Genomic DNA, 71,301 nt, shown 5'->3' on the forward strand with positions numbered 1-71,301 from the left:
TTAGACAACAAAAGGCTCCCGGTTTGCTCTTCCTCTCCTGGATGGGGATCACCGAACAGATCTATTTAAATGATAATTTGTGGGGGAGAAACCCTCTCCAAACCCTCTTGAATTAGATTTTCTCCTTTTTAAGTCAATGCGTAGTGCTTTAATGGAGACTGGCTTTGAGGAGATGAGGACACCCCGGTGGCTCCTCTGGGCTCCCCACGCGGGTGCGGAGCCCACCCGAGCCGAAGGCAGATGCACAGGAGCAGTCCCCGGTGCAGCCTCTCGCCGGCAGCTGTGCAGTCTGGCCCAGGAGCGCTCGATCCCCGTGTGGCACTCTCGGGCTGCAGCCCCAGTGCGGGAGGTGGCCGGAGCCCAGGGGCTGCAGGGGCAGCTAGGACTCCTCGCAGTCCTCGTCGCCCCTGCGCCCCGCGTACAGCGCTGCCAGCTGCCGGAACCGGGGCCCCCAGCCCCCCAGGTAGGAGAAGTCCTGCTCCGAGCCGCTGGACCAGGTGTTGATGGAGCTCAGGGAGGGCACTGGCGAGTCCGAGCCCTCGAAGGCATAGGTCTGGAACGAGTCATAGGGCGGCACAGAGAGGTCCTCATCCGCCTGCTCCACCTTCCTGCAGATATAGTCTCTGAACACAGAGAAGTCCAGGTCTGGGCTCTGCACCCACTGTGGGAGGGCGTGGAGCTCTGAGGCTGGGTTTCTGCCTGGGCCCCCCTCTCCGGGCCCCCCACCTCCGTCACCAGCTTTGATCTCACTGAAGTCGTAGAGGCTGCGCAGGGCTGACATGTCATAGGCCTCTGTGTCCTGCTCACCACCTCCTTCATCGTTGTATTTGATGACATTGTCCCTCATGTCCTCGTCGTCCTCAGAGGTCAGGTGGCTTTTGTGGTGTCGCTTCAGCGTGAGGATCAGAAGGACCAGCACTGGGAAAGGAGGAGACAGTCAGAGAGGCACAGTGTCTTGGGGATGCTGTGCCCCTGCAGGGATGTCCCCTGCTCCGTGGCAGGGGTGGAGGCACAGCACCCCCAGCACGGGGAGCCCTGCTGGGGTGCCAGACGGTTCCCTTCCCACCAGCCAGGCTCATCAAGCACCAGCCCTGCTGTGTACTGGCTTGGAGACAGGTTTGCCCAGGCTCCAGGGCAGAGCAGGAACTTCCCTTGCCATGCAGCATGACCACTGAGACAGGAGGGAGTGATGGATAAACACACAGCTGGACAGACAAACGGATGGGCTCTGCAGAAGGTGAGCAGGGAAAGGGGGTGCATGATTCACACTAGCAGCTAAATGCTGGGTGGGTGAATGTGGAGCAGATGGCACAGAGCCTGAGCAGCGAGCCGCAGCTGTGTCCTGGATCATCATCCATTCAGCCCATCACCTTTAAAGCACCAATGTGCACTTTATTTGTCTGGGCAATTAGGCAGAAATTTGTTTGCACTGCGTTGGAAAATGAAACCAGTGTAAAGTGCACCCTGCGGGAAAGGGTTTTCTGAACGGAGATGCAGCAGGAGATGGAGAGTGGAGCCATGCCAAGGAGAGGAAACCTCACCAAACAGCGTGCTGCCTTCCCACAGGTGTCTGGACAAGCCTTGGAGCCAGCCAGGCGCCAGCTCTGGGGCCAGAGAGGGCTTTCAGCAGCTGCATCCATCAAGTGCCCTGTGCTAAACCTGAGGGCACTGCAACACCTCTCACTCAGAGCCCCTTCCCACAAGCACAAGCTCTTCATGCCCAGCAAAGTTTGTGCCTGTGTGCCGGTGTCAGGCAGCAGCACTCCCAGGGTACAGGTCCTGACCTAGGCAGCACTCTGGTTTGACCACAGCAGAGCTCTGCATCCTGCCCACACACTCACAAACGCTCTAACACTGACCTTTTCAGGTAAGAGCACACCTGTGTGTGCCCCACACCCACCACCCCTGCCCACACGCTGGGATCACACAGCCCCATCTGCTGTGGGCACAGCATGGCAGCTGGCAAGCAGTCCTTGGCTCCTGCCTGTGCAGGCAGGGAGCGAGCCAGCAGCTCTCCAGGCTCTGCTGGGCAGCGTCACACCTGCCTGGCACAGGGAGCTCTGCTCTGGCTGCCTTGTGGAGCCCAGCACCCACGAGCTGTGGCCAACATGGGAGCTTCCCCACTGGTCCCCCCAGCAGGGGCTGAGGTTCATGCCCCCCATGCTGCAGCTACCACAGAGGAGACAGACGCAGAGAAGCTCTGTGCTCACATTCAGGTGATGCTGATGGAGTGAGTGGAGCAGGGACAGGCCAGGGAGGGCTCAGGGGACAGGCAGGCACTCACCAACCAGGATGAGGACGCAGACCAGCAGCGCAATGAGGGCGCCGGGGCTCAGCGTGGCTGACACCACGTAGGCGGTGCTGTTGCAGGACTGGATGGCCCCGGTGCTGTCACAGCCACACACACGGATGGTCAGGGTCCCCGTGCTGCTCAGGGCCGGGGGACCGCTGTCCACCACCAGGATGGGCAGCAGGTACACATCCTGCTCCTGGCGGTTGAAGCCCACTCTCTGTGTGTGCACCGCTGCTGTGTTGTCTGCAGGGAACAAACAAAACCCCAGCAAAGTCAGCCCCACATCACAGCCTGCAGCGCCTGCCAGGGGCTCCTCCATGCTCTGGGTGAACAGCAGCTATTCCTACAGCACCTCCAGCAGCTATCCTGAGAGAGCCTGGGCCTCCTCCTCCTCCTCCTTCACATGGACCCAGCTCATGGCTCCCTGGCACTGCAGACCCCCTGTAGCCTGAGTGCCTGAACATGGCCAGCTCCACTCCAGCACATTCCCCTTGCCAGCAGCACCTCAGGGCCAGCCTGGCATCTCCTTTGTCACCACACCTGGGAGTGAGCATGGCACAGCAGCCCTTGGTGTGCCATGAGTGTCTGAACCACGCTGACAAACAACACAGGTGGCACAGAGAGAGGGGAAAAACTTCCAAAAGACCCTCTGAGAGTGGCACAGAGTCAGGATAAAAATCAATTGCTGACTTGTACACGAGAACAGGCAGGGTCTGCAGGTGGCACTGAGACTGCAAGAGCAGACACTGCTGCTTCCAAAGCCAAAAGCCATGAGTGAATGGTCCTGCCTCAGCCAAAGGGCCAGATACCCCTGTAATCCTCTGTAACTCCTGAAGGAGTAGGCAGAGCTTCTTCCAAGCCTCCCAGCCAAGTCAGGCGTCCTCCTCCCCATCTGCTTACACCCTGCTGCTTCAGGGGCTCAGCTGGCACAGCACAACTCGTTAAGATCCCATTAACACAGCCACTCCAGGGACCCTCCAGGGCCCTGGTGCCAGCGATGAACGCAAGGAGCAGCTGCTGCCCACCAGGAGCAGGGAGGGAGGGCAGGGACAGGGACTGACACTGGGACTGACTCCCTGCTCAGGGGTGCTGCAGGCTGCCAGCCAGCAGCAGCATGGGCAGGATGGGGCTGAACAGCAGGTGACAATTGGAGCCAGGTGTCACAATCCACTGCTGACTGTCTGCAGCCTTTATCTAATAAACCATGGATTGGCCACTCACAGCAAGGTGCTGCTGTCTACAGACTCTGCTCATCAGACCTGATTTATGCCAGACCATCCCCTTTCTCTATGAATCAGCCCTTCCATTGGAAAAGACACCTACAGTAACTCTGGCCCTTGGGCTGCTGCCATCGCGGAAATTGCTGTATGGATTGGGGGCTGCACGAGAGCACACAGGGCATGGTGGGGACAGGAGGTGAGCCAGGATGGAAAACCTGCTGGTCAGCCAGGAAGCAGATCCCAAAGGCTCTGTGTGGCAGCCAGGGCACTGCAGAGCACAGATTCCTGTCCTGTGGGACACCTGCCACTGTGCCTGAGACTCCTGGAGCAGCACTTGGCAGCAGCACCATGGCAACTGGGCAGAGGTGTCAGGAGGAACAGGGGAGCACTGGCCCCTGGGGGCAAGGAGGCTGAACCAAGTGTGGTGCAGCAACGTCTCAGAGCTGCCTGCGGCCTGCCAAAGATGAGCTACAAAAAAAAAAAATTATTGTTATGCTAATCGTTTGCACAAAGGTAATGAGATCTCATTTGGTGCTGGTCCCCCCTCCTTGCTGCAGTGTAGTAGGGGGATATAAATAATGTTAATGGCACTATCTCAGCAAGAGACCAGGACTAACTCCTAGCTAGTCCAGCTAAAAGTCAGCCTCAGACACCTGGATTGAGTGGATAAAACCACAGGACAAAAAGGACAGACCAAAGTGCTGTGAGAGGGCAAGGCTCTGGCCACAGCCCAGGAAGGTCACCTTTGCTGTCACTGTCACACCAGCCAGGTCACCAGCCTGGGGTTAGGGTCAGATCCTGGCTCAGAGGAGCCCTGAGCACACAGCCCTGCACCTCCACTGCGGCTCAGCCCAACCCGCACACAGGGCTGATGGAACACAGGGCTTGGGAACTCCCCAGCTGCTCCTCAGCACTGTGTAAACGCAGGGGTAGCACCAAACCTCTCTGGAAATGCAGCAGGAGGCTGGCAGCTCCCTTCTGTTTACAGCCAGCTCCAGCTCCTGTGAGGGACCTGTGACAAGGCATGCTGTATTTTTAGAAACAGTCTCTAGAAACCAAGAAGAACTTCACATGCAAGTGGCAGAGGGGCAGGCACCAACCTCAGCTCAGCCCAGACAGTTTAGGCAGCCTGGCACCACTGAAAAAGAAATACTGCCACCCACCAAGTCAAAATAAAGAAGGTGGCACTTAAATTTAACAGCAGCATGACAGACAGGTCTGCTCAGAGGAACCTCGCCTCAGGAAGGGGCTGAGGGTTTGCCCTGTGACCCAAAACTTGACGCAAGGGAGCAACAAAAATCACAACTACAAATGCTGCTTTAAACATCATGAAACTATATTTTATCTCCTGAACAGGGTGGCAGGCGCCCTTCATCCCAGGAGGGAGATGCACAGAGATTTCACATGAGTCTCACAGCAGTGAAACTGCTCACCAAGGCTTGACAGCCAGAGCCCAGCCTGGCAGGGACTACCTGCCCCTGGCACTGAAATGGCTCCACCACCTGCCCCCCACCACCATGAACTCTGCTCTGTTGGGTGTTTGCACCCCTGTCACTCACAAACTTTGGTGTTCCCCTCTGAAATACTCCAAAAAAGGTGCTCTGCCATACAATTGTAGTCCTTTTGATCACAGATCTGGGAAAATTTTGCCCAGATCTTGGAATGTGTATCCTGGAAAAGGCATCCAGAGCAACCTCCTACAAAACAATTGTCATTTCTCTTGGTGCAGTTGCTTCTTTACATGTGGCTGACCCACAGCAGCTGCTTTGGGATGAGTCTTGGTGCAGATTTGTTTGCGTTGGCACAGCCTAGGCAGCCCTGGCCCCACAGCCCTCGTGTCTCTTCCTCTGCAGCAGTTTCCTGCCAAATCCATTTCTGGGGTGATGAGCTGAGGAGCAGTGCTTCTCAGGAGCAGCACTGCAATGTGAGCAGACGTTAATCCACAGCTCTCCTGAACAGACGAGTCTGGGTCTCCACACTTGGTTTCCTGCCCAGTCTCCACAAAGCTGCACCTTCTGCTGAGGCTCTGATGCTGAGTGTCCTCTGATGCCCCAACCCAAACCTTTTACTATCACTGCTTTCCTGCTGCACAAATTGACATTTTCTTCTGGTAGGTTTCCTGCCACCCTCTCTCTGATCACGCAGTGACATTATCCTGTGTTACATCACATCACCTTGTGTGACAGGGCAGGAGATGGCCCCTCTGTCCTCCTGAGGAGCAGGACACTGGAGAGGGCAGGAACTGACATGAACTGAACACACAGGGACTCGTCAATACTGCCCTGAGAGGAAACTTTGGAAAGGCAATATACTCTGGTGGTAGCTTAATGTCACTAGGAATAATAAAATAATTAAGTCTCCCAGACTCCCTCTCCAAAGAGGCTCTTGGCAGCCTTGAAGATAGAACGAATAAATCCTTCTCACAGCTCAATCTCAAACAGCGCTAGCAGAGCAGGAGGGATTTTGATGTCCCTTCCCTCTCCCACACTCACAGGGCCCTGTGAGCACCTGTGTTCCCTTCTCCAGCAGCTGCCCTGCTGCACCAGAGCCTGGGAACAGCAGCTCTGGGGAGGAGCACCCGGCTGGGCCTGCGGGCACACTGCTGCCAGAGCTGCCCCGAGGGAGCAGACCTCCTCCAGCCCCAGCTGGTGCAGCTGGTAGAAGAAACATCCTGTTTTTCCCTTCTGCCTCTTCCTTCTCTCGAGTTCTCTGGGTAGCAGGCCACAGCACCACTGCTGTTCCTTCTCTGTTTGCTCAGCCCCGAGGAGGTTTGATGCTCTTTTTCACACACACACCCCAACCCTGCCCCAGCCAAACGAGCATCTGCACTGCTTGTGCTGAGAGGGGCATCCCTGCGGGGCTGCAGGAGGCTTCCTCTATCCTCAGGCAATCCTCAAATCCTAACATTTTGCTTTTGATTGTTAGGATTTTCAGATCTTCTATCACCCATTACATGCTCTTAATGAGACCTGCAGAGAGTTCAGACATCTGCTTGCCGAGCCCTTGAGCCCTGGAGTCAGTAGCTCCATGTGTCACTCCGTATTACCTAGCACTCCTTCCAGGTTGCTGGGCTTGGATGCCTTCTACCATCCCTTCCAACACAATTAGCATTTCTTGGAGAACCTGATTTCAGGCTTTAATTGCCTTTGATCCTGCTGTAATCAATTTTCTCAGGCCAGAAAGGCCCAGCAAAAGGCGAGTTAGGAAACAGAGGATGGTGAATGCCTTTGGAATGGCACCAGTTGGATCTTAACATGGTCAGCTTCTCTAATTCCATCTCTTCCTTTAGTCATGCCATATGATGGGCATCTTCTTCCTGGATGCTCGCTGTCGTTACCACAGGTGACATTTATTCCTTGTCTGAAGAATCAGGAAATGTGTGAGAGCTCCCTCAGAGCAGAAGCAGGGAAAGAGAGGCACCAACAGGCAATGGGGCTGTTTCCAAAAGCCCAACTTGCCAATCACCTGTAGCTCAGCTCTGTGTCTGCAGGGACACCCTTAATTTTTGCATCACCAGCCCAGAGCCCCTGAGCTAGCACAGCTCTGTGTGCCCCACCCAGGAGCCCTGGAGGGAGCCCCAGCAGCGCTGGTCCCCACCCTGCTGGTCCCCACCCTGCTGAGAACAAGTCCCTCCCCGAGGTGGCTTTCTGGTGCCACAAAGGAGCCAAGTGAAGTAGGTGCAAAGCAAAAGAGAGGATTTAAGCAAGAGCTTAGAGAATCCATCTGTGCTGACATCCATCAGTGTCACTCCTTGGCTGCAAAAGCAATATTTATAAATCACGTTTCAAAACTGGCTACAAATTTGTACAAAGAAACAGATGGGCTGGTGGTAGCAGTTTGTCACCACTGATATTTGCACGGGGGAGTAGAGACAAGTGCACGGTGGAGAGGGGTGAATGCAGGAGAGGGAAGCAATGGGGGAGCACCAGGGAGGATGCAGCAAGGTCACCTACGAGAGCAGGGGCAAAGGTGAGTGTACCCAGGGCAGCTGATGGACTGGAGAAGGCGGCAGAAATCAAAGGGAGGGAGATGGCACCAAGGCACCCTGTTAGAAATGAGGGGCGCCTCCATCTGCCACAGGCAGGCACCTCCTCTTGCTGGGGAAGACAGTGCTGCTCAGCAACTGGGAGGGTCTCCAAACACTCTGGGAATAACCCTGCAGCAACAACATTTGTTTTCCCAAGAGCAGGAGGCGGGAGGTGATGCCAGCTTTTACTCATTTTATGCAGTGTTACACCACACAAAAAGCTCCAGGGATCATTTAGCACAGAGTTACCCTGTGCCACGAGAGCCTCATCCCACCCAAGAGAGCAGCAGCACTGGAGGAGATGGTGGCACACACGTCCTGCATCTACTGCAAGGCTGGCTCTTGGGCCACTGCTGGTGGATCCCCACACAGAGCCAGGGAGCCAAGCAGCCCCTGCCAAGCCCATACACCCCCAGCCATGTGCCCTGCCAGATGAGCAAAACAGCAGAGGTGGCTCTGGGATGGCAGCCTGGCCATGGCAGACAGCCTGGCCCGGAGCTCAGAGCCTCACGAGGGGCTGGGCAGGGATGGACACCCGAGTGTAGCTCAGTGTGTTTGAGCACATTTTCATAAGGTTTTCCAAAGAAAGTGAGGGAAGTTAATCGCTGGGTGTGGGGCAAAATCTGGCTGAGGATTAAAGCCTGTTTACATGATAAGAAGTAAAGGTCTTCTGAACAGCTGCCCTTGAGCAGAGGGGGAGGGACTCAGGTCAGGGACAGCTGTGCTACTCAGGACACAAAGCAATATCCAGCTGTGCTACCATCACATCTGAAGCTTTTCCATTTTGACTATCCCTAATAATGCTGAACCAAACTGAGCAAGCAGGATCTTACGTCAGCAGAAGGCTCCTGTGATAAGCTCAGAACAAACTAAACCAGGCTTTTGACAGATAAAGCTGCAAAAGCAGAGAAAGAGAATGATTTTAAAAGAAAACCCAATCAAAACCAAAGAAGAATTTCAATGTGATCTGCTGGCCCCTGTGACAAGCACATGCATGCGGGCTGGAGAAGGTCCCAGTTTCTGCAGGGGACCCTGCTGTACCTACTGCTACAATCAGCACCTAAATTCCCCCTTAAACACCAACCAAAAATAGGAAGCATCCTGATAACTACTTTTCTGGATTGTTACTGTCCACACAAATTGTTTGCAGCCTCCAAAGTCCAACAGCAGCCAGGCTCAGCCAGCAGAACCTGCATGCCACCCCATCACTCACAGCAGCTTCGAGTCACCCAGGATGAGCTACTGAGCTCAGGGATGCAGAGAACCCCAGAGCTGCCCAGAGGAACAGACAGGCTCTGCCTGGCTGCCTGTCCCAAAGGAGAGGACGAGCCCCAGGAAGCAGAGGAGCTGCACCGTGGAGCCACCACCTCACAGGGAATCGGGCTCTGCAGGCTGTGTCCCAGAGAACCCACTGTGGCTGTGGGCTGGCCACAGCATGGCCCCACTGCCTCCCAGGGCTCTGGAGCTGTTCCCATTTGTCAGGGACACAGGGCTGGCCACTCACATGACAGCCCCAAGATGACCCATGCTCCAGGATTTACCTTGGAGAGGAATAAATCGTAACACTCAAAATGGGAGCATGTTCTTCTATAAATCCACATCATCTCCTTGCCTGCAGGCAGGTTGGAGATTTCCCATCAAGAAAGGGACTGAGAGCCCTGAAAATACCAAAGGCTTAACCAGACAGCATGAGAGGAGCTTTGTAGCTGCTTGCAGCGAGGAATAAAGCTGCCAGAGCCTCCTTGAGGAAATCCAAGCTGTTAGCTGATCAGTCCCACCATTTCAGGTTGACAAGAAGCTCTGCAACATGCCCAAAGCATCCAGAGCTGGCACAGAGAGACCATAACCCATCTCCCTGTCCATGGCCAGAGGTGCTGCTCAGCCTGAAGGGTACAGCAGGACTCACCCTGGATATCCAGCAAAGAGAAATGGTGGTTGTTGGTGGCTTCAGGCGCCAAGGTGAAGTAGAAACGGTGGCCGCTCTGAGGCTCGTCCCGGTCCACAACGCTGATTGTCTGGATCAGCTGTGGGGAGAAGGCAGAGGTGAGCACCAGAGCTGCTCCCACAGCCTCTCCCAGGGTCCCACATGCAGGGTCCAGCCAGCAGCATCGCCGGCTGCAGCCAGAGAGGGACGAGCCTTCAGCCCTGCCAACGGGCTCAGTGGGAGCAGCGGGGTCACTCCCACCGGGACAGGGGCTGCACAGGGAGGCTCTCGGGCAGAAGGGGACAGATGGACAAGCTGGCACTAGTCCAGAGTGCTGCCTGCAGCCCAAGACCAGGGCTGGGGAACTCTCACTACCTGGCCTGGCTTGGCATCCTCACACACAGCGGCTTCATAGGGGGTGGCAAGCTCAGGTGGATTGTCATTGACGTCCAGGATTCGGATACGGAGAGAGGCCCTCGACACCTGGGAGTGGTTATCTGAAACAGAAAGAGAAGCAGAGCTTCAGGACAAAGGGACAACTGCTGCTATCAGAGAGCAAACCTCCTCATCCCCATCTGTCCAGAGGCCATCGTGGCTGCTGCCAGCACTGCACCTCTGCCTGCCTTTACACAGACTGTCTGCAGGATAGCAGCACCTGTAGAGCATGCTTCAGCCTCACTGCACCCTGCAAAAGAAGCCCAGGCACTGGACTGTGTGCCAAGGAGTCCTGAAACACCACCTGATCTACGCCTGGAAAACTGGAGCAGCCCAAAGCTAGTCCCAGCCATAAGGGTCAGGATCTGTGCTGCAGCAAAACAGCACCAAGATGGGGCAGAAAACTTGGATGTGAGATCCCTTTCTGACCTGGATTCTGATCCATTGGTGCTTGAGACTGGCAGCAACACCTGAGAGCCAAGCAAATGGAGCTGGGATGTCAAACAGCTGCATCAGCTAAGGGCACAGATTGGTGGTGAACTCTGTCCATCCACCTCTGCTGTGCCCAGGTGACCCAGGGTCACATGTGCCCCACTGAGGCACGAGGCTCTTGCCCAGGGACTCAGACCTCTTCTGCTGACACTGGGTTTTTGTTAAACACAACATCATCCACCAGCTGGCATGAGGGGGGCACGCAGTGAGACTGAGGGCAGCCCTCTCCCCCTGCACTCACCACCCAGCCTCACACAGGCAGTGGTCCTGGGGAGCCCCCTTCCTGGGGTTCACTCTGCACATGGGATGGGGCAGCATTTACACCTCCGCTCACTGCAGCATCACTGAGCTGCACACACACTGCCGAGGGACACCGAGCCCGTGGCACAGGATTATAAATCACTCTGGAGGGCCTGATGTTTGCTGAAGCACCTCATATATCTCCAGAAATGAGAACTCCCTCTTACTCCATCTCCTTTGTTTTACCCAGAGGCTGCACCTGTGACAGAACTAATGCTTCTCTCCACGCTCAGGCAGGAGTTCTGCTGCCTGTTTGTCTATAACATTAATACTGGCCCCAACTGATCAGGTGGGGGAGGACCCAGGGGAGAGGAGATTTGGCGTTGCTCCATAATTAACCAGGAATGTAAGCCCCCTCCCCAGAGCTGCCTTCACCCGGTTCTCACGTTATCACTCCCTCTCACCCAGACCAGCTGCTCTGGTGATTAGATAGTTGTTTTTGGGGGAGGGAGGCTGAAGTCGTGACTAAAAGCCTAGAACTATGTGTTATTTTAAAAGGCATATTGGTGCAGTGAAATTGCTTGCAGGAAGAGAGAAAGGGGGAGGCAGCAGGGTGAGAAGGGAGCCCAGGGAGGCGGCGGGGTGTGTGCTTGATGCCCACAAATGAGCAGGAAGAAAAAGGGTTCAGTTCCTGCAAGAAGGAGGATGACAGCGTTTCATCACCCCCTCCTCAACCCACAAGGAAGATGGATAACCATCCCTGCTGCTCAGCTCCGGAGCAGGCTGAGATTGCTGAGAGAAAGATGAAAAAAGGGAGAGGAGAGAGGAGAGAGAGGAGAGAGGAGAGGCTGAAAGGAGGAAGAACCAGGACCCCAGCTCTTCCCCTGCCTAACTGTAACCCAGAGGAGGAGCTGCTCCCCTAGTGCCCCACAGTGTGGGCTCCAGCTGTGAGCAGGAGCCCATCCCAGCGCCCGTGAACCCAGGAGCTGTTGGGATGGTGCGTGCCAGCTCTGGACATCCAGGTGATCCTGAGCAAAGCAGCTTCTCTTCCAGTCCACCTCCCCCAGCCCCTGAGGAGGGATGTGAGCAGCGTGTTCAGAGCCAGGCAGAAGCACAGGGCCGTGCTCAGCCCCAGCCACGGGGTCACATCCCTGCCTCGGCACGGAGCTGGGGACCTGCACCCACCCCTCCCCAGCCAGGGCTCACGTCCTGCTTCCCTGGGCACAGCTCTGAGACAGTGACCTTTCCAAATGCACCCTGTCATACAAAAGCTCTCCTTCTGCCCTTCCAAAACTGCTGAAGCCTGAGGCTCGTGCTCACTCCTGGCTCAGTGACGGGGTCAAAATTTGACGTGTCCAGGAACATCGAGGTTAGAAAGGCAACTGCTGCACTCTTGTCTACCTTTCCAGTGAGGCACACATCAGCTTCTTTTTATTTTGGCTGTACAATGTCTGTTTGAAGGTTTCTCAATGCTTTATCAACTTCCCTCATCCTTTGAGCCAGTACCTGGATTTACAGGTGGGAAAAATGAAAAATGGCTGGATGTATTTGAAATAAGTTATCCTCAAAACATCTGAAATATGTTTTTTTCTGACAGTGGCATAAACTGATATTATGATGGTCAGAAGTGTGATTGAGATTGTTGGAGCTCATCTGTGATGAAAGGCACAAAGCACTCAACTAACACGGGATTCACATCTGTGAGGTCAGAAACTCTGGCAGTGCTGTGTGCACGCACCCAAAATGCCCCAGCACAGGGGGAAAGGCTCAGCAGGCAGGTCCCAGGGCCAAAAAGAGAAGCAGAGAGGGTGGTGAGGCAGTGGTGTTGGTGCTGCAGGCACCTGCCCTCACAGAGCTCACCTGGCCCACGACAGAGGTGAGGGCAGCACGTGCTGGCTGAGGGCAACCGGAAGGGAAAATCACCATCTTCCACTGCAGCCTCTCTCCTCGGTATTCCAGCTCAGCTGACTGACATGCAAATTAGTTTAATTATTTCTTCTTCTAAAATAAATTATATTTTGCAGTGGCTGCAATATGTTGTGTCAGGCAAAATTACATTCAATATTTTTAAACTAATTGATGTCAGCCTTGAGAAAACCTGATTGACAGCAGAGAGAAAACTAGGCTGCTACCTAAACGCTTCCCTAAATTAAAATTAAACATGCCGTTTTTCTGCATTTCCTTCAGGAGTTGGAATGCTATTAATCTGAAAAGACTGAGGAAAAGAGACATGGAAAATACACAGAACAAGAGGGAGACGCTGGAAGCACAGCCGTGCAGTATGGGAGCTCCAGGCTGCTGACTGGCAGCTGCCTTTGCCAACATGGGAGGAATTATTTCAGAGCCACTGGAGCTGCTGTGTGTGGGGACAGAGCTCTGCCCAGTGCTTCCACACTGCTGCATCCGTGCCTGCCTCAGCACAGCCCCCAGCGTGGCTCAGGGCTCAGCCAGACCCCTGCCCAGGTGCCATGCAGCAGAACAGGCAGCACGGGAACAGGACTGGCAGGGATGGGACAGGCAGTGCCAGGATTCTGGGGCACGAGATGGTCACAGTCCTGCTGCACAGCAACCCTCAGGCCAAGAGTTAAGTGCTTCAGGGGAATCTTCATCCACATCCCAGAGTATTTCCTTATTTAATTAATCATGTAAGTAAGTAATCTCAACAGGACAATATTCTCCTCTTCAATATTCAGATGCAAAACACCAACTTGGCCTCTCCCTGAGCTGCAGACAGCTGAGTGCTCGCAGGACTGACACCGAGCAGCTCTGGGCAACTGCTCAGCAATGCTGTAGCTCTGCAGCAGCTCCCAGGGATGGGAAGGGATTGACAGTGCTTGGTCACCCCTGCTGTGGCAGGAAAGGAGGGGACTTGTGGCTTCTGCTGTGCCAGGATCCAGCCCTCGCTCCTCCAGACCCTCACACAATCTCACAATAAAACACTTTGCATTTTTACACTCAAACCTCTCCTGTGGAGCTCCAAATCCAGCAAATGCCATTTGCCCTCCTCCCCACACACACCCCAAAGTGCTCAGCAGCTTCTCTGGGTCTGAGGAGAGCCCAGGGGAGCGTTGGCAGCTGGAGCACCTGGAGCAGACCAGCTCAGGGACACTGCTGGGCACAGCATCCAATCTGCTCTTCCACATTGAGACCAAATTGGTACAATACTGAATTCAAAATTTTTACATTAGTCAGGAAGTCAGAAAAGGCAGGAGTGGAATTTATTTCCTCACCATCTCAGCAAATTGGGAGAAGAAAATGCAGAACAGAAGACTGGGGTGTGCCACTCTGCTCTCTAGCCCTGCTGCCATGGCTCTGAGGCACAGGGTGGGTTTGTAGCTGCTGTGCAGCTCCTGCCTGCAAACCAGAGTGCTGCTGCCAAGGACAGAGCAGGGGCATGCCAGGGGTACGACTTGTCTGACAGGTGGCTGCATCAGAGGCTGGAGCTGAAAACGTGGCCCCCAGCTGAGGGGAAGCAAAGTGGAAGCAGCAGTTAAGCCAAGTAACATAAATGGCTCTCACCTCTCCCGAGTCCAGCCCAAACTCAGCAGCATGAGAGTCATTAAATTGCATCCAAACACAATGCTCTGATTAAAGCCAGTCTCCAGCAGGAAGATTTATCATCTCAATTACCAGCAGTGGACACAGCAGTCAAGGCCTCATCATTTTACATGAGCAAAGAGGAAAACAGGAAGAGAATCACTAATATTAGCCCAAGGAAGGTAAACAGCTTGCGAGGGAGATGAAGATTTATCTGTGGAAACGCTTGGCCTGGTCCCAGGCCAGATTAGCTGAACAGCCCCCATGTTTCCTGCTGGCTGCCACGCTGCAGGCTGAGCACTCTGCTGGTCCTGGGCAGCTCCTGCTGGGGCACAGGGCTGCCCTTGCCCTCTTGGCAGCTCTGGGAAGCCCAGAGAGCTCATGGGCACAGCTGGGCACCTTCTGCAGCTTTTCTTACTGCTTCCCGGGGCAAATACACCCTGATGTGCACAGGTGGGAAATGACCTGGACACGGTCTCTGCAGCAGCAGTGGGTGCCAGACAGGGCTCTCCAGGGAGGGGGCACAGCTCCAGTTTGGAGCTGCTGAGCCCCACAGGCTGCCTGTGGGAACAAGTGCTGCCAGTGGGGCTGGCTGTGCTTCAAACCCTGCCCAGGACAGCCCTGACAGCAGACCAGGAGTGTGGCTCAAGGAGCCACAGGGATGAAACATCCTGTTGCAATGCACTCCAGGCCATGTGACTGGTGCCATGGGAATCAAGCAAGCCCTGGCACCATGGGAATTCAGTGGGTACAGTTTCCCACCAGCCCCAAGGAGCTGAGGCACCAGGCACAGTCCTGAGCAGCAGGACTCCCACTGGGTTTGTTCCATTCCTCCTGCCAAGTTTACATCTCACTGAGGAAAGAGAATATATGACCACTTGCCTCTGATGGAGTTGGTGATGTCCAGCCCTGTGGCATCCAGCTGCACCCCACAAGCCCATGGTGAGCCCCACAGAGCCCTGCCAGCAGCCCTGTGCCCAGACACCCCTGTGCCAGGAGCTGCACTGCTGGGTGTGCAGCTGCCAGCCCCCAGCTGCCCTGCATTCCCCACTCCCACTCCAGGGCCGATCCCACTGCACCAGGCACATCCTGACAGCCGCTGCACAGCCCTGCTCCCAACCCCTCCATCACTCTGAAGGCTGTACCTTTACAACTGCCCTTTCCACCAGAGGATCCAGACATAAATTGTACTTTAAATTCAATATCAGTCATTAATATTTCATGATTACAAAACGTTAAGGATAATGTCACTGGGAAGAACGTCTGGGCAGCTAAAACGGATGAGTCAGAGCTCACCATGGGAGAAGTCAGAGCACTGAAGAGTCTCCCTGGCTTTTGAAGCAATCCAGCCTGACAGGCTTCCCTGCCAGAGGGGAGCTGCAGCATTTACTGACTTGTTCTGAAATCCTAGCCACAGCGTGTAAATATTGTCCTTCTGATTCTTGTCACCTCACGTTTCCTCTGGATGCTGAGTTGTGCTGCAATGCTGCCATCCCCTCCTGCCTGCAGAGCCTCCCCATGGAGCCCCCAGCACAGGTCACAGCTGGGCAATGCAGTGCCCTCCCTGGGATGTGACCAGGCAGGCTCACAACAGTGCCACGGCCAGAGAGTGCAGGGGTCACTCCCAGCACCCAGCACAGAGCACTGGCACAGAGAGGGACTGGGATGCAGCACGGAGCCACAGATATCCCTTCTGGGCACTGGGGGTCTGGCCAGGGCCACTGACCCTTCCCTCTGCCAGCGCTACAGGGCCTGTGCCCTTGCCTGGCCAGAGTGGGTGGCAGGATCTGACCTCTGGGACCCAAGTCAGGCCTTGACCTGCCTCCTTGAACATCAACAGCAGCTTCAACACTCAAGAATGAGCCAAGAAACACTCAGAGCAAAGCCTGGAGAAGGCTCCTGCCCACAGACAGGCAGGCCTTGGCACATGTCAGCAGGGATAAGGAGCCACAGCAGCTCCCTGGCACCCACTGCAGAGCAGAGGCAGAGCACAGCAGGGCCCAGGCTACCCTGGTGACTTGCACCTCCAAAATATGGAAAACTTTGAAGAAAATGGCAATGCCTTTCTGTTTCCCAGCATGGTGCCTGGGACATTCTGCTCCCACAGTCCCTTCCCACTGCTGCACCCCAGGACCTCCCATCCATTCCTTCTGTGCCACAGCTGCACCACCCAAGGCACACAGGAGGCATCCAGAGCTACACACCCAGGCGCAGGTACAGTCTGTGAACCCCAGACACTGCGAGCTCTGGCCAAGCAAGTGCTGACAGTCCTGCAGTGCCCCAGGGCTCCAGCTGAGGGGACATCCACCAGGGCACAGGGCTGATCTGGGGGGAGGCAGGTGATGTGAGCACAGCCCCCTGGGAGCCCCCGGCGCCGCTCAGCAGGTGTGAGTGCCGGCAGCGAGCTGTGCAGGGATGACTGGCAGAGACGGCGCAGAGATAACACAAATTTGATTAGTGTTCATCAAATATACTATTCGACCATGCTCCCTTATTAATGCTCAGCTCAGGAAGAGTATTTTTAGGTTGTCTAGGGAGATGTCAGACTCAGTGCTGCTGCGTTTATTTTTCTTTTTTACTTCGGTGTTGATTAACACTCGTGTCTTGGCCACCCCTGCAATGACAGCACCCATATTCCTCCTCCTGCCCCACAGACTCTGCTCCACACAGCATTTCTGCATCTCACCTGCCTCCATGGCCAGGACAGTGATGTTGTGCCACCCTGCTGTCTCCCGGTCCAGGACCTTTCCTGTCACAATTGCCCCCGTTTTGGCATCGATGTCAAAGATCCTCTCGGCGTCCGTGCTGCGGTCGATGGCGTACCTGTGACCAGGCAAAAGTGGAAGCCATGAGCAGCTGGAGGTGCCCAGCCCACCCTCACCACCAGCCCCAGGGGTACTGGGATCCAACACCACAGGCCCTGTGACACTGCTCTCCTTGTGCTGTGTCTCCTGGGTTGCAGCATGGGGCAGGAAGGCCACGTTCCTACCAGGCTGCAGAGCCTTCGATTAATGTTGAAGTGGCTTTTGATGCATAAAGTGGAACTGTGCACAGACTGTGGACAAGGGGAAAAACCTGCTCTGATGGGAACCTTATGCTTTGGATAGACAGAGCAATACAAAAACTGCGGGCTGTAACTTCACCTGTGACTCTGGGAAACTTCAGCACTGTAGGTTTGGGAAAAGCATGAACCAAACTGAAGGTGGGCACCCCTGCTTGAGGAGCCCATCTCACCTGCTACCCTCTGTGCTGCTCCTGCCACTGCATCCTCCCAAGTGAGCCACCCAGAGGGCAGGGCACAGGAGGCTGTAAGCCACATCTGCAGACATCTCAACTGCAGCTACAGCTGGCACAAAGCACAGGGTCTGGACTGACCATGTGCAACTGGTGCAGCAATCCTGGCAGCAGAGCACTGGGCAGCAGCCAGCATCTCCCCATCAACACAGCACATCATGTCAGAAGCCCCAAGATTTGCCCTATTTTAAGCTTCCTGTCCCACAAGGAACAGGCTGATGAGCTCCTCCAGCTCTGGCTGTGTCCAGCTGCTCAGCAGAGACCCATCACAGGCAGCTCTCACTCTGCTCACTCTGCTGCTTCAGTGCTGCCCCAAACAGCCCCTCCTGAGCGTGGAACCCACGTACTCCCTGGGCCACCTCCAGAGAGCACAACTCCCACTTCTCCCCAAGGGCAGCCCCACAGCCCACAAGGAGTCAGACACCAGGTTTGGCCCTGAGCCTTCACCAGGACACCACAAGTCCCTGTGGTCTGTCCTGCATTTCCAACCATTACACGTGGAATGGAGCAAGCCAACAGTAAATCAGGGCACAATGAGGTGTCAGCTCCTGCAGGAAAGGGCTGGAAGGAAAGTCTGATCCAGCTGAGGCTGTTGAGCACAGCCATAGCACAAATAACACAAACTACCACTGCAATCAGAATTAGAAATCCAGAAGGCCTGCAAATCACAAACAATACAGCATAATGTTATTGTGTACAGCATCTTTCACACACACTGAATCCCAGAGTGCTTCACAGAATTAAATAATACAAGACAGCAAAGAGTACAAAGGATAAATTACCAAAAGCAGGGCTGTGAATAAATTAAAGCCTTCAGTCACATGTCCAACCACGGAAGGAAGATAAATGTAGGGACAAAGCAAACTGGAAAGCTGGTGAGATAGAACTGAGAGGCCACAGTGGACAGGAGCAGAGCAGGACAGGCTCCAGGCTAGCAGCAGGCTCAGGACAGGTTCAGGACACATGGGGAAGTGCTCCAAGTGCTGCAGAGCAGTTTTCCAGCTGTGGGTCCATCACCCACATGGCTCACAGCCAAGGAACCTCAGCTCACCTTCTTCATGACCAGAGGTGGGCCTGTGCTGTTCTGCCCCACGCCCTGGGATGGGACCAGCTGCAGATGGGAGTGCCTCTGGCAGAGCCCCTGCCCATCCACACAGCTCCAGCTCTGATGGGGGCACACAAAAAGGCATTCCTACAGTTTAACATGGTATACAGTACCAGATTACACTTCCTAGCTCTCTCCCTTTCAGACAGATGGGGAGATGAGAGAGTAAATACAACAGCACTTGCTTGTAGCCAAATAAAAACATTCAAAAGTCACTATGTAAATTCACTTGCACCCAGACACCATCTAGTACTTATGTAGGTGAATTCCTCTTACCCCCTTGCATCTAGAGGTGATGGACATCTCCCACACAAAGCCAGGTACAAGCTCATGTATCTCAAAACCAGCTACTAGGCACTGCCTGCATTTTCTGCCCCAACTCCCAGCTGGCAGCAGAGCTTTTACAGGCACACAGCCAAGTCCAAAAGGGACAGTGACACTGTCTTGGCATGTACTGCAGCCTCTCATCCACTCTCTGTTCACTCACTGCAAAGGAAAAGGAGAGGTATGGACACTCTGAATTGTGCAAATCAGTCCAACATTCTGCAGGAAAGAGGAACAGAAACTGGGATGGCAACACCTGATACCTTTCCAATAGCATAACTAATTCTACATAACTGCTTCCACTGTTCTCCCACACCCCCAGACCTCGAACATGTCCTGCCTTCCACTTCACTTTTTCATGCTGTTAAGTTCAAGATGTTACTTCACCCTCTCATGGCTTCCCTGCCTCTTGGATAAGCACATGCCTGTTTTGATCACACTTCTGTCATAAACAGAGACATCTGAAAAAAAAAAAAAAATCCACACAGAAAAACTCAGTTAGTGATGGGAGACACCCCCAAGCCTGGACACACCTGACAGGGCTGCCTGCCCAGCCAGAGGGCAGGAGGATGGCAGGGAAATGCCACTGGGATCTTGCTCTTATGCTTCTCATAGCTTTGCTGCTGAGGATGTCCTGTCCCTTCTGAACAGTCTGTTTGGGACATGCTGCCTGTACCCCATGGCCAGGCACAAACCAAACCACAACTCTGGTCCCTTTGCCACCAGTGCCACAGAGAAATGTCACCTTCTCAGTATGCCCCAGAGAAGGAGACAGAGCTCAGCACACTGCCTGGGCAGGACTGACTCTGCTGGCACTCACTGTGACTGGGGAGGAGGCCAGTCCATGTGGGTCTGCAGCTCCCAAAGGCCATGGATGCTCTGGAGTGCTTGGCTGCTGTGGGAGCTGGGGACTGGGAGGGTGGCACAGGGATGTCCATCAAGCCCTGCAAGCCACAGCCATAAGCTGCTCAGAGCTGCAGATCTCACAACAGAGCTCACCTTCCAACAGCTTCCATCTCATCCCAGGGTGGAGTGAGCAGTGCTTTGCTGTGCTCACTCACATCTCTTTGTGCAATACAACCTTCACCACCAGCCTCTCCACCTCTACCCCAGCTCCATATTCACCCACCCCACTGCAGTCCAACAGTGCTTCTCACCTGGGAAGAGGCAGCATTTAATCCCTCCTCCTCCAGGTACTCAGAGACAGGACCTATGCTCATCTCTCCTGCACTGGCTGCTGCTCTGGAACTGCAGACCCCAGCTCTGATTGGGATGCAGACCTTGTACTCCATTTCCCTCTCTTCCTGCTGGCACTGCCTGTTGGTCTGGATGTTACAAGTGACTGTTTAATTTCGACAGCTTTCTCGGTGCTCATCTTTCCCATGAATGCGTTTCTGAAGCAGTTTGTTTCACTTTTCCCCTGAACACAACAAGAAGCACATTTTATGCCATGTGTTTTGTTAATAGGGAGCTTTTCAAACACTGTATGAAAAGCTTTTTGTTGTGTTTGTTTTTTCCTCCTCTCCCTTTTGTATTGAAGCAGGTTGTAGTTCTTGCTGTGCTGTTGGAGTCTATAAAATGCCTGTGTCCAACACGTGTCTCCAGATTTTGTGAATGCCAAACAAGAATATCTCTGAGAACCTTAAATCCCAAGCAACATCTTCCCAGTGCTGATAAAGCCTGGAATGCACACAATCAGAGCACAGGCTCCCACTGCAGAGAGAGAAACAAAAGGCTCCCATACAAACAGCCTCACACACACAGACAGTCTATCACTGTATTACTTCATACAATGGCTCAGCTGAGAAAAACTGCACTACGCCCAGAAAACACACAGCTAAAGCCAAAAAGCCAACTGGAAACTAATTTTTTATTTTTCTAAAAAGAAACTGTTCCAGCCTTTGATAGGCAAAAAACCCAAGGATGGAATAAAACAAAAAGAACTGGACCTTTAGGAGGGCATGGTTCACACTGGTACCACAGAAGGTTTTGTGCCCCACGGAGGGTTCATAGCGCTGCTTGGCCATGCTGAGCTCAGCACAGCTCCCTGCTCATGCCCTGGTGTCACTGGGAGGGTGTCCTTCTCTGAGACATGGGCTGGTCTCCAGGTGCCTCCTCACAGCCAGGACAAGCAGCTGCCAGGGGCTCTGCAGGCAGCAGAGAGAGAGCCCTGTGCAGCTGGAGTGAGGCAGTGAGGAGGTGCCTCAGGGACACCCCTTCAATCCTCACATCTTTGTAACAGGTCACTGCGACCCAGTCCAGCTTGTGGGAAGGGATTTGTTCTCAAACCAAGTCACTGCATCCTGTGGGGCACGTTGATCACCAGGAAGGCAGGGGAGCATCAGGCTGGAATGTGCCTCTAGCAGTTGCTTTGGGCAGTGCAGCAGGAGTTGCAGAGCCTTGTTCCTGGCCTGGGGCTGAAAACAAAAAGCCAAGGGCACCTCCCTTCCCGTTTGGCTAAAAATACCTCCTAAACCTCGTTACTGGCAGCCTGGTGTCAGCAGGACCTGGAAACCCTGACGGAGCTGATTTGTGCTCTGCTGTCTCTGGCAATCCTTGTTCTTTCCTGCCTCAAGGGGAGAGTGCATCTCGATGTGACAGAAGTGGTGGCTGTCCCCTACCCACAGGCAGAGCCAGCACACAGACCCGAGTCCGGAGAGCAGCCCCTGCAGAGCAGAGCCGTGCCTCTGCTCCCGCTGCTGCACATGAGGAGCAGGAAGTTAAAGGGATCCACTGAACTGCAGCAACTTCAAAGGGCTCATACCAACTTCAAGGCACCGAGGATCAAATGCTGGTCGTGCCGTCAGGACCAGGTGCTCTCTAATGGATCAGAGGTGAAGTACAAGTGCTGGCTTCTTGTGACTGTACTTCTGAGCAGCACACTTGAAACGAGAGGTGACTTAGTGCCTCTCCTGCTGACGGGTTAGTGTCACATCCTGGTGCTGCAGGGTGCTGGCATTAATGTCTGTGCACTGCTTTGAAGCTGTTAACAGCTGCCTACGCAGCAAAGTATTTTATTAAATTACCTGGCTAGCCAGAGGACAGGGAAGCAGGAGAGATCCAACCCTGCCTTCCTCTTGCATTGGTGCTGCATCAGCACGACCGGCAGCAACCTGCAGCTCCACTTGGTACGTGTTAAATGTCTGTGAAGGCTCACCCTGCTGCACTGCCACTGCTCATGACAGCAGGGACTGCCAGCACCAGGGAGTGAAGGGATGGACCAAGTCCCACAGGGCAGCATGGGGGACACAGGATGAGCTACCTGCCTGGGGATAGCTGGAGGCAGGACACGTATTTGAATGCATCAACCCTGCCAAGGGAAAACACATGGCAATTCCCAAGCTGCAGCAGATGCCTGGGAGTCCTGTTGGCTGGGTCCTTGTGTCTGAGCACGAGGCATTGCCTTGCCAGCACTGAGCTCACTGGAGGAGATACTCCCAAAACGAAGTTTGGGCTCTCACCATCTCATTCCTGCCCAGTACTTGAATCTGCTTCTCTCTGGTCCAAATCTCCAGTGCCTTCTGTACAGCATTAAGAGCTTTCCTTCACTGCTTTCTTTTGGTCTGTCTGCAAACAATGCTGCAAGCTCCACAGGGAAGCAGCACAAAGAACAAGAAAAAACAAGAATAAGAATTGTTCTGTCCCCAAAGTCCCTTTTCTACAATTACAGATCAGAAAATAAAATCTATGTTCTGCAGCACTGCTAGAAACAGTCAAGTGAAAAAGCACATGCACATGTGCACACACACAGGTATGTGGATGCACCACTCTCCTGAAGGGTGTGTACTGACAGACACACGCTCAGGGGCAACAAAAAAAGACATCAGACACATAGCCTGACTGGAGAGGGACTGGAGAGTCACAGGATGAGTGAGCAGAAGTATGTTGAGAACACATTCAGCACTCAGCAGCCACTAGTGCAAGTGGTGCAGCACTCACATACACAGTTCCTGGCACAGCACGGCTGATTTCATTCACATTCCCCCCAAAGTCAACTTTGAGCATCCAGCTTTGTGACACAGTACTCTCTGCTAGCTGCCAGGCATCTGTAGATGGCAGCTTTCCATGTGTAAATGCATTTCTGAGCTTTCTAATCATCATAGTCTTTGTTTGCATGAGGATCAGGAGATCCTCCTCACCCCACCATGAAACAGAAACCCATGGCTGCACAGCACTGAGCTCACTGCCCCAAACGGGCGCTGGAGGACATCACTGAACACAGCCAAGCGCTGTAACTGAGCCCTCTCTGGCCTGTGCCTCTGCACCCCACATCCCCGTCCCTGTCCCTCCCAGTCCCTGCTGTGGGCTGGCTCCCTGCAGAGCTCTCAGTCACAGCCAGTGCTGCTCCCTGGAAGTGAGCGGCCCCGCCGGCTCCTGGCACCAGAACACACATTTCAAGGAAATTTTCCACACGTTGAGGATGTTTTCTGAACACCAGATTTCCAACCCAACTGCTTGTGACTCAGGCCAGTTGGCAGGGCCAGAAGGCTGCTTTGTGCCTTAGGTAATAACAATTTAACAAGGTAACAATCTCTTTAGCCACAAATTAAATGGAAATGGGAAATGTCCTGTGCAGATAAGCTGCTGCCTGGATTATGTCCCCTGCCCAAATATAAACTCCTCTGATCTTTGATCCTATGCACACACGCACGCACACACAGCCGGGCTGCAGCTCTGCACCTCCCAAGCCTCACCTCATTTATCACCCTTCACCACTGTCCTCCTGCCACTCCTGGCGTCAGGTGCCACTGCAGATACCTTGCTGTCAGCAGCAAGGACACACAAGTATCACCCAGCCACCTTCCCTGGCCCTCCCTTGAAATCACAAAGCTGTCACCTGTCAGTGACGTATCTGCCACCTGAGACACCGCTGTGCCTGCCTGTGCACGGGCTGCCACTCACCTGCCGGCTGCCTGTCCCACGGGACACACACACACACTGGGCCCCACATGCAGCCCTTGCCCCTTTCCCCTGCCCCCTCCCACCTCCTCTGCCCCAGCCATGGCCACGTGTCCCTTGCAGGTGACCCCATGCCCGCTGCTGGGTTGGCTGATGTGAGGCTGGGACGGCGCTTTACCGGACAGGGTGGTTGGCTGTGTCCGGGTCCAGGGCAGTGACCACCCCCACCACCGAGCCCACGTGTGCGTCCTCCTGGACCTCCAGCAGGTTGGAGGGGGGCCGGAACTCGGGGGGCTCATCGACGTCCAGCACCGAGACCCGCACGATGGTCTGGTCCCGGAAGGTGCCCAGGTCCACGAACCGCGGGTCCACGAACTTGTTGAGGGCCTCCACCACCACCGTGTGCACTTTTTTTGACTCGTAGTCAAGAGGCTGAGGAAGACAGAAGGGAAGAGGGTAAGCCACAGCCCGCCCAAGGAGCCCCTCTGCTGCCCCTTCCTTCACCAGAGACATCAGGGCAGCACTAGAGCCACTAAAGCCACCTGCTCCCAAGCCTGAGGGCTTCTGCTTTGCCCTTCTGCCAGCAGCACCCACACCAAGGGGGCAGGAAGAAGAAGAAGCCTCCAGCCCACTCCCCTCAGGGCCCCCAACAGGGTGCCCAGGCTGTGAGCAGCCAGGATTCACTGGGAAGACAGCACAGTGTGTGCTGCACATGAGCGAGTTTTCATCATTAATCACCCTGCTCTTATTTCTACAGGGGAGGCAAGCTGCATACAGTGGCCTTGAAGAACAATCATTCTTTCCTGCCTGCACCAAGTATTTGCTTGATTGTTTTTGCAACAAAAGCAGATACAGTTAAAGTGCTGCTGGTCAGGTACAGGAATTAGGTGGGCATTTTTCTCCTCTAACAGGTGCTATCAATAACAGCTGTAAGCATTCCTCTCTGTAGTCCTATGCATGGTGTCTCCTCTGCACAGCTCACTGCTTCACTGCCACCCCCAAGCCACCCTGGGGGACTCCAGCAGGCACTCTGTGCTGTTCCTTTTCAGCATTTTCTCCCAGACACAGCCCTGTGCTTTGCCATGCAGGCAGAGCAGAGACAGGTCTCTCCCTGCATCAGCAGGCACAAAAATGCAACTGCTACTGCTAGAGCAGCACTTAGACCATTTTCTTCAACTCAGATTCAACAGCAGCAGTCCCCTAAGAAAAGGGTCCTCCTAGGGAGCTCTGCCCTCCCTACTCCATCAACACTCTCACCTTCTGTACTGTGATGACAGCCTCTTGGGTATTGCTGTCTGTGGTGACTTTGAACATCTCCACCCCTTCCTCATCCTTCACTTGGTATGTCATGTCCGTGTTCTCCCCGACGTCAGAGTCCTCTGCCTTCACCCTCCCGATGGCAGTGCCCACGGGGGCCGTTTCCACAATGCTGAACTGATACATCTCTGGAGGAGAAACGGGGACCAAGGTCACTGCTTCTGCCTTTGGAGTGCCCCCACCCTTCACACACTTCCCTGGGCTGTGAGGGTTGCTCAAACCCCACCGTGAACACAGTCCAGAATGCCCCAACAGGAGAAGTAAATACACCAGCCAAAAACAAGGGCTGATGACTGGGGAGCACTGACATTCCAGGTGCTGTGTGAAGAAAGGGCTGATTTCTCTGCATGGACACTGCCCTGCAATTAGTGCTCTCTGTTTCCTTTCAAAGATTCTTTTGCAATTTCTGATTTCGGGGAGATGCAGCCCAAGAGCTGAGCCTCCCCCAGCTGCAGCCCCCTTCCCTGGCCTGCCAGCCTTGGGCTGCCAGGCCACATCTGGAGAGCACTGCAGAGCCCTCACAGCCCACTGCTCACAGCAGGACCACCCTGCACCTTGCTGGGGAGGGTCCCAGAGCAGACACCAGCAGCAGGCTGGGAAACAGAGCTGTGCTGTGACAAGGCTGCTGCCCCGAGCAGTGTCACTGTCCTCGCACTGGGGCAAGGGTGTGACAAGCTGTCTCACAGCAGCCAGGAGGGGCCAGGCCAGCAGCCAAGTTCTGGCCCCAGCTCCCAGGGGACAGCAGCATGGTGGACCTTGCTGGCTTCCAGCTGCTTGGAAGGGCTCAGGAAAGGGCTGGCCCTGCTCCCCTACCACGCAAGCCATGCGTGCTTCCAGGCCCTGCGCTGGGGCAGGGATCAGCACCCACTGTGCTGCCAGGCAGGGACACACTCAGAGCCAGGAGCTGTGTGTGCCACGGTCCCTTGTTATTGTCACCCTGCCAGCAGCTGGAGCGGCCAGGCTGGCTCAGCCTGCAGGTTGCAGCCCAGCACCCACAGGAACCAGGCCATGCCCCAGGGGCAGCAGCACTCACTCTGAGGGAAGCGTGGCGGGTTGTCGTTGACATCAGTGACCACGATGGTGACGGTGGTGGAGCCCGAGAGGCCGCCCAGCTGCCCTGCCATGTCGGTGGCACGGATCACCACCTCGTAGCGGTCCTGCGTCTCGCGGTCCAGGTCTGCCACGGCCGTGCGGATCACACCTGCGAACAGCAGCACGGCTGGGCACACAGCACGGGCGGGTCACAGAGCCACAGCCGGGCTGGGGCTGGAAGGGCTCGCTGGGGATCCCCTTGGACCCAAACAGGATCAGCTGGGTCTCCCTCTCCACACGGGGCAGATGCTCCAGTATTGCACCAACCTTCACGGCCCTTCCCTGGACTCACTCTGCTGTGCCCACAGACTCATATCTGGTGTCAGGTACAGCACCTGCATCTCACCAGAGCACAGAAAAAGGCACTGTCACCTCCCTCGACTGCAGGGGACACTGTCCCCAGCCATAGCCCTGGTGCTGCTGGCCAGGAGCACACTGCTGGCCACAACCAGTGCCTGCTGAACCTCTCTGCAAGAGATGGTATGAGCAAAAGCCAGCTAAGAGGGGAGAAGGGCACTGGGGAGAAGAACAAGCCCAGGAGGTCGTCAGCCAGCCAGAAACATCCCAAATCTCCTCCTGAAGCCCAGGGATGGCCACAGGGCCAACCTGCTCCCAGCAAGTCTCCTCATGAAGCGTGAAAGAGTCCCAACTGCTGCTTTTCCTGTGGGCTACTTGCAGCTCCCACTGGGTTAAACCCTGGCACAGAGGAGGTTTGTGCTTTCCTCCAGGGTGACCAGGAGGCGGGTGAAAGATTGGTGGAGGTCAGAGGGGGCAGGAGTCTCAGGAAGAGAGGACTCATCCTCACCCCCACCCAAGTGCGGGGGCTGTGCTGGGGCCAGCCTCGAGGTCTGCTCTGTAAAAACCCAGGCTGAGTCACAAAACCCCTCTGGCACACATCTGCAACAGCCCACTTGTCCTGATCTGCTGAGCAGGAGCCAGGCTTGCTGCAGCACCCCTTAGAGAACAGGGGTGCCCCTGCCCAGGCTCTACCAGGTGCCCTGGCCTGGGCACATCTGGGGGGGAATTGTGTGATTTGGAGAATGGGGGGGTGGGCAGCACATTTCTAAAAGTCTGTCTGCACAAAACCCCTATTTTCAAGTGTCCTTCTAAGTTAAGGAGACCAGAGGCAACAAAACACATGCTCTGTGTCAGAGAATGCACTGGAGCTTAACAAAATGAATGGTGTGGTAGTACTGCTTACAAAAGTAACTCTCTTAAAACCAGTGTTTATAGGTCTCCAGTATTCATCTGGGATTGGGGAAATGACCAGGACTAAAATATAAAGGAATGTAAAACAAGAAACAAAGAGCAGTAAAAGCCTGAAAACTCTGTGCATGGCAGAAATTATCAGTCACCCACGACTGTTTCATTTAAATGGAAACAAAGTAGAGAAAAAAAATCTGGAGGATGAAAGGAAGAAAGAAAAGACTCTGGCCTGACGTGGCACCAGGGTCAGGAAGGAAGGAGTGCCTACATGGATACAAGGTCATTAGCACCACATTCCAGTCCCACTGTACCAGCAGCAGCCCATAACAGACAGGAATCAGCTTAAAATCCCCTCCAGCTCCGTTTTTTAACATTCCCACAGATTTAGACATTGGTTGATGCTTTTGTAAATCCTCTCTCTTCCAGCATTTTCTGTTTAACTATCAGCTTTACTTCCTCCTACTGTGAACTGCAAATTCATCTCTGCTTTGTTTCACCAGTAATCCTCCCTGGTGCTAGGGACAAACTGGAGGAGGCTGCTGGTCCCCAGGGAGGGGTCTGACCCAGGGGGAACAGGGAGCTGCCCTCTTGCTGAGCAAACAGCAGAGAACCATCCTGTGGTGTGAGCACCTTGCAATCCATTTGCTGACGTGCAGCACATGGAGCAGTGCTAGAGCATCAAAGGTCCAAGTCACCAAGAGCACAGCAGAGGGGGAGCTGAGTTCCAGCAGGAGCCAAGGTATGGCTACAGGGACAGACCTCCAGGCTACCAGGGATTCCAGTTTCCCCATTCATGTGTCTGGTGTGGCCTTGTGCACCTCCAGGCAAGGGCTCACACCATGTAGCCACTGGTGCTGTGGCCCAAATGCAGCCAGAAATGCCACTGAGCTGGGAGGATGAAATTCCTCCCCCTCGCCCTTTTCATGACAGGTGCAGCAGGAGCTGGCAAAAGTGTTCAGGAGACATTTATCACTCCTTCCTTTCTGAAACTAGCAATTATTCCAATGATTAGCATTGTTAGGATTTATTATAAAGACATAACCACCATTTCAGATCGTTGCCATTCTCCAGCTCTCATGGATGGGCACAATTATCACCCAGCTTCCCTTGCCCCTCTGTCACTTCAGGTTCTGTAATTGCCTGGACTCTCCTGCCTTCAGCCCCACAGATAAGGGAGCAGCTGATTGCCCTGTGATGGGGCCCAGGGTGTGCTCTGACCCCCTCATTCACCCTGCTCTGCTCAGGGGAAGCCATTCAGCAAGGAGTCCCACTCCCCCTGGCACACAGAGACAGAGGGGATGCAGGAAATGAGGCAAGGATGTGCCTGTGGGCACCATCCCAGCAAGGGTGGCACCCTCCCACCTGGGCAGCCCTGCACAAAGCCCCAGGGCTCAGCCCCAGCTGCTCGTGCTGACAGGCCTCTCCTGCCACCCCACCCTGAATACAAAACCTTTATTTCTGGGCAAGCACTGTCTCATTGAAATTTAAGCAATTCTGTTAATTAACGGGGTCTGAAGCATTTTATAATGAAAATGATTCATGTCAGCACAATAATGATGAATTGGGATGAGAGGGAAAAAGCTCATGCATTCACCAAGGCTGTAATGACTTAACTGAGCTGCTCGTAATGATATAGCTCATAATGCGCCATGCAGGATGGGAGAAAAGTGCTCAGGCACTTCCCAGAACACCTCCAAGGTCACTCGTCCCAGCAGGGAGCAAGTCCAGGCTGTTTGGCACATGCAGAGCGGGGCCAATGTCCCCAGGCAGCTCCTGTTCCTCCAGCAGCACAAGGCAGGCAAATCTCTGTCTGTGGCAGGGGTGGAGGCTGATCAGAAGCTCCCTCTCATGGTGTTGTGTGCCCAGTCCATCCTGGAAAGGGGGGCATCTGCTGCAGACAGACTGCCAGACCTCCAGGAGCCCATCAGGATTGTCACTGGGATGCTATTCCCAAATGGCATGGGCCACACCAGGCCACCAGCCCGAGAGTCAGGCTGGCTCTGTCTCCTAGGCTGAGGGACCACTCACCACTTGCTAATGGCCGTGGCAAATCAGGGTCTCCACACGTGCTCCACATCCGAGTGGCACTAAGGGCACGGCCTCAAACACCCACCAGCAGCAAACACACATGGTCCCATCTTCCAGAGCCAAAACACTCTCTGCTCCCAAAACCTGGCTCCCAGGGACTCTGCAAAGAAGCTGCAAGGGATGGAGACAGACCTTCCCTCCTCAAGGCTGCACAGAGAGCCCTGAAAAGCCGTTGCTATCATCTCCCAGATTCACCTTCTTTCCAGCTGGAAAAACTGACAAACTTTGTCTTTCCCAGACACTGCTAACAAAGCAAGAACAACCTCGAGCTCAGACTTGTCTCCCCCATTCTTGTCACTATCTGTTAGAGCTGAATAATGTGGACACATGGTGGCATACCCTCTGGTACAAGGCACATGTGGCTTTCCAGCATGATCCAGATTAATCAGTATAATTACCAGGCAAGGGGACACTTAGAGCATCACAGAAATACCACTGGATCTGCTCCAACAGCAGACTCTCTTCGGGTGACAAAAACAAAGCAGGACAAAGCACTCAGCAGGTAACTGCCTTCCAGGAGTCCCATCATCAGGGGCTTTGCTCTGCTCTCAGGCACCTCCAGGTCAGATGCCCACATCCTCAGAGACTGTCTGGACAGGGGCAGGAGGAGCAATAATGCAGAAAGTCATGGAGTAACAAACAGAGACCTATCCTGAGGAGGTTCCTGATCCATCACTGATCAAAGCAGGCAGTCTTCAAAGGCAGATGAGATTACCCTGGGCCATAAAGAGTCAAGTTTTTAGTACCTCCAGGGATGGAAGTGCCACCATCATGGTGACAAGCCTTGTCTTCCTGCCATTTGGGTCTCTTTAGTATGCATGCCTGAGAAGAATCTGGGTCTGTCTCCTCTATCCCTCTCTCTCCTATTTAGCTGGATAAAACAGATTAATTTCTGCCAGCAGCCTGGTCAGTTAGATCAAACCCATCTCTGCCTCAGGCCAGGAATGGCAAGGCACCTGCCAAACTGACTGCAGATTCCTCACCTGTGCCCTCACCTGCCTGCAGGGACACAGAAATACCAATATATCTGCCAAGACATGAGTCCTGCTGGAAGCACACATCCTGCAGGAGGTCAGCCCTTGCAGAAGAGGTCTTGGCTCCAAGAACCAGCACTTCAGTCTCCCTCCAGCCCCCATCCTGTCTTTCAGCTCAGCACAATTTGATAGGTAGAAGCTAAAGGTGCTCTGAGTGAAGTATGAGGCACAAAGGGTCAGGAGGTTCATGGAGCACCTAACAAGGGCTTGTTCCAGGCTGCAATCAGCCTTGCCCATGCCAGTGCAGAGCCAGCACACTCACCCTTCCTTTGTCCCTTCTTTTAGCAGCTGAGTCCCTCATCACTTAACATTAATTCCCTCAGCACATTAGTAGATACACTCTAATTTCCTCAAGATGACCAAACCTACAATTTGGTCCTAAATCAGCTGAAGTTCCAGTCTCAGAAAAGGACTGTTAATGTTCAATCTTGCTAACAAGAGGAATCCCCTTAAATAGATGTGGCTTCTCTGCAGACCGTGTGCCTTACGCTCAGACTCCCTCGTGCCCGTGCACAGCTCTGGTGGATAAGGGACAGGGATGGGGCACAGACCTGCACAACCTCTGGGCACACAGGAACACACATCTGTGTTTCCAGGCACCAAGGAGCATTTTTAACAAACTGGCAAGAGCAGCAGAGAAACGTGTTCTGCCTCCCACCACCACATCAACAGCTCATCAGCCCAGCTCAGAGTGCCCAGGCCCCCAGACACAGCTCCTCTCCCAGCCCGGCCTTACTGCCCCAGGACCAGGCAGGTCTGGCTCCAATCACAGCAAGGCTGGCAGGCAGGGATGGAAAAACTGAGAACTGCACACAACCAACCATCAGCTTCATCCCAGCAGGCCAGCATCTCCATTCTCCCTGGCATCAAAAGCTCCAAGCCCTTATGGCTCAGTCTTTAAATCAGGACACAGGCTCTAGAACTCAGGAGCTGGTTTAAGTCATCACAAATGCCAGACTGCATTTCAAATACCTTCTGAGTTCTGCCTTTTCCCTGCATTCAGCAGAGTGACAGATTTGAAGAACAACCTCTTCCTTACGGTAAAAAGCCAGGCTCCCATGCACAGCCCCAAACTGACAAGCTGGCTTTTCAGGAAGCAAACATAATGAAACCCATGGTGTTACATGCTGTGGTTGCTCTGTAGCACTCAATATCCCTACAAAGGGATGAACAACACTGCTGGAAACAGGGGCATCAGGCTGTGGGGTGTTGAGCAGTTTCAGGCTCCCTCTCAAGGAAGGGATCACAGGCAGCAGTGAGTCTCCAGCCACACTGCCCAGGGATAAGAAAGGGCACTGCAAAGGACACAGGAACAGGCACAGCTGCCTGCCAAAAGAGAGATTTGCCCCTATAAAGGTGAATAATCTGCAGTGGTACAGAGAATGCAGGGTGATATAAAGCAGCAGGAAAACAGCCTGTGGATTTAAATGCACAGATTTCTCCTCTGGTGTAAATGCACTGAGAGTGCCCACACTCAGGTGCACATCTCCATATTGGAAAAGAATAAGCTTGAAAGATCTTGGTGAGGATGAGATTCCTGGAGCTGGAACAGGAGCTGCCACTAAACCTCCCACCCTGTGTAACTTTGGGAGAGCTGGGCTCGTGGCCCAGCAGCAGTGAGGGGGATTCTGCTGTCAGATTATTGCTCTCACCCAGAGCCAACACCCAGCACAGCAGCAGAAGAGGCTGTTTCCCACTGGAAGCAGCAGGGCAGAGCTGTGTGCTGGTTGCTGTGAGAGCACAGCCTCCTGAGCAGAGCAGGGCAGCCACAGCACGGGCGCTGCTGCTCACCTGCTGCAAGGAGCAAAGATTGGCTGCACCCTGTCTGAGAGAGGAAGGCAGCACAAAGCTTACAAAGCTTAATGCCTGCAGGCTCTTGCAACAAGCCACGGGGATATTCTTACAGTTGGCAAGAAAACCTTGCCTCAAAAGCTTATGCATATAAAGCTCCCCACTCACACAAAAAAATCCAGCCTTGACCTCCAGCACATACAGGTGAAGTTCTTGAAGCTGATTTGGTGTACACAACACAAGTTTCAGTCTGTGAAACTAATCTCAAAGCATGAGAGTGGCTGCTGTATATGAAAGAAAGAAAAGCTCGTGCATCAGCTGTGCTTTCTCTTCACCATCATTCAGTTCTGGAATCTTCCTGCTGCATAAATGCCATCCTGCTGCTCCCACTGTTCCAGTGGAGCCATTTAAATGCTTGTCTCCCTCCAAAAAGACCCAAGATGCTACAGGCACTCAGGGCTTACTGAGTGGCAGGACTTGGCACAGCACAGCAGCCAGACAGTTTGGGTTTGCCTGTGAAAGGTCCATTGAATACAAAATCCCAGCTGAACACTACAGCTGGAAACATCCAAGAGCAGGAGACAGAGTTGGCTACACATGGTCCATGTTCATGTACACAGGCATGGAAACCACTTTTGTACATGCCACACCTGTGCTGTGAAGGATGGTGTGAAAAGAGCACAAGACAAAGAGGGGAAGAGAGAAGCTGTGCTGGAAGGAGTCAGGGGCTGAGGTGGTGTGCAAGGCAGCACATGCATGCATGCACCTGCAAGAAACAGCAGAGAAGGAGGTCAAAACCAAAAATGGAAATCAAATTGTTCTTCATTATCATATATTATAAGAAATGTAACATGCCAAGTTTTTATGGTTCTTTTTATGGCCATTAATAACAATGGTGGCTCTGAGAGCTACGCTGCTGCTATGGATAATTAAATCTTATGCTCAGGGCAGAAGCTGGGCCACCTCGGGCAATCAGACTTGGATTCCCCTGTGCAGCATAAAGTCTTATTCTGACAGAATGAGAGTGGGAGCAGATTGGGGTGTGCTTGGGTGGATATGATGACACCTTGTGCCCCCACAGCACTGCTGCAGCCACAGCTTGAGGGGCTGATGGGCAGAGCTGCAGCCCTGCAGTTCCTGCAGTGCTGGTGAGGCAGCTGCCACAGGCCATTTGCAGCTCAGAGACCCCCAGAGTCAGCCCCAACACCTGTGTTAGCAGCCAGATATCCTGCAAGCAGACATGCTCAAGAGGGGCTGGAGTCTTCTGCAGACTGTCAGCAATTTTGCCTTTGTGAAACACAAGCAAGTAAAACAGTAAATCAACCCCCCAGTGTACGAAACAGCCAGCTTGAGAATTAAGACACAAAAAGTCAAGGAATCAAGAAGCTTGGATTCCCAGAGTGACATTAATTCTCACCACAGTCCCACAGGGCACATTTTAGTTTATGCCTTAATACAGAGCATTAATGTGGCAGGAAGCTGAGCCTCTGCACGTCCTGGCTTGTGCAGTTGGCTCCCAGTGGTCCCTCTCCATTCCAGCAGCCAGACTTCCACTCACACAAAGCTGTCTCAGATTAACAGGATCTCACATGCACCTGAATTTTCAGTGGTGAGCCTGTTGTTCCTACACACACAATATAAAACAAAGCAAATCTGGGAGAGAAGAGAGCCCAGGTACAACAGCTCCTGAGCAAGGGGTGGGTACAGCCCCAACCTGCTGCTTGTGCCCTCTCCCCACTGCACCAGCCTCAGTCCAGACAAAAGCATTTCCCAGCACGTGCCACAGTGTCAGGTGTGTGTAGGAGCTCCCAAACTCCCAAATCTGAGCATTGCTCCAGCAGCAGCCAGGCTGGTGGCAGAGCAGGGCTGGGCTCAGCTTTCCCATGTGCACCAGAGCACTGCCAGGAGGTGGAGGGTTTCTTGCAGGTGCAGAGGCTCAGGCACACAGGCCTTCTTCACTCTTACACCAGCACCTCCAAACAAATCCCAGCCTTAGAAAATATCATCACAGACACAGGTCAGTCTGACAGAGACTTGGGACTTCAGCCCAGGGGTTGATCTCAGTTCATGCCACTGTGGTTCAGCAGTAGGGTGGGGAGGACTTTGCTGTCCAGTTTTCCAACACAAGCTGCAGCTCCTCAGCCTGGTTGTCCTTTGACAAATTTTCCTTAAACTATGGGCACTTTACTGCATGCCTTGTGCCTTAAATATCCCTTATTAGCATTGGAGTGTCTTCCCTTCTTAGCAAGCTTGTGAGGCTCTCATTAAGGGTAATGAGAGTCAAACTCCTGGGAGGCAAGGAGAATATATACCCCAACATCCCCTGGTTATGGTCTACTCTAACCAGTATGTCAGAGCATCATCTGCCAGGGATTTATTACAGAGGCATTTTACAACAGGCTCTATTATAAGTTATTAAGGAATGGAGCAGCTTCTACTGTTCTTTCATTAAATATTAATAGAACATTTATAAACCTATCCTTAATTTAAAGTGTTACCTTTAATCAAAGCCCTGGTGATAATGATGCAGCCTTTGGTAAGGCCCCTTTGGTAGTATTTAAACCTTCTCCACTGAAGTTTTATGTGCCTGTGGGGGCATTCCTGCTCCAGGCAGAGAGGAGCTGTGGCCAGTGCAGGTGCAGACCAGGCACACTCTGGGCAGGCAGCTGCAGATCCTGCTGCAGGCAGGCCATGGAGCGGGGCAGCAGCCTGAGCAGGGCTGCTGAGCTTCCTCTCCAACATCCCTGCCAGCAGCATCCAGCAGCAGTGGCCAGCAGGGAGGCACAGATCTGGCTCACAGCCATGCCCAGGAGCCACAGCCATTGTGGGATCTCATGGCCCAGCCCAGCTGGGTGCTGCTCACCTGTTTTGCTGTCCACAGTGAAGTGCTGCTCCCCCTCCAGCACACTGTAGACCACCCGGGCACTGCTCCCGTAGGTGGGGTCGTCGGCATCAGAGGCCATCACCTGCATCACAGAGGTGCCTGCAGCAGGGACAAGGAGGAAAACAGAGTCAGGCAGGAGTTTAGAAGAACAGCACAGACCTCAGAGCAGGGCCCAACACTGATTGCTTGCAAATGATGAGGGAAAAGAGAACAGCTGGGTGCAAATGCAGCATCACCTCCCCGCCAACACCTGAAAGCCAGAACTGCAGACACAAATGCCTCTGGTGTGCTGCAGAGTGGCAGCAGGGACAGGGTCCTGGGCCATCCTGGAGCAGGACCTGCTGTCCAGGAGATCACTGGTCTGAGCAGCTGGGGGCTTTTCTCCCAGTAGCTTTCTACTGGACCATCTGGGAAGGAGCTGGGCATGTCAAACTGACACCTGCCCTTCCTGTCAGTGCAGAGTGACATGGTCACCTCCAGAGCACAGAGGGACCACCCAGCTGGGGCCTGATCCACACTGCAGCAGGCAGACCTGCACAGGGACAGCAGCCTGAGGAGAGGAAAGGCTTTCACTTGCCCAGAGCCAGACATAGCACCAGGTCCTCATGCTCTACACGTAGGAGGGCAGGAGGACTATAAATTGGATAAAAGTCCATCAAATGTCTGCAATTAAGTTATTGATTTTCAAGGCTGCCTCATTAAACTGGGTACTTCACTCCAACTGTCCCTGTGATGGCTTTAATTTGACATCATGTTCAATTTAACAAAAGCAGGACCCAGGACATGAGGGTGGGGGCAGGATCAAAGGGGCTGAGATGCAGAGAGACAACAGAAGGGAGAAGGAAAGGGAAGCCTACCCCTACCTAGGGACACCCTGAGAAAGGAGGTGATGTGACCAAAGCACTGTGAGGACAGGCTACCCTGTTTCATCTCCAGACTCGGTGCATCCCTGCCCAGAGGTCAAGCACTGGCAGCAGTCAGTCAGAAGCAGCCTCTGTTCCTGAGTCATAGGAGGCAGATATGGAGCTGAAACCATCCCTGGTGCCTTCCTCCTCCTTTGTCAGCAGACCCCAAGCCCAGAGCCTGCAGGCAAGGCAGGGATTTCCTGCACCAGCCCTGCCCAGACTCAGGCAGGAGATGAGGCAGCAGAGACAGCAGTGCTGCTGTGAGCAGCTGGGATGCACACACTCCCCCAGTCCAGTTCACTCTGATCTCCTGGAAAGGGTGCTCACTGAGGGAAACGAGCAGTTACCATGGTTGCTCTTCATTCTCCCTGGCAGCCTTCTCAGAGCTGCAGCTCTGCTGATAACAGGAGAATCCCCCTCATCAGTCTTCAGCAACAAGCTAGTTTGAGTCAACTTATTTATGCTTTGCTGTCTCCAGTGAAGTTATGGTGCATCCCTGCCAGGCACGTCCAGATTTTACACCACGGCAACACTGGCTCTCTGCCTCGCAAACAACTGTTTAAGAAATACTATTGCTGCATTTCCTCCTCCTCTCCCTGCCATAACACAACTCCTTCAGGCAGGTATGAGCCAAGGCAGATCACTCCCACACCAGCACTGCACATTCCCCCGGGCAGCCTGGCATGCTCCCTTGGGAAGCTTCTGATCAGAAAGCAAAAAAAGGGACCAGAGCAGGGAAATGACACCAGGGTCTCCAAGTATCCTTCTCCCAGCTGCAGTAGAGAAGCCTCCTAGGGATGCTGGAGGTGCCAGTGTCTCAGAATCACAGAAAGCAGCACCTGCCCATGGGAACAAGAGAGGGCACAGCCTGGCAGCAATCAGCTGAGTCCAGGGCCCACAGCAGCACCCCCTCCTGCACCCACAGCACAGGCAGAGCCTGCTGACCTTGCACAAACACCCCATGCTCCAAGAACCACTTGCTCCTGTTGAGGGTTAGGAGATTCAAACCTCGCCCACAGCACCCAAGCCCATCAGTTTATTTCCCTGCCCTTGCCCTGCATACCCTGCTCAAGCCTGCACATTTTCAGACAGAGCAGGTGCCCCAAGGACCACACCACAGCCTCCTGTTCCAGCCCTGTTTGTGCAGTCATCCCAAACCAGGGATCATGAGAGGCAGGCTGGCCACTGAACTGCACCAGACTCTGCATCTGGAGATGCATTCATCCAATTGCATAACTCACCTCCTAATCCATCCCTGTCAGGCACAGCTGTACTCTCTGTGGTCCAGTGTTTACCTGGGTGCTGCCAAACTGCAGAGTCTGAAGAGGAGGCAGGAGCTGTGCCCCCCCAGAGCAGTTTGTGTCACCATGCCAAGCCATGCCTTGGACAGGTGAGCTGGGCTGCTGCTCTCAGGCTTCCTGTGCCAGCACTGGAAGCTCCTGGCCCACAGCTGCTGGACACTCCCAAGAATTGGAAAAACAGGGCAGCAGCTCTAGGTGCCAGGGGTGAGCCCCATGTTTGGGACCAGAGTTTTCTGCTCAAGGGCAAGGGAAACCAAGCAGCACAAGGAGCATTGCAGCAAGACACCTTCACTCAGAGGCAGAGATGGGCCACAGTGCCCTTGGGCTGCAGCCAGCAATGCCAGAGGTGATGAAGGCTCTGCCCTTCCCCACCTGCCCTCACAGCATCTCATTAACAAAAGAGCAACATCAGCCACGTGGGGAACACTAACCCCATTTTGTGCCTTGACTTCTTGTCTGCAAAGGTGCCTGCTCAAGGTCACCTAAAGGGTACCAGGGATTTACTAGTTTAACTTTCCAGCATCCTCCCCTAACCTCCATTTATCCCCTTCCCATGTGAAGAGCAGTGGTATTCAATTTTAGCTTAACCTGGTCCCCTCCTTCCTGCAGAGACAAGCTTTCCCTGGCTCCCACCCTGCTCCAATATTAGTCCCTGCTCTCCAAGCACAGCACTGCCCACAGCAAGTACAGAATGTACAGCTTTTATTTAGTTTTCTGGCACATGCCTTAGCCATAAAAGATACACTAAATAAAATCTAAACATCCATCATGTACTCTATCACCCGCCTCCCATAACCAAGAAGCCTGAGCCCATATCCAGAGAGATAATTAGACATGTAAAATGAGATAAGACCTTGGTTCCTCCCCCGACAAGCTCACTCCCCAGATCAGAGGAAACCAACAATTTTACATAAAAATTAACAGGTCAGAATCCATCTCTAATTCTCCCTCTGCAAAGGTGAGATCTGGCACAGCAGATCAAACAAACCCTGATTTCCTCCAGAAGGAAGGGGAAAGCAAGACCCTGACTTCCAGAGCAGTGCTTCCCTCAGCCCAGCTGACTGTGGCTGCCAGCCATCCTCTGTCCCCCTGGGCCCTGCTTGGGCTGTCCCCACTGCACACCCTGAGCCATCCTGGAGACCTGCCAGGGCCAGCAGCCAGCCCTGAGCTCTGCCAGCAGCATCCCTTCCCTGCTGGCAGCACTGGGGTGTTTGTGAGGGTCCCCAGCACGAGGTGAGGGATGAGGATCTGACTACATGTTCTCAGAAGGCTGATTTATTATTTCATGACATTGTATTATATTCAAGAATGCTGTACTAAAGCTATACCAAAGAGAAGGATACAGACAGAAGGATTCACAAGAATGAATAATAAAAACTTGTGACTGACTCCTCAGAGTCCAACACAGCTGGCTGTGATTGGTCCTTAAGTTAAAACAATTCACATGTTTTTATAAACCATCTCCAGCCCACATCCCAGAGCAGCCAAACATGGAGAAGCTGGGGCTTCTCACCTTCCCAGGAGAAGAAATCCTGACGAAGGGATTTTCCAGAAAACATCGCGGTGACACCCCAGGAGCTGCAGGAGCTGTGTCTCTGCAGGGTCCCTTGCCCTGAGGGCAGAGCCCAGCCCCCAGAGCCCCCCTGCCATGCTGAGTGTCCCCAGGGCTGGCAGGGCACAGCAGCTCAGCCCAGTGCCCTGCATGGGACGGACAGGGCTCTGCAGGGCACCTCTGGAAAGCCTGTGCTGGCAGCTGTGACTGCCTTCCCACGGGACCCAGAGCCTCTGGGGCCATCCCAGCCACCCTGCATGGAAAGGCTGAGAGCTCCAGACCACTTGCTATGCCACTCACTCCAAACACGTTCAGCTAAAAGAAATGTTGACAGGCAAACTCCAAACACATCCACGAGCAGAGAGGCCCTGCACTGAATCCACAAGCAAGAGGCTGGGACCTGTCACTTCCCCAGGGACAGAAGTACAGCCAGGCTCTGGGCAGGCAAAGAAGCAAATGAGCAGCAGGAAAAACCAGCACTTGCTGGCTGGCTGTCCCCCCTCATGGCAGCAGTCACCCTTCTGTGGTGAAACCAGGAGCCTCCAGATGCTCTCCAGACCAGCTCTGGGGCTCAGTTGCCACCTGCAGCTCAGGCAGAGACCAGGGGCACTTCCTGGCCATGCTGGGACCCCTCCTGTGTGGACCTGGCCAGCTCCAGGACAGCACTCGGGCACTTCAGCCCTGCAGAACATCAGAGCCCTGCAAGGAGTGCTGTGTCATGCAAAGCCACGTTGTTCCCTGGCCTGATGCCAGCGTGCAGCACTCTCACCCCAGGTGCCTGGGTGCCATGGGGCAGGAGGCAGGTGGGAGTTTATGAACAATGCAATTTACAGCTTTTGCCTGGCCCCAAACACCTGCAGTGGCTGGTGCATCCCAGACACATTCAGGCAGGACACCAGGGAAAAAAAAAGAACTAGAGTAGCTTAAAAATTACTGGAGCAGAAGCGAGTTTCTTGCATTCTTTTGAACATCCTGACTTGGTAGAGAGCCAGGCCCAGAGGAGATTCACTGCACATCCCTCTCACCCTGCAGGACAAGCCCCAGGGCAGTAACCTGGCAGGGTGCAATTGCTCCAGTGTGCTGCTGTGAAACTCCTTTTGGGGGGTCTGGCCAGGCACTGCACAAAGCCCCCCACAGCCCCTGGCATGCAGCAGGTAAACGTGGTGCCATGGGGAGCAAACCACAGCATCCCAGGGAGAGGATCAGGTCCCTGAGGGGCTGCCAAAGGCAGCCTGGATGAGATCCTCACTAGGGCAGGGCAGTGTTTGGAGCCTGGCCTGTGACCTAGAGCACAGTGCAGAAGGGGAAGGACTCCCTCACCAAGGACAAACAGACAGGGCAGCCCCAGCTCCCAGCAGCTTCCAGATACACACAAGTGACTTTAGCACTTTCTAGCAAGGGGGGTGTGGGGGAAATCCGATTGCCTGCAAGTGTTCTGGCTGTATGGTAAACAAAGTGTTTTTCTCTGCTTCCAGCACGGAGATTAAACAATTTCTTTTCACAATAATCACTTCTGCATTCAGCCAGCTTTGTGCTGGAGTCAGGGCTTGACCCCAAGTTTCTGTCTGTACAGCCAAATCGCTTCTAATCTGGACATGGTGCTACACAGAGAAATGAGAGTGAAATGCACCAAGGGAGGAGTGATGTTCTGATGGAAGCATGTGCCTTTCCTGGCATGCTCCTCACTCCAGGCCCTGCCTGCTCCCCAAGCACCCCACAAGTGAGCTCTGGGCTGCAGCACCCACCCTGTGCAGCCAACAGAGCTGTCTAACAGGAGGCATCGTGTGCTGGATTTGGGCTCACGCCTCAGTGCAGCAGACAGCTGCTAAGCAGACCCCAGGGAGATCAGGAAAGGAGCCCAAAATGCAGCTAATTTTAGCACCTCCTGTAACAAGGTGAAGGAAGATCCTGCAGTTCCAAGGCAGTTGGCTGGGTCCCGTCCTACATTCTCCCGAAGCTGCAGGTCTCTCCCTCTGGTGCTGGATTCTGCTCAGCTGTGATGTTTTGGACAGATCCACCCAGGGGTATCCACAGAGGCTGAGCCTGGGGTGCCAGCACAGAGCAGCCTGCAAGCTCCTGACCAGCAGCCTCTCCCTGGGGTGACAGGACAGCAGTGAAGCTGTAAACAGCATTTGCAGCTCAGGCCCCATCCTGCACACGCACTGCTCCTTGGTTTGCACACTGTGGGCACAGGGCAGTCAGTGAAAATCCTCCCCAGGAGCCCCTGCCTTCCTCAGCCTGGGTGACTCCAGGGCATTGCCTCCAGCCCAGCTCCCTCTGGGGGCTGAGCAGGGACCTCTCCAACCCTCTGCAGACACAGCTGCCCTCCCTGCCAGGCTGCAAACCTCCCACAGCAGCTGCACTACTGCTCCTGATGCCCCAAGCCAGACCAGGTTTCTCCAGAAAAGCCAACTGCTGGTTTTGCAGCTGGTTCTGCTATGCCAAGGGAGGCCAGATAAAGCTCTTGGGTCAGTTTCCATTTTGGATGTGCTTCTTCCAAGAGCAGGATATTCCTGGGTAGAAAACAATGACTTCTCCAGCCTGGCTCATAGGCTGGGGCTAGCTCCAGGCACCACCTCTGCCCTTTACAAATCCCTTATCCTCCTGACCATCCTGCATCTGCCACTATTGATCCATCAGATAACAACAGCAGTCCTTTTTCTTTTCCCTTTGCAGAGGTTTACAAAGAGTCTGGATGAGTTCATGGAAGACAGATACTAAAGCTGACTAAACCCCCAGAAACCACCCACAGCCAAAGAAATTTCCAAGCTGAAAACAGATGCTGGCTGAGAGAATATTAAGAGGAGCATCACATGTCCTGTGTGTGCTGCTCCTCCTTCCTGAGAATGCACTTTGACCACTGCCAAGGCAAGATCCTGGAACAAAGAGGCCTTTAGTGCACCCCCAGTCTCAGGCAGCACGTACAAACTGCCCTGGCCCCAGCACAGAGCAAGGGCAGCTGTGCTGCAAAGCACTCCCAGTTGCTCTGAGAGTTTGTGCACTTCTCTCATTTGTTATTCCCTCTTAGACACTAGGAAATCAAATGACTTTCCCTCCCAATTAGTACTCCTTCATTATGCAAATAATGTCCTTTGATCTGCTCCTGCTGTCACCGAGCGGATCTGACTGTATTTGGTTTATTCCTCTTCACGCCCCAGGAAGGCACCCACCTCTGGGAGCTGGGGCTCTGCTCTTGGCAGGGAATGGAGAGTGCAGCTGAGAGCTGCCTTGAGTGAGAACAAAAACCACCCAAGCACAAACCCCAGCGAGGTCTGGGAAGGCAAGACCACGGGAGGAGGAAGAAGGGGTCACCCTTGACTCTTCAGGCTGGGATGGAGAGCAAAGGCTGCAGAGCAGCAGAGACAGGGAATGAGCAGCTCCCTACAGCTCCAAGCTGGAGAGCAGCCCTGCCCTTGGAGTGGCCCCATCCCAGTCACCCTTCTTTTTAGTACATTCATCTACTACAGATGAATCCAAGTGGTGCTGAGAGCAGGCATGGCCACCAGCAGGTCCCCAGGCTTTGATCTTGATACACCAATAGCCAACCTAAGTTCTCCTAAGCTCCTCATTCTCCTGCTTGGCCAACACCAAGCTGGGATCTCCTGCAACCACACTCAGGAAGGCAGCAAGGCACACTCCTCAGTCACTCACATGGAAACACTCCACAGCTCTAGGGGAGATGCTCTGTCCAGCTCAGAGACAGCAAATATTAATAATCAATACCAACCACAACAAAGCCATGAGCACAGCTGCACCCAGCCTTGATGCCACAAAAGCAGCACTCCCACACAAAAAGGGCCTGGCAGGTCTCTTTCCACAAGAATATCCTGAAATTCATGTCCCTGGCCCAGCAGCTTCCCACATCCTGCACCCTCAGCCCTTCCTGCAGCATCTGGAGCTGAACTTCTCACACCAGGTCCATGACCAGCCCCATCTACCTCCCAGCTGCTGAACCTCGGAGGGTTGAGCAGAAAGCACCACGGGGGGATGATGTGTGAGGCCCTCCCTGGGCCCTCTCCAGGGCAAGGCTGCTCTGGAGGAGCCCGTGCACTGCCCAGGATGGCCGGGCTGCAGGAGGCTCCGAGGCTGTGGCAGGCAGGTAGCTTGGAAAGCAGAGCGGGCCCTTGGCTCCAGCTCTCCTCTCTAAGCACACAGCTGGGAAATGCAGCCCACACCCTCCACAGCACTTCTCTTCACTTTTAACTTCCGAGTATTTTAATTTGCAGGAATCGCCTTCTTTCATGTTGTGAAACCGTGTTTCTTTCTCCCTCTGATCTCCAATTTCGCATAGAAACTGTCTCCTTTGATATGTCTTGTTCACATCAGTCTGATCAGGCAGCTCCATAATTGTTAGTGATTTTCAAAGAACTGGGATCCTTGTCTAATACCCAGAGTTGAGAATTCCTTGCTTTTTAAAATGTTGTTCAAGCAAATTAGATTAATTTAATTTCTTTCTTCCCTTTGGGAACAGGATGCCTCTTGCTTTGGTGCCTACATGCTGCTTTTCATTTCTCCAGGAGCACCCGGCTGTAGTTCAAGGGGTCACTCTCTGACTGAGGGGAGGATTTGCACAGGTAACTGGAAGCAGAAGGAGAGCTTGGGATGCCTCAGGAGAACATGAACAGAATCCAGGCAGCAGCAGCTCCTCTGGTGCAATTCCTGCACATCTGTACCTGCTGGGGGCCACGCACCAGCCTTGCAGTATGCTGTTCATGAGCCATGGAGGGCTGGAGCTCTGTCCTGAGGCAGTGCAGACCTGAGCACCATCCCCTGCCCTCTGCAGCCAGACCTTCCTGCAGCAGCACAGCAGGACCTGGTGGTTCCCCTGAGCTGGTTTCTCAAGCCCCTGGTGCCCTCAGCTGCTCCCCTTGCCCTGGGGGCTCTCTGCAGTCCTGGCACTGTTGCTGTCCCCTGTGCTGACTCAGCCCTTGCTGAGTGTTGGGGTCCTGCCTGATCTTCAATGCCAGCCTTTCACAAGCTGTCTGCTAGCTGGACACAGCCTCTGGGAACAGTGCTTTACAGTTCCTCTTGCAGCACACACAGCTGCTGTAGGGGTAGGACAGAGCCCAGTGTGCACAGGGAACGCTGCGGCTTCAGGCAGTGCAGCTCCAGCCGTTCTCCTGGACTCCAGCCGTGCTCAGCACATGGGAACCCAGCAGAAGTGAGGGTTCCTCCCAGCACCCCTCCCAAAGCTTGAGTGGGCACAATGCTGACTGTCCTGCTCTGCCATCCCAGGGGCATGGACTCATGCAGCCTCATCATCAGCCTGGCCCTTAGAGGTTCAGTGAGGCTGATCACCAACACACTTCAGAGGGGCCTGGTGCCCAGGGGATGGGCAGTTAAGGCTAACACAGGGAAGCCACACTTCTGCCACAGGGACATGAATTCCCCAACCTCAGCCAACAGGCCTGGCCCCTCAGAGAGGGGCAGAGAAGGGCCTGGCAGCTCTGCATGGGGATGCTCCAAGGGATGATGTCTGAGCAGCCCTGGGGCTCAGAAGGCAAGGCAGCACACAGAGGATGGCCTGAGCTGGGGGAGAAGCACCACTCAGACCAATCTGAACCACAGGCAGACGTGAGCCCCTTGATTTGTGAGGGTTCAGTCCAACCACCCAGCATGCAGGAAGGAGGGGGCTGTGCAAAGCCAGAGTCAATGCACAGCAGGCAGCTGGCACCACCACGACCCGTCCCCAGAGCACGGCTTAGGGCTGAGACTGAGCGCTCAGCCAAAGGCTGGCAATCAGCTCAGAGGATTTATCCACTTGTTTTTCTTAAGCCACCTTATTTATTTTTCCCTTTTGGCTCCCTAGCTCTGCAATCCCTGAGATTTGCAAGTGGTTTTTGTGGGGTACAGCGGGCTCAAAGGTTTGGCAGGAGAGAGGTGCAGCTTTCCCAGCCCACAGCAGACCTACCGACGGGGGACAGCTCGGCCACGCTGCCGATGTAGGGCCCCTCGAGGAAGCGCGGCTCGCTGTCGTTGATGTCCTGCACCTTGATGATGAACTCGGACTCGGGCTCCAGCAGCTGGTCCGTCTGTCTGTCCCGGGCCTGTGCCCGCAGCGTGTAGAAGGTTTTCTGCTCCCGGTCCAGGCGCTCGGTGGCGTGGATGTCGCCTGTGATCTCGTCGATGAGGAAGATGGTGCCTGCGCCCTCCCCGGAGATGGTGTACTTGATGGAGCCGTCTCCCTCGTCCGAGTCCGAGTGGATCTGCCAGGGAAAGAGGGAGAGGGTGGGAGCAGGCTGGGGATGTTGTACCCAACCCCAGCCACCTGCACAAGATGCCCGTGGTCCCTTTGTGATGCTCCTCTGCTCCCTCTGCTCTTGTTGGACTGGACAGTGACAGAGAACATCACCAGAAAACTCCTGTGCATGAAGGAAAGCCCCATAAACTGAATTTCAGGCCTGCCTTTGCAGCTCAGCAGATTACAGATTTTGCCAGTGCCCACCCCCACTACAAACCAAGGGACAAACCCCTTTAATAAGAGGTTATGAGATGATGGAAAAGCAAAGGACAACTTAACTGCACTCCAAAGAAAGAGGCTTCCCTCTGGGCAAGGACCCAGGACTCTGGCAGCATGGGATCCCCTCCCTTCTACACAACAAATTGCCCAAAGTCCATCCTCATCCACCTGCTTTGCCTCAGCCCCAGCCACCCTCCACGATCTGGGCAGCTGGTGCTGACAAATCTCCCTGCTGGGTTTATGCTGCAGGGCAACAGGGGTCACAACATCCCATCATCATGCCCAGAGCCCCACCTGGGACAAAATCTCACAAAAAAGTGTGACAAATCGGCTCATGTTCAGGAATAAAAACAGACCCTGAGGAAGATGCCTTTGCAGACAATCTCTGCTGCTTCATTTTTTAATTAAGACAATGTTTGGAATTAGGAAAAGAAAGGGTAAACAGCAGTTCCCCATGGACCAAGAGCTGACTGGAATCCAGGCCAGACGTCCAGAGATAATTTTATTGGTGGCATTAAACTGAGTTATGAGGTTTTTACAATCCAGCCACTTATGAGAAATCTATTAACAGTAACTGGACAGGCAGAATGCATCTTGACAGAGAGCAGCATGGGCATTAATTGGGACAATCCATAATGGGACAGGCCCCCGGAAAGGTTTCATCAGCTGCTTTCATTTGTTTCCTACAATTTTTGCTTAGAATCAGCAAAGTCATGTCCCCCCTCCACAAAAAGAAAAAAGCCGTCCATTAATCGGCTAATGAAATATGAAAATGTTTATGGGCCATTCAATCTTCCAAACTGCAGTTCTATAATCCACCTTTCAGACATACGGCTCTACCAGCAAGAATTTATACCAGAGCTGCCTCTTTTTTTACGATGCCTTCATTATATTTGTCTTGTTAGATACAGTTTATGTATTTATTTCACAAGTGAGGGACCCACACGTTAGGCAATTCAGTGCATTTTGCACAACATTCACAAATTACTGCCCATGGTGACACATCTCTCAAGGCTTGCCTGGAAGGAGACCTTCACTCAGCTCACAAATAGGGCTGTGAGCCCAGCAGAGTCTGGGACCACCGTGGTGGCTTTGGCTGCAAATGTGCCTATGGGGTGGCCACCCCACCCTGGCCACCTGAAGCATCCTGTGGGGATGGTCATCCCAGCCCGGCCATCCAGTCCCAACCCTCCCTGCTGGCTGGTGGAGAGCTTGCTGCCCTCTTCACTTTATCATCCCCTCCCAGTTCTCACTGCTACTCTGTGAGCTTTTCAGAATGAAGGAGCACCGGGTCTGTACAGCGCAGGCAGCAGAAACCTGCATTTCCTGCTGAACACCGGGCTCATGATTAATAATTAGGCTAGAGATAAAGCATCCAGCACCACATTGAGCTCTCAGCACATCCTCTTCACATATTTGCTCATCACTGACTGCTTGGAGCAGACACCGGCATCCCTGCAAACCGGAATGCTAGGAAGAAAAATGGAGCCTGGGCTCAAGGGGCTGCAGAGATTGATTTACAGGGGAAGATTAAAAGAGCTAAATCTGTGCTGCTTGGCTAAACAACAACTAATGGGGGAGGGCTGGATGGAGACTACAGAAACACGAGGGGAGATGCCACAGACCACATGCCAGGGATGCTCTCTCCTCCCTGTTACAGCAGGCAGGCTTGGGGAGCACCATGCTCCCACGCAGCCTCAGGGCTCCCTCCACCCCTGGGCACGGCAGGAGGCTGATGTCACACAGCTCTGGCACACACTGGGCCCCAAGAGCAGAGGGACCACCCAGCCCTGCCTACAGCTCAGCCCCAAGCAAGGAGAGCAGTGTCTGCAGAGCTGGGACATCCAGAGGGAGGACAACAGGCTGATCTGTCCCATTTGTTAAACAGGGAAATTGTTTCCTTGTCCTAAAAGACTACAACCAGAATTCTTACGAAGCCATTAATTACATACTAATAATTAAATCAAAATTAAATATGAACAGAGGTGCACATTCCTTATTAAAAGCAATTAAACAGAAAGCACAGATACACAAATAAAAAATGACTCTGGGGCTAGAAAAGAAAGAAAATCAAATAAAAACTAGCCCGTAATAAAGGCACACTCTGTTTGCTCCAACTCATAAAGCCCAAGTTCATCAATTTTCTTTAAATATTAGCAACTTAATTAAATCTGCTTTTTTCCCTTTAATCCTCTCCTCTATCTAAAATAGATCTGTCCACATGCAGAAGTTTGTAACTAGTGCTGACCCCATAATTCTATTTAAAAAACCCAAAGAAATCCACATCAAACTGACAGCAGCCTCAGGGGAAATTACAGTTCAGAAGAAGGATTAGCTAGAGAACCCAGATTTTATGGAAATGGTATCGGCCCTTCAGAAAGCACATGTAGGTGTGTGAGAGGCATCCACGGAGGGCAAGCCCCAGTGCAGGAAGGCTCCGGACCCACAGACTGTGCTAAGAGGGCTGCACGCTGCTGGGGACAAGGAGAGTCCCAGGAGAGCGCTCCATCCTCTCCAGCAGCAGGAGAAGCCTGGCCCTGCTGCTTCCAGCCCTGGGGATCACAGGCAGGGCTGTCAGTGCTGCTGCCGGGAGCCAGGCGGGTGATGTGGTGGGTGATGTGGAAAGGGGCTGTAAAACGGGTGAGCTGTAGCTTTGGGTTCAGCTGGAGCCGAGGCACTGCCAGGCCTGTGACAGCCCCGGTGCTCTCCCAGGGGAGCCGTGAATTAGCTGTGCCTGCTCCGAGGGCGGCGCAGGAGCGCGGCTTTGAGTGTCTGCTGAAACGGACACAAATCACCACTGAAATCCCGCTGGCCCCCAGCCAAGAAACCCATTTTCAAGCTCCTCCAGACTCATGCCCAGACGGCTGAGGCCATCAGACAGCCCTGCTGTATGAGCTCTTGGGCACTTTTCTTCAGGGTGAGCCCCTGCCTCCAGCTCCAGTGTGTTCCTCTGACTGGTCCCAACAGCTAGCACTGCCTTCACCCAAATACAAACAACCCATCTGCCTGACATGTGGGGCAGCTGCTTCTCCAAAGCTCCCAGAAAAGGATAAAGCCCAGCAACTCCAAGGTGAAATGCTCCTTCAGCCTCAGGACACCAGGATGGGGGGAGCAGAGGTCCATGTCCAGCCTTCCCAGGAGGTCACACACCAGGGAAGCGTGGTGAGTTCCCACCTGCAGACCCAGTCCTGCCCAGCAAGGCACTGGCACCTGCCAGCAGCTCCCACAGAGACAGGGCTTCTTACACCCCAGACACCACAAGAAGCCAGTATACCATTGTAGGAGCACAGATGTAAATCTTGGTGTGTCCTGTTATCACCTCTGGGAGCACATTCACCTCACCACCCCCAGCAGGGACCAGGCTCCTGCCATCACAACCCACAAAGTATTTCTCCAGCCAGGCTCCCGTGAACAACCTGCACAAGGGCCCTCTCTCTGCTCAGCACTGCCAGCATTTCCACCCTGCCCCTGTCAGCCCCACGGGGACACCAGGTCAGCTTACCTTTCCCACGTAGAGCGGCTCCGTGCCCGTGTACTCCTCCACCACAAAGAACTGGTTCCAGACCCAGCCCCGCTTCACTCTCCCGCCGGCCAGCAGCGCAGGGTCCCCGGGCTCCCCGAGGCCAGGGCCCTGCCCCGCCGTGTGCATGGCCCAGCAGCCCAGCTCCTGCATGGCGCAGAACAGCAGCAGCATGGTGCACAAGCAGCCCCGCAGACCCTTCGCCATGGCACTCTAGGAGGCTGCATCAGCAGGAGCTTCTGGATGTGCAGCCAGCATCCTTTAGGGAAAAGTAGGAGGAAAGTCCACACTAGCAGCGTGAGGCCGCCCGGTCACTGCAGAGCATCCCCGGCCCTGCTGCATGCCGTGCCCTGCAGCTGGAGCGCTCCTGTCCTGCCTGAGTCACATCTGTGACAAGAGGTGGCCCGGACTGCCCGCTGCTGGCGTGGGAGCAGTCAGTGCTGGTGCCTCGCAGGCTGCTCCTGGGTCTCCAGAGAAGAGTCTGGCAGCTGGCATTTGTCCCCGGGGTCAGAGCTGCAGGGCTCCGTGCTGGGCTGCTGCTGGGGCTGGCTGGGGAATGGGGCGATGCACAGCCTGCTGCCCACCCTGCCTGCGGGCACACGGGGCACTGCCACCCACTGCTGGCATTCACAGGAGGAGGAGGAAGCTCTTCCACAAAGCCTTTCCCAGAGGAGTTGGCAGGATGAGCTGCCGTGGCCAACGTCTGCCTGTCCTGCGGCAGCCTGGGACTACTGTGCAAGGGGTGTGGCAGGGCAGGGGTCTGTGCCACAGGTGCTGCTCACAAGGCCATTTGTAACTCCCATCTTCAGGGGGACACCATCCCAGTGCCTGGTGAAGGGTCCTTTGCCCAGATGATTCTGGTCACTTCCATTCTCTGCTGGCTCATGCAGGGAGGTGCAGGGCAGTCAGCAGGATCTCCAGGAGCCTGGAAAAAGCCAAGGTGTCAGAGCTGGTGTGAAAACATGGCCCAGTGTCCCCCTCTGCTGCTCCTGCAGCCTTGCTCAGTATCTCCCACCCTGCCCTGCCCCAGGTGCTCCACAGCCAGGCCAAATCCCGCAGGTCCTGCCAGAGCAGGAACACCACAGGGAGGGCTGCAGAGCTCTCAGCACTGCAGACATCTGCTCCAGCAGGGACTCAGAGACCAAGGATCCTGCTGACAAGGGCACCTCCTCACCACATGGTCCTGGCTGTTGAGAGGAGTGAGATCTGTGCCTGGAGGGAGTCATTGGTGCCCACCCACACTGTTAGGAGCTGTGCAGCAGCACTCCTGGCACAGCACAGCTGCCTGCACAGGACCGGAGCACAGCAGCCCTGCACAGGCAGACAAGGCTCACACTGAGGGATACCAGCCCCTGAGCATGGGAGGTGCAGCCTGTGCAGACACTCCTGCAAGCCCCCCCTGCAGAACCTCTCTGTGATCTCACCTCTGCAGCCATGGGCAGCAGAAAAGCATCTGTTCAAGAATTTGCCACCTGGCTGACTCTAAAGGTAACAGTTTCAAAAAGGGCTCTGGTGTAAGCTTCAAGCCACCCTCAAGGCACTGAGGGCTGAGACACAAGACCTTCAGCCCAAGGTACATTGCATCCAGTGACCACATGGAGAGAAGGAGCCTGATCAGGAGAAGGGGATGCAGCATCCATCTCTCCCTGCACCAACACCCTGAGGTTCCACCAGAGCTCTGCAATACCAGCCACAGCCTGATCTACTCATGAAACATGCACCAGTCTGCAGAATTCATCTCCTGTCAGCTGCTACTCTGGAGGAGTAGAGGAGAGCAGAAAAAGGGTGAATGGAAAGGCAAATGATCCTGGGCTAGATGTCCATGTACTCCCCACAGAAAGGGAACTGGACTGTGCTTTGCACAGACCCCTGCAGAAATCTGAACAGTTCAGAGGAGGGACAGCTCCCACATATTTCTCCAGCTCTTTCCCTCACTTGCCATTCCCCTGTGTGCCTCCACCAATGGGGCCATTTCCCAAACAGGGAATGTCTGCTGCACTCTTTCCTGTCTGCATTCACTTGTCTGGACAAACACTTCCCTGGGAACCACGAAGCATCATTCTACACTGCCTGCTCATGGCTCACAAGTTGTGTGCCACACAGTGTGCACAAATCTGTTCACCAAAAGGGTCTCACACACATCCCACCCCATGCACAGCCAAGATCACTCATACACACTGGCACAGCTAAGATCATTCATACACACTGGCTTCTTTTGTCTATTGATGCCTCATTTGTGTACACACACAATTCCTCCCAATGTACATGCGCTATATTCCACTCACACATGCACATCAGCTGTCACATGTGCCAGCCCTGTGCACTTCATGCTCCAAGGGAAACAGGGTCTCCAGTGTATTTTTATGTTAGCAATCGTGGTACAGAAGCAGTAACATTGCTCCCCACCCCTCCTCCTTGCCAGCCCATTTAGTATGAAGGTATTTCCACACCAGCCAGGTGAGGTTGTTGGCAATGTGTCCTGCAGCCAGGCCTCCCCAAGCAGAAGTGCTTCCTGTCCCTGCTCCCAAATGGCAGCTGGTGAGGATCCCTACCAAACCCCAGAGTATTTAGCACTGTACACTCGGGAGCAAGATGTCCTGTAGGTGGGGGATGGACTGAGCCATCTCTTCCCATGCAGAGGGTGAAGTAACTTCCCAAACCAAATGCAGAGATTGGAGTCCCTGCTCTGCAGCAACAGAGCTGAGGCTGCCCAGCCCACAGCAGGCTCCAGAGCAAGACACTCCCAAAAACAGCACAAGTGCAAGTGTGCTTTATCACACTTACCTGGGTATATAGAAGATAAATACAGCAAGACATAGGGCACTGCTGTCACAAACAGCACCTCTCCCAATTCTCACACCTAGGAGAGCTCTGGTTATTTTGCAGTAGGTTACCCAGACAGTGAGACACGTCAATAAACTGAGCAGCAAAAGCTGTGTCAGAGCAAGAGTTTCAGGTCAGCAGCAAGGGCAAACAGTAAGTGTGGGAGGAACACCCCACCCAGCATCTCTTCCTGCCACTCTGCAGCACTTTTACAGGCAACACCTCTGGTTGCATCCAAAATCTGAGTACAAGGAGTTGTAGCTGGTAAGCTCAACTGCCAGAAAGAGAATTCAAAAAAGAATCCATCTGTGTGTGTTCTCAGGACAGCTATGTCAGCCAGAGCCTTGGGGAGAAGCAGCCACCACCTGCTGAAGTCTCCCATTCTGCCCTCCCAGCATCCTGTCCTTGCCATCCAGGAGCAGATCCAGCCACACTGATTTATAAAGCCCTGCCAGAAGCCTGACAAGGCAGCGGTGCCAGTGCCAGGGTGCAGTTCTGCAACACTGAAGGCCTTCTGAACACATGGGGAGGCTGCAGGAAAGCCAGTCCAGTGGAGCAAATCCTGGCACCACAACTAACATCAGCATCCAGGGTCTCCAACCGAGCTGGCACACGAAGGCAGCACATTCCCACTGCCTCCAGAAGCCAGCACTCAGGGCACACAGCTGGCACAAAGCACCAACACTGGCTCTGTGACAGCAGTAGGAGCCACCTTCATTCCCCTCATCACAGCATTTCAAACCTTAGTGGCATCTGATTTCCTCCAGGACACAGGTACCCCAGGCACACACTGCAGGCAGCCCTGTGCCCACAGAAATGGAACTGCTCCCTGCTCAGAAATGGACTCTGGGCCTTCTCTGTCAGCCTGACCAGTTACAGCACAGCAATGGAAGCAGCACAGTCCCAAACAGTGTCAATAAACCAGTAACAACAACAGCTTAAATGCACATGCTAAGGCAAGGCAGGAGAGAGGAAGTGAGGGCAGAAGATGCTGCAGCGGGCGAGCTCCACTTGGGCAGAGCTGCTCCCTGGCTGGCAGACAAGCTGGCCCACAGTTCCCAAGGCAACTTGTTCATCCCTGTTGCATCTGAGCACTCCACAGAGCAGATTCTGCCATGGAGAGGAGAGTCCTGCTGAGCACCCATGGGGCTGGGCTGCGTTGCTGTGGGAAACACAACCTCATGCACTCTCTCAGCTATTGTGCTGTTTTTATATTTCACAGATTTCTCATCTGAGCTGATGCAGTTTGCTGGTGACAGTGTCACGTGCCCAAAGTTCAGCTACTCTCAGCTGAGCTGTGTGCATGCTCTTCCTGTGGGCAGCACTGCAGGTGCTGTAACCAGAGTTGCCTCATCCAGGTCCCAGACATCAAAGCCCAACCACAGAACCTGTGGTGACCTCCAGTCCCCTGCACCCCAAAACTCAGGCTCAGAGACACATCTGGAGCCAGGCTCATTGCCACAAACAGATCCTTCTTCTCCAGGGGCAAGTTCCCAGCCCGTGTCTCTTCTGTGACAGCTTCAGGATCATGTCTCTCCTCAGTGTGCAGAACCTTTCCAGCTGCCACATCACAGACCTCTTACAGAGGCTGCAAAGCCAAGAGCCCCAAGCCCTACTCATGCCCTTGCAGCAGCAGAAATCAAGACACCCCAGATGGTCCCAAGCACAGGAACCAGGACTGGCACAGTGTTTATTTCCCTGTGTTATTGAAAACCTTTCACCAACAGCTGGAAGTGCCCTTTCCCTCTGCCACACCTGAGCAGTGGGGCTGTAAATAACCATGGGAGCTGCTGCAGCAGCCAGCCCAGCCCACAGCAGCACACATGTTCCCGCATGGCAGCATGCCCAGCACACCACACCAAGCAGGTTTCCACGCAGAGTGTGAAGCACCAGACCCTCACACTGCCCCAGGCCCAGGGTGATGTCCCCTCTCCTGCTGCTCTGCCATCCCCACTTCCAATTATCAGCACAACTCCCCCCTCCCCTCCCCAGCAGAGCTCGTGCAGTTTGTTGGTGTGCATTTGGCACAGCTCTACTGTACATCATGTTGACAGTAGAAATTACATCCTGAGCTTATGTTTTACACTGTGCTCTGTCAGAACTCACCGCAGCCCAGTGATCAGGACAAATTGAATAGCATCCCGTCCATGTCAATATTTATTTCATTTTACAAATGCAGGCTGATGCAGGAGAAGGTAGGCAGGGGGAGGGGGAGACAGGGGCAGGCAATAGCACACAGGACAGCAGTGCCCAGTACACCACAGCCCTGCACTGCTGCCAGGAGCCCAGGGAGGATTGTCCCACCCAGAGGCCAGGGAGCATCCCCAGGAGCTCATGCAGTGCTCCCATGCACATAGCTCTACTGGAAGGGCTGGCACACCAGTACTGCCCCTCTGACAAACCCTAACAACTGGTAAAAAACACAGAACTGCCCACCAGGTACCAGAAGATGCAAAGGCAGGGAAGGAGAGCCCTCTCTCCTCAGCTCCAGTCTGCAGCCTCAGCAAACGTGAGCTTGGTTTCCTGCTCTGGCTCCCCACTCCTCCCAGTAGAGCGGCACCAGCCACCAGCACAAGCATCAGGACTGCTCCAGCTGCTCAGAACGGCCACGAGGATGCCACAAAGGCTGCTGAGGAGCAAGGCAAGAGCAAGGCACTGCTTGTGCCACCCTCTAGAATGCAGAGCCACAGCATGAATACCCAGCAGAAAAGAGGAGCTCCTTAAAGCTTGTGCTTTCTTCTGCTGTACTGCAGCTCAGAGGACACAAAGAAATGAAGGCTGCAGTAGGAGGGTTGCTGGACAGAGACAATACCTCAGTCCTGACATCTACATCCTCTGGCTGCTGGATTAGCTGCCTGCAGAATGAGCTCAGGGGAGCACCCCTCACACAGCTCCAGCCCTGCTACCCAGCAAAGCCAAGGAAGGAGCAGACAGCAGCCCTGCAGGGACAGTCCTCGGGGTGGGGACAGCACCTGCAGGCAGAATCCCAACCCATGGCTGAAAACTGGGAGCTTGCGGACTCCCATGCTCCTTACAGCGTGCTCTCCCAAGGGCAGATCGTGCAGGGACAAAGGGGGCATGAGAAGAGCTGTGGTGTGCCTGCATCCCCAGGGTCTGGAGGAGCTGTCTCTGACCAGTCACAAGGAAGCCAGCACTGTTCTGCCAGCTTTGGCTCTGACCACAGCTACCTCACAGGGAGCTGCAGAGGAGAGCATGGGGAGATACAAGAGGCAGACAGAGCACAGTCACAGCTGTGTCAATGGTTTGCAGCTCTGCTTCCAACAGGCAGGACTACAGCACTTCTGGAGACAGCCCAGGACAGAAAGCCAGACAGACAAAAGCTCCTACCTGACTCCCAGCAGGCAGCCATAAGTGCCCCACTGTCAGAGCAGCAAGAAGAGCACAAGTTTCACACCAGCTTGTTCCCAGAACATGCAAACCCATCTGGAGACCCTTTCTAAAGAGTGGGGCCAACCTCCAGCACCAACCAGTCCCCTCCATTCCCTGCCCAGCTCTTTCTGACCCCACTGTGCCTTCACCTGAGAGCTCAGAGGGTGTGCACTGGCTCCAGCACCATCCATGTGTCAGCTGTGTCACCTCAAGGGAACAGCTGAAGCCACGTGCAAGCACAAGAGCAGCTCTGAGGGTCAAATTAGTGCCAGCTCAGTCTGCACCCCACAGGGAGCCCACCTGCCTCACATCTGAGAGCGTGGGCAGCACGGCAGCCCAGCCTCAGACAGCCCTTGCTGGGAGATGGGGCAGGAAAAAGCAGCAATTACTCCAAGAGCAATTCTTTTCCAGCACTGCCTACAGTGCAGCACGGGCTGTGACCACGTCTCCTCCTGTTAAACAGGATTCAAATCCGCTTAAAGCTCCCCTTCCTGGGAAAAGGAGCAGGCTGGCTAGAGCACACTCCCCAGATCTGTTGTGTGGAGGTAATACAAGCATGGCAAGGCTGCTGCAAAGCTTTAAGATGGTTCATAATCTCCAGGCCTAAGGCTAAGACATGAACTCAGGCTCTCTGGAGCTCACTTTCTCTACTGGATATTGTAAGACAAGATGAGGCAAATACAGTTTTTCTTTTCTTTTTATAAACTTCGCCTCGAAATATAGAGACGAGAGATGAGGCAATCTCACCAGACATAAAACACTGTCAACTCCAGGCCAGGCAGGTGTATCACAATCAAGCTTCCAACATCCCACACGCTGTCTCTTGACAAGAGATGTCAGTACCACACCAAGCACCTTGGCCAAGCACCCACCCACATCCCCAAAACCTCCCCCAGCTCCTCTCCAGCGTTCAAGAGGCACCTCAGGATTACCCCTTTGGGCTGGGCAATGGAGTGCACTGAGCCCTCTGCCCCACAGGGAACACTCTGCAGCTTGAGAACACCAGGGACCAACAGCACAACCTGGCTGCAGCCCCCACAAACCAGCATCCTCAGCTGGAAAACATGAACACACATCACCAACTCTGCAAGGGATGGCAGCACTGCTGAGAGAGAAGGTGTGGGATGCCCACTCACATCAAGACAGATGATGATCACAGCCACTGCACTGCAAGCTCCCATTCCAGCAGATCCCATCCGTGGCATTTAAGTCTCAATGTTCACATAAAGCTGGACAAAGTACCAGAATACTGGTGCCACAGGGAGCATCTGCAAGCTAGACAGGCTTTTGCCACTGCAAGCTCTGCTGAAATTGGGTTTTTGTCCATTGCACCATCTGCTGAAATGGACCCTGCAGAAGGCAGACTCTAACTCAGTGCCCTTTCCAGAATATCACCAAATTTTACCAATCAACAGAGAGATGGCAAGAGATATTAACCTGGATAGCACCTAGCATCACACTGTGCACAAATGCTGGAGATCAGTGGCAAAACGATTCAAAACTGTAAAGGCTTTTAAATTAGGATATTTAAATTACTTTTGTCTTTACTTGCACAGTGAAAGGGTCCTGTAACCAGTCACTGGATAAGCATATCCCAAATGCAGGTCAAGACCGTGCAAGGCAAGATTTGGTAGCAATCTGCCTTTCAGCAAGTCTTCAGCCTTGATAGAGAGCACAGAAGACAGACAGACAATGATAAAATCAAGTTCTCTCTCTGATGTTACCACAGCCTCAGCTTTGACAACAGGGCAGAAAACCCATTATCCGTAGTAAAAGTTTAGTCATGCTTATTTTTGAAGTAAATCTCTGGATTTCCTCTTTCTGCTTCCTTGGAACTGTTCTCCCAGCAAGGAACTCCTTCATCTGCCTTTCTTCTCAGATCAACTTGCACACGGTGGAGAAAAGTTGTTTTGGCAGAGGAATGCGTACCTACACAATACTCAGGTCTGTATGACTAAACATGCCTCTTTCTCCCTTCTTTTTAAGTTGCTTTAAGTTTAATTATTGTCCCCTTTGATGCTGCCTTGAGAAATTATAATAGAAAAATGAGGCAACTGCCAGAGCAGGAGCTATTCACAACCTTTTGACTTCTCATGTTCAGTCACTTTCTGCTACCAGACACACTGTGAGGAACAGTATTTGTTAAAGCTCTCACACAAGCATTGTTTGGAAAGAAGTATTTTCAAAGTTTAGGAGGGTTTTTTTTTCCTCCAAATCTTCTCTAGTCCAAGTTTCAAAGAAATTTTAATTGCAAAGAAAATCTCAACATTTGCCCTAGGGAAGAGGTTTTTACAGCCATAACGGTCTCGCTCTGCAGCAATTCTTTTCCAAATATGGAATTTTCATGCCTCGTCTAAGTGAATACAATACTTTTAATTTGTCTTTAAAAACAGTCTCTGAGCAGAGGTGGAAGCAGCCATCACAGCACCTCTGTCACAACTTCTGAGATGGACAGAGCTCCTCCTGCTGTGGTGAGAGAGCTCTAGAGCTCAGACCAAGCCTTTCTTTTGTTTCAGGATCTGGACAGAGAGCTGCATGTGAAAGCCACTCCCTTCCAAACCCCCTGTATAAAGTCAGAAGTCCCATTCCTAAGAGTGCTGCATCTTTTATGTCCCAGCACCTCCTGAGGGGCCTGAAGTGCTCTTGTGCAGTGGGGCAGAGAATCCCCACCAGCCTCCCCTGCCAGAGCTGCACCTGTGGCCAGCCCCAGGACACACTGGGACCACCACCACTGCCCTCCTGGCCTCCTGCTGCACTTCTTCTGGCCCTGAACACCAGCAAGAGTGACAAGAAAGGAAGGGCACGAGCCCAAAACAGGACAGGTGGAATCAAAGCTGATGGCCCAGACAAAGGGCCATTTGGATAGGAATTAGAGGACAAAGTGAAATAAAAAAGCACAAAATGGAATTCTTCCGCTTTGACAAATGTGGAGGGAATTGGGTTCTTTTAAGCCAATGTTTGGCAGATGCATGAATTATTTATCATTCAATATTGTGTGATTAAATGGAAAATTGAAGATGTTCATAGCTCTGTCTGCAACTTTCTACCTCTTGTGAAAGACTCCTCAAATTCCTACACAGAATAACAAGTGGGTATTATGGTGAGTCAGAAAGGTTCAAAGAAACCTCCTCCAATTTGTCTCTCAAGGTTCAAGGTCACGTTCAGACTCAGTCCTCTGGTGAAATAAATACTATGGCAGGCACACATCACTTTCAGGAAGTCTCTTGCTGCTGCTCACTCTTCTTCCCTATACATCTTAATCCTCTTAGCAATTTTGTCCTTGGAAATCCCTCAGTCTTCGTGACAGGAGATCTGCAACCCCTCTTTACAGAAGGCATGAGGAAGTCCCTTCCCTTGACAGCACACTGTCATTTTGAGACTAAGACCAGGCCCCCACAGGATCCTCCACAATGAAGCTGAGAGGTTGTGAGGGAGGACAGAAGAGCAGCAAAAAACCAGGACAAGACCTGGGGGGCTGCACCTGCAGTTTTCACAGCACTTTTCTGCAGTGTAACAAGATCATCTGGTTGAGAACAGCCCAGATCAGAAGCCTGTACCAACTTTCCACTGCAGATGCCTCTTTGAGTGCCTTTGGTCCAAGCTAAGTGGCTTCCTCAGCACCTCAGGACAAGACTGCAGCAATAAACAGCTGTTAGGAAGGTGGAAGAATGAGTGTAATTAGTCTCCTTAATGCCAATTTCAGCCTGATCTCTCACACTTAAGAAAACTGTTACAACGATTTTCTTTTTTTCAGAGGAGCTCATTAAATAAAAATTAGAAACAAGATAGCATAATGGGTAAGAAAATTGTTTCTGCAACATCCTGCTAAAATCCAACACTGCCCTGCCTGCAGACAAGCTTTTCTGGTTTGGAAGAAGATGCTCCAAACCTTCCTACCCCCCAGGAATTCCTAAGCACCAGGAAGAAAAAAAGGAATCTGGGTACCACAGGAATTTAGGAACTGAAGCAGAATGGTGCACAGCCTCATCCCCCAGAGAGGAGGCAAACATGCTTTGCTGAGACACAGCCCTGTGCAGAACATTCCACCCCAGCTGGCAGCAATCCCTGGCAGCTGTCTCCAACACAGGTAGCACATTTTGGCCAAGTCTGCTTGAAAGCCAACATCTCCAAGAGGAGCCCAGCAAGGAGAGGGGCTGCCCAGATGATCAGAGCTCTCCCAGTCCCTTCCTGGGTCCCTGAGGCTGCACACTGAGCACAAACAGGCCAGCAGTGAGCAGCGCTCTTGAGAACAAGCCCCAGAGCACCACAGCCCCACAGGAGCCTCTGGATGTCACCCTGGAGACACTCACTGAAAACAAAGCCCATCTCCCCCTCCAAAGAACAAACAGGAGAGAGCAGAGCCTCTTGCAGGGCCAGGGACCTACACACTGGAGCAGATGTGCCAGGAATACTCAGAGCACAGCACCTGCCCACGAGCTGCAGATAACAGCTCCTGCAAAATAAAGGACTGACCTCCTTGTAAGCAACTTGCAGACAACAGCAACAGGCTAAATTTTGCATTCAACCATTAATGATTGATGCATTATTTATTTGGAATCATTTGCTTCATTCTACTAATCACATCACCACTACCAGCTCCTGACAATGAGCAGTGCTTACAGTCATGTCCCAGGAGCCACTCGCTGCCCAGAGCAATTCAAAGCAAGCTCGGGGGCCTCAGGGCTATTTCACCTCCCCAGGAAAACATCCAGCCTTTGGCACAGGCTGCTCACTGCCCTGCAGACACCACATGCCCTCTATGGCCAGCATCTGGCACTGCTCACACTGCCCCAGGTCCAGAGGGAGCTGCTGAAAGCAGCCAAGGGCTCACCTGCAGTCAGGAGAAACCAGCACCACACTCATCTTCTCCTGCCCTGAGCCCATCTTGCACTTTGAGCCCAGCCTCCTGCCATGGTTTAACCCCAGAACAAGGTAACCACCACGAGTTTCTGCAAAATTCAGGTGTCATTGGCCCAACCTGGGCCCTGCCAAGAAGACTTCCCTGGAAGGGCAAGCAGCCCCATAAAGAGAACCAACATGGAAGCCAGACACCCCCAGAGCAGAACAGCCCTTTTTGTCCCCTCAGTGCCCCAGCCCAGAATATCCCAATTGTGTCCCCCCAGGCACTCCTGTGCCACTTTGCAGGCAAAACCCACACAGCAGAGGGCACAGACACCCTTCCCCAGAGGAACCAGGCCTTTGGGAATGGACCAAGTCCAGGTGGGAGCTCTGGAGACAGGGACAGAGAGACCACATGTCCCCACATGCAAATTAAGAATCATTTTAGCATCCAGCCTGGTAGAAATCAAATTTTGATATCCTTCCATGCCCACTAAATTCTGTTCACAAAGACCAAGGAAAAAAATGAAGTAAAAGCCTTAATAAATGCTGGAAGAGCAGGGAGCTCACACCAGCTCCCAGCCCAGCGTAGCTCAGGGATTATCTAGGCAATAGTTTATTTTTCTCTCCAGTATCATTTTCCCAGCTTGATCTCTACTGTCGCAGTATGATGGTTTCACCCCATTAGCCTTGCTTAAAAAAGTGATCCCAGGACTGTGAGTGTTATTGCCCACATAAATCAGGAGGCTTTGAATATGGAGCACCTTTAAATAAACAGCTGATGGAAGTGAAGTTCCGGGATCATTATTAATAGCTTTTCATTTCTGTGGCCGCTGTGCTGTGACATTCTTTCCCAGCAGAAAGCCTCCACTTCCTATCCCCAGCACATCTGATCCCGCGGGTCCTGCAGCCAGGATGAATGACTGCACCTCTGTGTTAATTGCATCGCCCGCTCCACAAACGGAATGCTAATGTTAACCAGCAAGAGGAGGAGAGTCTGCACACCAGGAGCGATGGGACAGTTCAGAGAGAGACACACCAGTCCCACTACTGTTCTGGGCTCTCCGAGTGCCACTGAGAGAACCCCGGCCAGCCCCGACACGGCGGGGAGGGGGCACTCTCCCGTGCTCCGGGGGTGCAGAGGGCAGCCGGGCTGATCCCCATCCCCGGGGGTGCAGAGGGCAGCCAGGCTGATCCCCATCCCCGGGGGTACAGAGGGCAGCCAGGCTGATCCGTGGGGGTACAGAGCCAGGCTGATCCCCATCCCTGGGGGTGCAGAGGGCAGCCAGGCTGATCCACATCCCCATCCCTGGGGGTGCAGAGGGCAGCCAGGCTGATCCGTGGGGGTACAGAGCCAGGCTGATCCCCATCCTTGGGGGTGCAGAGGGCAGCCAGGCTGATCCCCATCCCTGGGGGTACAGAGGGCAGCCGGGCTGATCACCTGTCCCAGAGGAGATGCTGGAACAAGGGCGGAAGATGAAGGGGCCGACTCTCATCAGAAGTTATTCCAAGGTTTATTTCAGGAGCTCTGGGGAGCCCCTACAACCTCAGGGGGCTCCTGCTGAGAGCCCAGGGAGAGATGCCAAGGTTACATTTAAAGGGAGGTGGAGACCTGAAGTAGATAACATTTTACTGACCAATAAGAAAAATTAAGGTATGGATACTGGGAATGGATATTTAGGACAGTGTATGGAGAAACACTTGTGGGGCTGACCCCTGGCCTCTGGCTAATCACTCCACGTCCTGGACTGAAAGTTCTAGATGGAGGGGATGGGATGCTGAGTGACTGACAGAGAGCCAGGCTGGGGATTTGGGGATGATCTCAGCAAAGGAAAGGGATTACACAGGTAGAGGGAGGGGATACAATCTGGGGGTAAAAAATTGGGGAAAATAAGGGGATACAAAGACAAAACCATTATAAAACATAAAAACACACTACAACACTCTGCCTTTTCCAAGGCTGGTCCTTCCTCCTTCCCTCGAGGAAGGGCAAATCTTCCAATACACACCAGTAAATGTTACAACAGGTGACGAGGTCCTGTTCAATTTCTGTCCTGTCTGAAGTGCCTTGTACTGGACAGACACCAATTTTCTCTGCTCTGCCAGCAATATTACACCTCTCACAAGCCCCCTGTAAGCAAAATGATGCCACTCTCCACAGTCCAAACAGCTTCAGGATGAGTCCAAAGCAACACACACCCTTGGAGAAGCAGCCACCACAGAGCAGCCCCAACAGAACTTACAGGTACTGTTCAAAAATCTCACCTGGCCAGACCCAGTTTGTTTTTCTCCAACATGACTTCCCCAGGGAGAAATCACTCTCCTCCTCCACCTTCAGCTATCAGGGACTCTTCTGAGTGCTGCAGGAAGGTGCAGAGCAACAAGGGCAGACCTAAAGGCAGCAACAGCTACCACCACCCACTTCCCTTTCCCAGGGGGGTGAGCCTGGCACAGGACTGGACATCTCAGCAAGGACCTTGGCCACCTGCTCTGGGAGCCCCTGGCTTTGCTCTCTGCTGCCAGCACTGACACAGAGGTGCACCCAGGTGGAATTCCCAAAATCTTCACGTGCAGGACCCAGAGCTGCCAACCCTGCTGCATCCACAAATGACATCTTTCCCCAGGTCTGTGGAGAGACCAAGTTTCTCCTCAGAAAGCGTGCTCAGGCTCTCTGAGGCACTTTGCCCAAAGAAAGAGGGAAATGATCCTGCTGACAGCCAGCTCCAGCAAAGTGACCAATGCAAGTGCTGGCAAAAAGACTCCACAGTGCTCCAAGGTGCCCAGGAAGAGGCTGCACAGGTGCTACAGCCCCTTCACTGCAGAGACAAAACCAGAGGGTCCTGCTGCTACAGCCCACCCCCATCTCCTTCTACTGTTCTCAAGTCAGGACCTGCTCAAAGAGGGGGGAAGCAAATACCCCAAAACAGCCTGTTGCTGTTTGCAGGGACAGACTTTGCAACAGACATTTGCTGAACATAAACTCAAAGGGCTGCAAAGAGCAGCAAACCATGGGAACAGGTGATGGCTTTTGATTTTACTGCTTGCTCTTTTCCCAAATCCTGCTCTCAGCAAGGAGATTTGGGACACGGGCATAAATAACAGAAGGTTCACCTATGAGAGAGCTGAAGTGGAAGCATCAGAAAACTGGAGTGTGGCTGAACAAGGCTGAAAGAGACCACTACACACTGGAAGTACATTCCTTGGAGGACTTTAAGAGGGACAAAAAGTGTTAAATGTGTCTCCTAATTTCAGAGCCCTTTGCTAGCTCTGAATTATGATGGACTAGCACAGCAGAGACACATCCTTATGACAAGTCTGTGGGTCTCTGGATATGATTCTGCAAGAATACAGCACCAACCTTCCCTCTGCAAGGAACTCTGGCCACTTTGTCAAATGAAGAAAAAGATCTGATTCCTCCTCCACCACTCCCCCAGCGGTGTATTTGCAGACTGTGAGCCAGCATCCAGCAGCCACACAGGGCCTTCAGGCACAGGAAATACAGTGGGCATCACACATGCAAAGCTCAGTGCATCACAGAAACTCTGCTTTCCAACCACCAGACTTCAGCATCCCATTGAAGCATCACCTCTCAGCAGAGGCCAAATGTGCAAATTGCAGTTGAAAGGGAGAACATTTCTGAAAGCTCGAAGCACGTGAACACAGCAGACTGGAACAGAATCTGCAAGTAGCTTCACTTTAATGTCACTACCAAACCAACAGCACAAAGAGGAAGGGACAGACTGGGAGCCCTGGGAACAACCACTCTGCTCAGCACAGCTGATAAAGGGGGATTAATCATTCAGCTCCTCCATCAGGCACGGGGGTTCAGGGCTTTGGTGTAAAACTCCATCAAACAAGACTGGCATCTTCACTTCTGGCATTCCTGGGTGGACAGAGGACGCAGCGTGAGGTTTTGCACAGGGCTCATTTCACAGTCCAGCCCTTTGCCTCTGACACTCCTGGAAACAGTGAGGCTGTGAGAATCTTCTCAAGCCAGCACCAGGCTTTGAAGGGTCTTTCCCCATGTATCTGAACAAAGCTGGGACCTTGGGGCCTTGTACGTCGGTTCTAATGTTATTATTATCAAAAGGAATAAAGAGGGACATGGTGAAGTAACAGGCAGCAAAGCAGCCCAGGCAACAAAGGGAGAGAGAAAGAGAGAGATTACAGTAGCAACAGGGAGGACAGAAAAGCAGATGGACAAAGTGCATGGGAAAGAATAGAGCAAAGGGGATATTCATACACGTGAGCAAGCAGGATTGTGCTGGAACATGTGGGAGTGTGGGCGTGCAGGAGAGGGCACAGACTCACACAGGCAGGTGCAGCCATTTGCAGCTCCCAGTCCTCCTGCCCCAGCCCAGGCTGCCAGCCTGGCACTGCTTCAGCGAGGGATCTCCCTGGGAACACCCAGGGCACACACAGGACTCCCCTGACCCAACCCTCTCCGGTCAGTACAGCAGCCACTCTGACAGAGAAAGATCCCCACAACCAAAGACAGACAGACAGACTGACAGACTGACTGACAGACCCTGGCTCTGTCCCCCCCAAAGCAGTTCTGTGCCTGGAAGAGGGAGAAGCTGCAGGACTCATGTTCAGACACAGCCACTTTCCTGTGTGGTTTTCCTCCAGCTTTGTCACCCTCACAGACATTAACCCTTTGCATCCTCTCTGTCACTGCACTGCACACCCTTGCTTGCACTCTCTTTGTCCTCTGGGCTGCTTCACTTTTCCCTGCACACTCCTTCCCAGCTCCCTTGATGACAGTCACATCAGAGCCCATTGACACAGCCCCAGTCCCCAGTCCAGAGCCCACCACACCCAGTCCATGCTGTCACTTGCACACATGCTGAAACCCAAAGTGCACATCACCCCCTGTGTGCTGCCACACTGCTCTCCAGGCCCCCACTGGACTGTGTCAGCCAGGACTGAAGCACAGACAACACTGTGGTCTCCTCTCCAACCCACCACCCATCTCAGGCTGCTGGGCTGGCAGCAGCCTCAGGCAGAGTTTGGGCATCCAAAGCCAAGAAGCCATTCCAGCCCCCCTGGGCCTCTGAGTTGCTGTACATGTCTTGCCTCACCTCTCCCAGCACACCTCACAGTGGTGTGACACCAAAACTCACACCTTGAACACACAGTCATGGTGATTCCAAAACAGAAAAGCTGCCCTGAGCAGGGCTGATTACAAACCTCTGAGAGGTTCAGGACCAAGACAGACACAAGCACTGCAGCTGGGCACTCCTTGGGCCCCCATGGTGGAGGACACCAAGAGCACTCACTCATCAAACAGCTTTCCACATCTTGGTACACAGAGACATGGACAGACCTCACACACAGAAACATATAAAACATAAAAAAGTTATCAAAGACTCCAGGCATTGTCTAGAAGAGGACAAAGAAAAAAAAAAAAGCTATTTCTATATATACTTGGGAAGCACCAGATAGCACAGCGATGGACTAGATATAAAAAAGATCGAGATGAGTCTCAGTCCCAGCCTTTGATCTCTCACAAGGGAAATGCATGTGCTGCCTTCTGGAAACCAGGACCAGACATTGTGTCCTACCTCTGCCTAAGCCCAGCTCAGCTGCAGTTTAAAGAAAAGGCCTTCCAGCCTGGTGCTTCACAGTCCCTCCCTCTCATTTCTATTTCACAGCAGCTTTTCACAACCCTGACAGTGCTTACTATAAGCAATGCAAGCTCAGCTGCAGGATTTTCTCCTTCTGGGACAGCCTAAGGTTTGGAAAACGCCTCCCTAGAAGCAACAAACTTGATTGAAGCCTGTGGCCAGGAGCTGAAGGCAGATGCTGAGCAGCAGCCCTGAGCAGTCCCAGGTCAGACCCTGTCCTGCCAGCTCCAGCCCTCTGAAGGGCTGAGGATCATTTACAGCAGCTGAGTGAGCAGCTCACCACTGACACACAGTCCTGCTTACCAAGGCTTGCTTTCCAGCACTCTGTTGATTCTCCAGCTTCTCCCAACACACACCGTGCCTGGCAGCACCCCACACCTCTGTCCTGGTCAGCCTGAGTGTGCCTTGGCCAGCAGATCCACAGGACAGAGGCTCCATCTCCTGCTGCCCAGGTCTGACAAGGATTGTTTCCCAAGGCATCTCCCTCGGTATGAGCACTAAAAGGTGTTTAACTGTATTGGGTATGGCTGGAGGGAGTTAATTAGCTTGGCTTGGTGCTGAGTTTTAGGTTTGTAACCAAAACAAAACTGGTAACACACTGATATTTTAGCTACTGCCAAATGGTGCTTGCAGTGTTAAAACCTTCTCTGCTTCTCACCATGTTCCCAGTAAACAGACGGGGGGTGCACAAGAGTTTGGGACTGGATTACCCAGATCAACCACAAAGCTACCCTGTCCCATCTAACATCATGCTCAGCAACAAAAAGGGAGAGGAGGGATCTTGGGGGGCTTTGCTACCCTTAGCTCAGGAACTCCTGGACATCAGTCTGTGCAGAGAAGGCAGTGAGTGTTTGCCTTTGCATTCCTTGTTTTCTTTCTCTCTTCGTCCACTTTCATTTATTAAACCATTTTTATCTCAACCCACACATTTTCTTGCTTTTACTCTTCCTTTCCTTTTCCCATGACCCACTTGGGAATGAGGGAGTGAATAATTGGCTGTGTGGGGCTTAGCTACTTACCAAGGCTATCCCACAAAGGCACAAAACACTTGGCTGCACCAGTACAGGCCACGTTCACAGCCAGAGCAGAGGAAATCAGACTGAACCCTTCCAAAGGCACTAACCAGAAAGCAGCAGAGTGGCAGAGGGAGAAGCTGCCATTCTCCCTGCATGCTTTGAGCCTCTCAGTCCTGTGACGAGAGCTCACATCTCCAGTTCTGGAGCAGCCAAGCACCACCCCACTTCCCACCTAATCCACTGAAATACATTAGCACTCTAGGTGCAAAACCAATTAAAGCTTCAGCTGATGGTTCCAGCATCCTTCCCAGCCAGACACGAGACTCTCATTACACAAAAACAAACTGCTTTTTCAGAGAAAAATCCATAAATGCTCACCTGTGGTGGCTACTCCAGCTGGGGAGGGCTCAGAGCCTGCATTCCCTCCTTATGTCCATTGCTTTCTGGTACCAAGAACAGCAGCAGCCTCGTTTGTCAGCACAACAGTCAGTCCTCTAGGCAGGACTGCAGAGCTCCAGCTCAAAACCCCTGGTCTGCCTTCACTAATCCATGGCCAGCTCCTGGGCAAGGCCATGTCTTGGTGATGATGTCTCCATCTGCAGGGTCAGCCGCAGCCCCTGGTCACTGGGGCCATGGGGACTGACCGTGCCCGTGGCACGAGGGCTGTCCCCTGCCCGTGCACCCAGCTGGCCAAGGCGCTGCCATCAGCCCTGCCACACCTGCCACCGGGGCTGCTCCTGTCCTGCGTCAAGCTGGGCCACGCCAGACACACCCAAGGGCTCACCTGAGAGATGAATCTGGGCAACAAAGCAGAAAAGAGGGATTTGGGAAAGACACAGACACTTCTCAGCCCCAGCGAGACCACAGAGCCACGGCCCAATGGAGGACCCTATTCTCAGCTCACCTCTCCGATTAATTGGTTAATTGGCACGGCGGGCTGCGCACAGGAACGGAGGAAGGCTGGCTCCCTCTGCCGGCACCGGCCCGACCGGGAGCCCCCCGGTACCGGGAGCAGCCGGAGCCCGGCCCGGCACCGCTGACCTCGCACCGCTGTTATGAACACGTTTATAGGATAACTCAGTAAATCGATGTTTGCCCTGTTCGTCGGTTGTTAAATGTTGATTACCCAGTTGAATGTGTTGATTCTGTTAAATGTCAGCGTTATTGGCCACCTCACCCAGCTCAGCTACACAGCAAAGCCGCCGACCTCCCCCTCCACGGCGCCGAAGGGAGCAGGGCGGTGTGCGCGACCCCTCGGGCCACCCCCCAGAGCTGATTTCATAAATAAAGGCGTTAAAAAGAAGCAGGTCTCCTTGCCCCTTTTTTTAAACTACACTTTGGGGGCTTGCCTTACTACCGCCACAACCCCCGAGAGCTGCCAGGGCAAGGATCCGGGGTGCCCAGGGAACGGGTGCCCTGCCTCGGGACAGCATTACTGCAGCAGGAGGTACTGTGGAAAAACGCCGTGCCACTGGGAAACAGCCCGGGAGGGCTGTAGCAAACGGGTGTTCAGCTGACTTTTAAAAAGTTTAAGCAGGGATGTAATTTCTTAAGGACTCTGCTGATGCTCAGCTATTCCTACCTGCCATCAAAAGGTTTAGCTGTATTTCATAAGTGGGAAGGCAGCCAAGCTCAGGAAGCTGGTGAAGTCCAGCTCTCAAAGCAATGCCTCCCTCCTCACCTGTCTGTCCTCGACCTTCCAGACTCCAGTGGCAGGGGAAACAATTCCCTGTCCACACAGGCACAATGCTGTCACATGTCAACAGCCACATGCCTAGATGGGGCCATAACAATAGCAAAGAAATCACATTTTCACAGAGCTAAAAACACTGAATAGTGAAAATACAGAAAGATTCAAGGGTAACTCTGCAGTTTGGTAGTGGAGGGGGGGAACAAAACAATGTCCTGTCCCAGGCTGACAAGATGATTTGCTCACTGTTAGTATGTGCACAACACAAACTGATTCTCTCTAGAGAGGGTGGTGAGGACAGGAGGAGGTGCTCGGAGCTTAGGAGCCACTTTTAATGACAAGGATTATTGGAGAAACAGCATTTTGGGGATTTGGGATTCCGGGAAGAAGCTGCAGTAGGAGCAGAGGGAGATAATCCCAGTGTGACAGACAGAGACGCAAGGAAGCAGCACTGGAGAAGGGAGTGCAGCATCCCCAGGCACACACAGAACTTACTCTCTGGCTCAAGGGAACATCCATTCCAGAGCAGGAGGTCTGGAAGGGTCTGGCCCACAGCTTCCAGCTCTTTTCCCTCCTGGGATGGCCAGACCAGTATGATTTCTCTGGAGCAGCCAAACCTTTATCTGTCCTCACTGACTCTGGCCAACAGTGGGGCCAGAGGCTCCATCTGCCCCACAGGGTAGAGGATCAGGCTCCCTGGCCAGCCTGTGAGCAAACAGCCAGCCAGGGGCACCCAGGCTCTGCCCCAAAGGCAGCAGAGGGACACCAAGGGGGCAGACCCAGGCCAGGGCCAAGGGGGACACAGCCCAGGGTACCCAGCTCCAACGCCTCTCAGGTGGGCATGGGGCCCTTCCTGGGCTGCTGTCTGCCTGCACACAGCTCACCAGAGCACAGGGAAGGGCAGCAGTGCTCAAGAAGCAGTCCAGAGACAGACAGGTGTCACCTGCAGAGGCTGTGCTGAGTCCCCAGGGGCTGCCATGCACAGCACTGGGGACAAAGCTGCCCCAAGCCTGTGGCTGCAGCACCCAGCAGGGGCTGTTTGCTGCACAGACCTGGACAGCTCATCTGTGGGAATGAGCTCCCTCCTGCCACACCAGTATTGTGACCACATCTCACCCTCCTGCTCTGACTCTGTTTTGCCATCAAAACCTCAGGGAAGTGCCAGCTTACCAAAGCAGCGTTCAGCTCCTGTGCTTGCTCCCACAGCTGCTGTTTCCAAATGTCTCACTCACAGCCTTGGTCTGCAGGGTGAACACCAGTACCTGTACCCACATTCACACATGGGCTTCTGCCAAAAGGCATTCAGAGCTTTCAAGGCTCCATTTATTGCCCAAGATGTTTCTATGGCGACTACCTTCACATCCCATCATTGGCTGTGGAAAGCTTCTGGTCATCAGCAGCTTCAGGTGAGTTGAGGGCCTCAAGCTTCAAGTCACCTGCAGTTACTAATGCCACTGGCTACAGCCAGTTGGGAAGAGATTAACAAAGCCCCAGGTGAGGCAATGGTGAGCACGGCAGTGTCAAAGAGGAGTGAGCCCATGTCTCCTTCCCCTTGGTGTTCTCTTGAGTCCTGTAGCAGGGAGGAGCAACAGAGAGGGGCAGGGGGTGTCTGCAAAAGGGTATTGGACAAACAGTTCTGCTGTCACCCTTCCCTGAAGGATTTCCCAACCAGCAAAGCTCACAGGACTGCCACAAGCAAAGCACAGGAGCACTTCAGCCCAAGCAGTGACCGGCCCTGGCACGCCAGTGCCCTACCCAGAGTCAGGATGCTCCCAGCTCTGCTCCTACAGGGCAGCCACAAATCCAAGGGTGCTTCACCTCCATCACAGCCTCAGCTTCCATCATGAGCCAGGCAGGGCCAAATTCAGCACATGTGACGGCAGTGACAGTGTGAGACAAGCAAGGTGGCTCTGTCTGGGGAGCAGACCCTGCCCACAACAGTGTGACAGCAGTGCTAACAGGCACTCAGCCCAGAGGAGTGGGCTAAGGCGAGTGAGCTAAGGCATGGCTCTCCCACAAGAGAAATCAGGAAGTGCAGCCCTGAGCAGAGTAAAAACTGAATGAGTCCTGTTGGGTTTATTTTCTCCAGGCTCATGGATGGCACTGCCAGAGCAAGGCAGTGAGTAAAAGCAGGACAGCAGAACAGGGCACAGCAAGTGCAGATTTCCCAGACAAGAGCAGGAGGGCAGGACTGGGAACACACAAGTGCTGCCCTTCCTGCAATGAGTCTTGCAACCTTGCCTTGTGTTTAGTGAGCTATCCTGAGATGGGGCACCCAGCAGAAAGGAGACACTTTCTGAAAAGCATCTTGATTTCCAGGTTGTAGATGAATGATCCAGTCAAACCTGGCCCTTGGGCTGGGGCACAGATGGACCAGCTCTGGGCTGGCTGCCTCTCCTATGCCCAAGGGCACAACTACACCTGCTTTCAAGAAGAAAAATGCAGCTTGGCAGGGTCTGTCCCCCACCTTTTAGGCAAAGATGCCTTCTAGGAGGTCTGGAGAGAGCTACCCCCATCTGACACTGGTGTGTGCCCTCACCACCACCGAGGCTGGGTCAGCAGTGTGGAAGCAGCTGAGACAGCACCTGGAAACCTGTTTGAACACAAAAGCCATGCCCAGCCCCGAGGCACAGGCACCCCAGACAACCCAGATGCTGTGAACAGTCTCTCCTTGTGCTCCCACCTCCCAGCACAGTCCTGCACCCCCGTTTGCGGCACATGCACCAGGAAACATCAACAGCTAAGGGAGCTCTGGGGCTGCCCCACACCCAGCTGCCACTTGCTCAGGGCCACAGTGTCCCACAGAAGAAGGTGCTGTAATGCTGGCAAAGAGCTGAGACATCCATTTGCAAGAAGAATTCTGACCACACTGCAAGAGGATCTGAGAAACAGCATCACCAAGAAGACCCACAGCTAGACCTAGACCTCTGCAGGAATCCCAGCCAGCCTTGTGGGGTAACAAAAGGCACACACTGC

At 53.6% G+C, this 71,301-nt stretch overlaps 1 protein-coding gene across 1 annotated transcript; it reads right to left on the minus strand.

Annotated features, from left to right (window-relative positions):
• Nucleotides 1-379: 379 nt before the first annotated feature.
• CDH22 (cadherin 22) lies at nucleotides 380-49,147 on the minus strand (the record flags this gene model as incomplete). The annotated part of the gene is made up of 11 exons (XM_084217640.1): nucleotides 380-918; nucleotides 2,285-2,536; nucleotides 9,447-9,564; nucleotides 9,840-9,961; nucleotides 16,855-16,991; nucleotides 23,969-24,222; nucleotides 25,048-25,235; nucleotides 26,141-26,308; nucleotides 35,182-35,301; nucleotides 44,872-45,166; nucleotides 48,923-49,147. 11 exons carry the CDS (start codon nucleotides 49,145-49,147, stop codon nucleotides 380-382), a joined length of 2,418 nt encoding a protein of 805 aa, XP_084073766.1.
• Between the last annotated feature and the right edge of the window lie 22,154 nt (nucleotides 49,148-71,301).

The sequence above is a fragment of the Fringilla coelebs genome (genome assembly GCF_963513975.1).
Source record: "Fringilla coelebs genome assembly, chromosome: 18".
In the NCBI taxonomy this organism is placed as follows: Eukaryota; Metazoa; Chordata; class Aves; order Passeriformes; family Fringillidae; genus Fringilla; species Fringilla coelebs.